The sequence below is a fragment of the Columba livia genome, chromosome 1 (assembly GCF_036013475.1).
Source record: "Columba livia isolate bColLiv1 breed racing homer chromosome 1, bColLiv1.pat.W.v2, whole genome shotgun sequence".
Lineage (NCBI taxonomy): Eukaryota > Metazoa > Chordata > Aves > Columbiformes > Columbidae > Columba > Columba livia.
Window position 1 is genome coordinate 82,590,569 of NC_088602.1, and position 72,089 is coordinate 82,662,657.

Here is a 72,089-nt window from a genome sequence, read left to right on the forward strand (position 1 = left end):
TTCGGTGTGGCATTGTTGGAAAGATCACAAGGGCAACCAAAACGTGAGACGGATATTTTTAATAATATCTTTTTAAAACAACAATAACACACATACACGCACGCAGAAAAACCACACAGACACACACACACACAAACCAAAAAAACATACCAAACAAACAAAAAACCAAAAAGCACAACCAAACCAACAAAAAATACAAAAAAAAGGCCCCAAAAAACAAACAATAATCCCCCCCCACACACACACACAACACCCTGTGCTGTATGACACTCATTACAGCTTGAATATCCCCTGCTAAATTTCCAGTACTTTTTTTTTCTCTGTGATAAAGAATGACAATTGACCTATGGCTCCGGAGATAACCGGGTAATGTTCAGATTGGTTTTTCTTCACTTAACAACAATACCAGACTGCAGATTGCAAGTAATTCTCTAGATGGTACTTCAACATTAAATGTATTTCAAAAGAATATTTATCTCTTTCTATAGATAATTTTTCTACTGCTTCTGGAAACCTCTTGCTAACTAACCCTATATTACATTAAATCTTTAATACACATTCTTTTCTGAGAAATCATCTCTTTTCTCTAGACTGTTCTATACTGTCTATAATCCCTTTTATAGTTCTATACTGTTTACAATCCTTTCCAGACAGCTCCATCCAGGAAATTTAGTGAAATATTAGCATTGAGTTAAGATGTACACACATAAACCATTCAGCTAGAAGACATATTTAATCAAATCTCCATTTTTATTTCTATCCAAAAAGAATAAAAGATTCCATACAACTGCATTAAATATAGCAACAAATGCATTGGGCAGCCCCTGTTGCAGCAACTCAAACTAAACCGAAAAATCATTCTTTCCTCTCTGAATATATAAATTCCACTCATGAGAGTTTATTATACTTTGGAAGGGAGCCAAGACAAAAATTGCAGCATATTGTCAATGCTTGTAATCCAAGGGAAGGAAGGAGAAGCAAGGAAAGAGAAAATCTCAGCAAGATGAGACTAAAATTTTGAAGGTCAAGAATTTTTTTTACCTGTGGACCTATACAAAACAAAGTGATTATTTTCTAGTGGATACCAGTGAAAGTACACAAGAAACAAGTACCTGTATAGAGTAACATGTCATTTTCTCTCAGTACACAATGCACTAAGATGCTATCATCCATGGGTGATGGGCAAGTACATCTGTTTGTCTAATATTAATGGAGAAGTATTTGGTCAACTTTTTCATTGCTGTTCTTTTAAATTCATGATCTATTCTCTCTTGGTTTTTACTAATCAGGTTTTGTTTATTCTTTTCCTGACTTAAAAATAACATTTTCATATCAAATGAATGTTTCTTGAATCTTAAGTTTGTTGGGCTACAGCATAGAGAATCATCAAATAGTTTGTGTTGAAGAGACCTTCAAAAGTCATCTAGTGCAACCCCCCTGCCATAAGCAGAGACATCTTAAACTAGATCAGGTTGTTCAGATCCCTGTCCAGCCTGGCCTTGGGTGTTTCCAGGGATGGGGCATCTACCACCTCTCTGGGCAACCTGTGCTAGTGTTTTACCACCCTCATTGTAAAAAAAAAATTATTCCTCATGTCTAACTTGAATCTCCACTCCTTTAGTTTAAAACCATTATGCCTTGTCCTATCATAACAAGCCCTGTTAAAACGTGTGTCCCCATCTTTCTTATAGGCCCCTTTTAAATACTGAAAGGGCGCAGTAAGGTCTCCCCAGAGCCTTATTTTCTCCAGTCTGAACAACCACAACTCTCTTGGCCTGTCTTCATAGTAGAGGTGTTCCAGCCCTCTGATCATCTTGGTGGCCTCCTCTGGACCCTCTCCAAAAGGTCCATGTCTTTCCTGTACTGAGGATTCCAGACCTGGACACAGAACTCCCGGTGGGGTCTCACCAGAGCAGAGAAGAGGGGCACAATTACCTCCCTCGACCTGTTGGTCACACTCTTTTGGATGCAGCCCAGGATATTTCTGGCCTTCTGAGGTGCAAGTGCACATTGTCAGCTCATGTCCAATCTTTCATCCGTCAGTATCGTGAAGTCCTTCTCTGCAGGGCTGCTCTCAGCCACCTCATCTCCCAGCCTGTATTGATATTGGGGGTTGCCCAGATCCAGGTGGGTGTTTATGTCATGGAACTCAGCAAAGCTGAGGCATAATTCCTTGAGGTATAACTCATATATAGATGTATTCATTTCCTCTGCAGATATCCCAGATTTTATCATGTATCTAAAGTAAATGATCTCTGTGCTAGAAAGTGGTATGAATACAATAGGAAAAGAAAAACTGTTATTTCCTGTCAGCTGTTATCATTCCTATAGCGCTCCCTTAGCACACTGATGAGTATTGTCTCTATCATATATTAAAAGGTCCGCATTATATTTTAGTTCCATTCTAGTACTTGACAAATCATATATTTTCTCCTTTAGATCCAAGTTTCCAGATTATAAACATTCAAAACATCAGTGTTGTTCAATAGAGTTTTACATGCATCTGTAGGTCACCTCTGCTTCAACTCTGAACTACCAGGTGCATCAGCAAATATATTACAAGGATTTCTGCAGGCAAGTCATTGGCCCAGATTCCTCAAAAAATTATAATAAGCAGAAAATTTTCATTTTGATAGCTTTATGAATGTTGTAAAAATTTGGAAGTTACTAGGAATCAGTAGTTGTGAAAATTACTAAAGTTATCTCACTGTGCAAATGAAACATTAGTATTAACAAATAGAGCTATTTGTATATTCTGTTATTTATACTTATTTTGTTTAATTTAGCCTTTGAAAACTGCTTCTGAATGGGTGCCTTGGACATAAGATCTCTGAATATAAAAGCAGCATGAAATAACTGAGGCTAAAATCTGGGCTGAACTATTTCCACTTTTCACATGAGACTCATCTTTTAAGACCACGCTTCAACAGTACAAAAACATGGTAACTATTACGGGATGTTGTCTGTGCAACTGTTTTAACTGCTAAAAAGCATAGAAAATGTAGCCATAAAGGAAATGAATCTAGATACTGGAGAAAAATGCTACGAAAAAACCACAAACAACAAATTTTCTCTGATGCTAGGGGTATATGCAGCTTAAGAGTGTATCACAGAGATCAATATTAGATCTACATTATTCATCAAGTCAGAATGAAGAATTATTGCTGAAAACATTGGTAGAGGCTAGAAAATAAGATAAAGATAACTGGGAATAGAAAAAGTCACGCAAAGTGAGTTGGATCAATTTATGAACTAGATTATTCAAGAAAAGATCAGGAGTCTAGAAATAAGGTTTTGAGATGAGGACACAATCCCTAAAAACTAGCATTAGAAACTGAGGTCCTTTCCTGCTTTAAAAAAAAAAAAAAAAAAAAAAAAAAATAGGATAAGTGGCTTGTGTAGTACATGCAATTATCCTTAGAAGGCAGTACAGAAAGCAAATGCAGTGAGGGAAGATATAGCAAGAATAAGTACTTGGAAACAGACAATTCAACTATTCAACTGAGAAACTGGACTTTTTTTTTTCTTTTTCTTTTTTTTTTTTTTTTTTTTTTTAACTGGCCTGTAATAAATATGTTATCAGAATATGCTGCTTAACAAAGCATAGGGTTCTCGTAGTCACAGTGGTCTTAGGTTCACAATGGCACATTCTGGAGCATAGACTTTATCCAGACAAATTTCTCTTATCAGTGGAAATGTTGTATCAATGTTTTAAGTGATATATGGAGATCAGACTAGATGACTAGCTGTTCCTTCTAACCTGAAGGTCTGTCACCATCTAATTGGAGAGTTTGGAGAGGGGTTGGGAGTTGGTAGGTTTGGGGTTTTTTGTTTGTTTGTTTAAAAAAAATAATTCTGTGATTGCTCCTGAGTACACAACTAGGATCCAATGACCAAAGTAGACTTCATCCCAGTTGTCCTCTACAACAAGCATAGCCTTCCCTCTTGCAGAGTTATTAACAAATTCCATACTGTGATATGTCTAATAAACACAGAAAAGTTTTCCTATAGTAGCTATCAGATCCTTCAACAACACACAAAAACATATTTGGTGCATTAATTTTTTACTTTTACTACTTCATTCTTATGAACTAATACTAGAGATGTCCATTTTCTACTCAAAAATCACAGATTAACAGAATTACCTAATTCAAATAACAAACCAGTTGCCTTTTCGTTCAGAAGAAACTGTTCAGTTATGGCTGAATTTATGTTTATATTAGAAAAAATGTACAGTTAAAATGTTGTACTTATACTACACCAGCAACATGTTCCTAGTATACATCTAAGTACTGACATCACTTGTGCAAGTAAAATCATCCCATCTCTTGCACAGGAAGTTATCACAGAATGGCTGGGGTTGGAAGGAACCTCTGGAGATCATCTAGTCCAACCCACCCGCTAAAATATGTTCACCCAGAGCAGATTGCACAGGAATGTGTCCAGGTGGGTTTTGAATATTTCCAGAGAAGGAGACTCCACAGCTTCTCTGGGCAGCCTGTTCCACTGCTCTGGCACACTCAATGTAAAGACATTTTTTGCTCATATTCAGATGGAACCTCTTGTGCTTCAGTCTGTGCCTGTTGCCCCTCATCCTATTGTTGGGCACTACTGAAGGGAATCTGGTCCCATCCTTTTGACATCCACCCTTGAGATATTTATAAATACTGATGAGATCCCCTCCCAGCCTTCTCTTCTCCAGGTTGAACAGACCTAGCTCTCTGTCTCTCCTCATAAGAAAGATAGTCCAGACCCTTAATCATCTTCATAGCTCTCTGCTGGCCTTCCTCCAATAATCCTTTGTTCTTCTTAAACTGGGGAACCCAGAACTGGATGCAGTAGTCCAGATGCAGCCTCACCAGGGCAGAGGAGAGGGGGAGGATAATCTCCCTTGACCTGCTGGTCATACTTTTCCTATTGCACCCCAGGATACCATTGGCCTTCTTGGCCACAAGGGCACATTTTTGACTCATGTTCAATCTGTTGTCCACCAGAACTCCCAAGTCTTTCTCTGCAGTGCTGCTTTCCAGCAGGTCCCCCCCTAACCTGTACTCGTGCCTGTGGTCATTCAAACATGAGAACAGTTTTACAAATAACAATGCACGTCATCCCACATTTGCTGTCTGTCAATGACTGTTCCCATGCACCCTCTGCTAGAAGACTGTAGCACCAGCCTGATCTGAAGCTCTTTCATATTACAGAAGACAATATTCATCATTTCATGGCGAAAGGTGTGAAGTAATTTGCTTGTTCGAAATCAAGTTTTGCAGACTTGACCAGACTGTGGTACAACACAAATACCATACTCAAAAGGTTGGTCACAGATCTTTGGCTGTAAGAGAACACAGAAGAATCTCATTTCAAACATAAGGAAGACAAGTGCCTGGCTAATCTTTCAGGGTAATGCATTATCAGCAGGCAATATTGCTTCAGAGATCTCCTAAGAGATGTGAGTTTTCTTAGCCAGAAGGTGGCATTCAGGAAGACTTTGGAAATGTGCACAGGAGTTAGAATTCAGAAACAGGGCAAGAGGACAAAGCCTTTTTTTGTTTAGGAGGGAATTATGTGTCTGGGTTGTATCCCAGGACCTGTTACAGGAGCTCAACCCTTTCTCATCCTGCTTCATTGGTAAGGACTCTGCGTACAGACTGTGAACTTTACCGAGCCAGCTACAGAAGCTAATTTCTCAGAAATACAGAACATACATTTGCTTTATAACAGCACAATGTCTTTCTGAATTAAATAGGAGACAGCCTGTAAGAAGTTTCTTTCTGTCTAATATGTATATAGATAAAGGAAAAAAATACTTTTGCTTGGTTTTGCTCCTTTATGAAATTCTCTTGTTTTCCTGAAATTCTCTTATTTTACCATCTAGAAAATATTTAAGATCTGTATAAAGAAACTATAGATAAAATATCAATGGCAAATCGCACAGCTTGAATGATTGAGATATATATATTCCTTCATTGGATGCTTGCAAATCTATCTGTGTGTTGTTGAAGAAAGAAGAAAAAAAAAATCAAAGAAGCATTTCTATTAGCTCTAGCAATTCTTTACAGTGTTAGTATAAGAATATTTTTTCTGGTTTTGCTGCAGGCCATTTTTACAGTGAGGAATATATCTAGATTGTTGAATATGCTATTAACATAAAAAACATCCTGAAAGTTCTTGTCATATTGATCTTGTGTCTTACCCTAGCAATTGTCATGCTTTACTAGAAACTGTGATGTTTCACTGAAAAGAATTTTTTTAAAATGCCTATTGCATAAAACCAAAACAAACTAACCAACCAACCAACCAAACAAACAAAAAAACTTAGGCAGAGATATGTTTATATAAGTTGAGTATTCTGAGGGGGGAAGTAAAAAAATTGGTACCATTTTAGCAAAACAGAGTATTCTAAATTCTTAAAAAGTCACTTATGCTAAGATTAATTATGTAAAGGATACTTTAGACAGATTAGAATTTCCTCTTTTTCATAAGGGGAATGAATTAAAAAATAAAGCCTCTAAGTTCCTTCTCCAATATTGCTGTTCCACTAGGACTGTAATTCCTGGATAAGTGCCACATCTGCCTTTTGCAGTTTAATTTACTGATGAATCTACCTTTTACTTAGGAAAACGTAGTATTTATTCATATAATAAGACATGTCACAATATTACAATGATTATCCAGTTGCTTTATATATGGTCATAGTACCATCTGGTATACAGCTAGCCTTCTTTTTGTATGCATACCATCTGGAACATCTATCTATATTCTAATTATTGTACAGATGAGATTTTTGTTTTTACAGAAACAACATATTGGCTGTATCCTTCATTGATTGCTTAATTTAAAAAAATACAATGTAAAATAATGTAAAACAGAAACAAAAACTTGGCATCTCAAATTAGTTTTAGCTGTCAGATTTTCTTATGCATTTCTTCTAAGGAATTAAAAAAAAAAAGAAATCTAAATGTATTTACAACTACTTTGTTATTCATTTTAGTAGAAACACAATCTGGTTATTTGGATGTGATGAGATAACATTTTAGTTTAAAATAGCTTGGGAGACATATATACACCAAAGTTTTACACGTTGAACTGAATTCAGTTCTCCATCATTTTGTACATGTTAGAGTATCTAAATCTTTCTTACAAAAGTTCATTGTGTGTCCACAAAATACTCAGTTGTCATTGACAAGTGTACATACCTATTTGTGGACCAGATGATGTAATTTTGGTCAAGGGACTAAGAAAAGGTCAGTACCATTGTAGCCTCGGTCCTGCAAATGTGTACACGTATTTTTTGTAAAAACAGAAGCTAAAAATCTTCCTAAGACTGTCTTTAGTTATTTGCATGTGTTTGCCTTACTTAGACCATCAGCTCTTACATTGTATATTCATAGCAAAAATATCACTAGGCTTAGATCCCGTAATAAATACATTATGTCTCAGAGTTTATGTGGGAAGGACATTTAATAGTAGCTTGCAGGCATGGACAGACAGTGACTCACTAGGTTTCCTCCTGTTTCATTGAAGGACCAGATAGGGCTGAAGCTAGAGAGAAGTCAATGACATTATCCAACCCAAAGAAGCCAGTAGGTCATCTCTACCTAGAGTAAACCTGAACTAATCCGCACATAACACTGCTGGCCCCCATCAAAAAGTAAGCAGAGTCTGCAATGTCACCCAGGAATGCTCCATGGCAAGTCACAAACCCAATATCCAATGATGTGTTGTTGCAACTTGACACCATTTAAATCAGGGACTAGTGTTTTGCACCAGGGGTAGGGTAGAATGGGAAGAGAGAGAGATGGAGTGGGCTTCTTTCTTGATCTCAAAAAGAAAGGCCTGACAAATGGCATAATAAAATACCTGTTTTAACAAGAGAGAATAAAAACGGGAATATAGATAGTGAGTATATCTTAAGTCCCTTTAGATGCTGGAAATCCCTCTTTTGTGCAGTACTGGGCAGACTCTGGGTGTAATCCCAAACAATGCTGCACAGATGCTGTCTCTGGAGAGCTTCCTTCCTCCTTCCATGCCATAGTGCCTTTTATTTTGTGTAAAAAGCAAAACTATCAACCTTCTGGAAGCTGGAATACCATATCTCTCATAACATCCACCAGTATGCAACACAGACCGGCATGGGTCACTCAAAAAGATTCAGTTACAGCAGTTAGTCATGCTAATGAAACAGCTTCTCAAGTCCTCAGTACAAGGTCAAAAGAGCAAACAGTGGCTGTTCAAGATCACTGACTCATTGAATGCAATGTCTTCTGCAAGGCTTCCAATACAACTATGTTGCACAGCATTGCTCTGTGCTTCAGATTTTTCTTACAGGAATCACCCATGTGTTGGGGTAGAGCAGTGACAGTTATTTATTTGATTAATTTCCCAAATGGAAATATCTGGTACATCAGGGTTGTGAGATGCACTGTGCCTCATTCCTTTTCTGTAGCTGGGATGTGATGCTGTCTATAGGACAAAACCAGGATTGCCAGGTGCAACAAGAGGCCCTGCTTTGGTGTGGAACTCAGTTGTTTAATTTCAAACATTACTACCACAAGGTACCTGAAGCACTTTTATTTTTTTTTTTAAATTACTTCTAAACAATTAAGCCAAAAATGAAAGTTAGAACACCTGAAGCATTTTCACTTGTGAAACACAAGTATGCCATTACAAACATATTGAAATTCCTTTTGATGATGTAGATAAAAGAAATGCTATCAAAAATGATCTGGGAACGAAAAGGTCTTTTTTGTTTCAATAAGTTATGTCATCAGAACAATTTCAAATATTCCATGAAACACCCCTCTCAAAACAAGAAATAGTCCAACATTAGATGAAACATCTAGTTCAAGCCAGCAAGTCTTCAAATTCAGACAATACATTTCAGGTGCAAACTGGCAAATTTATCTCAGACTGCAGCTTACTTTATTTAAAAAAAAAAAAAAAAACAAAACTAAAAATATATATGAAAAAAAAAAATAAAGTCAGTCTCCAGATCTGAATGTTCATCAGTGATTCTGTACTGTAAAAATGAAAACTAGGCTATGTTTATTTACAAATCTTTCAATCCAGTCTCATCCCTATCTTAAGTAACTTTAAGAGGCCTCATTTGTGATAATTAATAACTTTCCCTTTAGGTTGGAAGGTGGGGCTCATGATTAATAACTGACATGAAATGCACAGAAATATTAAAATCACTTAAATAGGTCTATGCATACAATCCATGAGTTCCACGTTCTAAACTTAGTTTACTACCCTGAAGCTTTGATGTATTTTGTAAGACATAGATTTTTTTGGTACAATTAGGACATTTACACAAAAAGGATGAGAGTGCCTTTTGCATTCAAATTTTTTCAGATGCTTAAATTAGCATCACTGAAAGGTTAAGTTTGCAGATGACCTGTGTCTGGCCTGTAACAATTCAACTGTAAGAATAGGCAGTCAAGCCTACATTTGGCCATGTGAAGCATATTTTCAAAGTATATGTAAATATATGATAAATGCAGTTTCACTACTATTGTCTGTACGGTGTATTACTATATATCACCTATTACACAGCTGCAGCAGAAGCTTCTCTTCTATTAGCACACACTAATTAACAAGAAAGAGAGCAAGAGACACTTCTCAAAGAAAAGAACAATTTAAACCACATTTACAATAAATTTCATTAAAAATCAACATTTTTATCTAAAAGGTAACTTGCAGTTTGAGTTAATATGTGACCTTTAAGAATATCATCATAAGCACGTGTTTGAAATATATATCAGATTGAGCATGATCTCTAATTTATTCTTTTCTTTTTTTTTTAAACTTTGCTCAAGATTATCCTTTGCATCTGCAACCTGTTTTGTTCCTTTACTTTAAACTTTAGATAGTAGTCAGACCTTAGATAAAACCATAAGATGTAATGCATTAGGTAAAATAATAAAAAACACAAGTGCTGAAATACACCACCAAATATGCTAGGGGGTATTGCTTCCCCTAGTGTAATCTTGCCTGCTTTTAAATTGTTCTCTTCTGGCAAGAAATCAATAAATACAGAATTCCTTTAATTAGTTGGAATTTCAAAGTAAGTGTCTTATCCTTTTAGATTTAAAATCGTTATGAACATAGGAGAAAGCCTAAAGAAATTAATTCAGTAAAGAAATTATATACAAATTGCAAGATGTTATTTAATTCTCAGTTAATTAGGTACAATATTCTCTAAATGTTTTCCTAGACTGAATTGTGCAAAGTGATTATGAAAGTCTACAGCTTGCATACTTCTCGAGTGAGAGTCCACCCCTTGATTCTATGCAGACAGAGGCAAGCTAAGCAGACAAAACTAAATCTATCCCTGAAATTAAAATAACTACAAAAGCATTTAAGGACCAATGTACAACTTTTAAAGAAGGCTTATACCGATGACCCTTATTTTGTTTAATTTTTTAAGTAAAGAGAACTTCTTCCATATGTCCTTGGCTTATAACTCTTTTATGACTTAGGATTTAATTGAGCTAGTAAATCCTTAAATTCTAAATTATTTCCTCCCTACACCTTTTTAATGTTCAGCCTCTGCTTCCTCAGTAATATATCCTTGTCATTCAGAGTACTGAAAATAGAATTTAAATGGTTATTTATAGCCAGAATTCACCTATTTATGGAGTGATTAAGTAATATTGGAATAAGATGGAAGTATCCAAGTAACCAGGGCTTCCTCAAGAATTTGTAGTAGTAGTAGTAATAGTAAAAGCAATCTCCAAGCCATTAGTCATTTTTTCCTATGACCTGGAATGTAGATGATGTATCACAGGTCTGCAGAAAACAAAACTTAGTCTTCAACTTTTAAAGGAGGAAAAAAGAATATGAGAAAATTAGACCTGCCATCCTTATTTCAGTTTCCAGAAAGATACTGGAACAAATTAAACAATCCATTTACAAAGCCCTGAAAGAATAACAAAGTGGCAAGAAACAAACCGTTTTAAGCCAATGGAATTTCTCTCTTTCACAGGCCAAGTGGATAAGGGTGAAAAGTGATGCACTGTTCTAGATGACACTCGTAAAATTATTAGATGATATGCACACAGCTACCAAAACAAAACAAAAAAAACGAACCAAACAAACCAAAATACACCCCAGAAAACCAATTAAAAGATCATGCATAGACCATCCTTTAGTAAGTCTTCTCAGTTTGACATCAAACAAGGTTCTGCTGAGAAATGCTCTGGGTTCAGTCCTTGCCAATATTTTATTATAAAACTTAGTTCCTAGTAGAGAGCAAAGATTATCAGATGTACAGATTATGACATTTGTGTGGCACAAAATTTTGAAAACAAGTGAGCAAATCTCATTCTATGACCTATGAAGCGTTCATACTGTGTAAGATGAACAAGCTTGCTATTCTACTCTCATTTCACATTACATTTCAGTTTGTCTGGTTTTGGATATCATACTTTATAAATGTAGACAAATGAGAGGGTGCATAGATAAAGGCAACAGAAACAAGAGATTTAAAAGACAATGCATTAGAAAAGGTTAAAAATTAGAAGTTTTTATTCTTGAATGCCATATTATTACTGTCATTGAGGACTGCAGAGGAGGGAAGAGTCGATTAATGACAGCACTGTTTTAGTGAGTAAAATGTTTTTGTAGAGAGTGTGAATATTTTCTCCTCCAGATCCAGGGAGGTTTGGTCAAGGTGTAATGAGCTTTGCCTCCAAGACAATACAGATTGCTAGAAAGACAGTCTTTCACACTTATGAGCATAATAACTAGTTATCTAGAATGGTTGAGGAATATCTGCCAATAAATAACTCTTCAAAGTGGCCATTATGTTATGTTTGAAGCTGTGACAAAATCTGGTAAACAAAAATTTGGTAAACACCAAATAAGTGACATTAGTAATAAGAATGAAAGCCACTTTTTTTTTTTTTTTTTTTTTTTTTTTGTAGTTGTTGTTGTTCCTCCTCTTAGGAAAATGAATTTGAACTACAAAGACATATTTAAAGCTGATTTAACTGCTGGGAGCAAATAAACAGAAACATTTTCACTTAAGTCTCATCAGCATCACATACAACTAAAAAAAGCAAGTGTAATATAATTATAGAAACAGGGAAATATTGGTTTCTTCCAAAGCTATTTTATCACTTCATGGAAAGGGATAAAACACTACATACGTTTTCACACATAGCTGCTTGGGAAATTCCTATTTGCCACCACAAGAAGGATATAAATACCCTGGTTAGAATGCATCAAGAAGGGTAAGAACTGTAACAATGGGCAGAAAATTATCATCTTAACTACTTGCCGTCTTGAGTTAGTAATTTTATAGAAATGGTTTCAGCAAATGAAGCAAAGGTAGCACTCAAGAGTCCAAGACCTGTCTATCACATTCATTATCCATGAAGCATACAAAATAGAAGTGAATCAAAACTGCACCTTTGCGACATTTTTTCGTAATCACTCTAGAAAGCAAACACTTATACTAATGCCCTAAAATTTTATTATTGAATATGTAGTCTCCTGACTAAAAAAGAAACAAATAAAAAAAACCCATACACAAAAAAATATAAAAAATAAACAAAAGTTTGAACACTAAATGTTTAAAAAAAAAATAATAAAAAAAAAGTTATGCAATTCCAAATTAGATAATTGATACACAGAGCAAATTTTATCCTTAAGTACCTTTTGCTTCTGCCTAAGTGTCTTCTTTCACTTCCAGTGAAATAAAGCCATGTTTTTTTGTGTTAGTTCTGAATTGATAAAAAAAAACTACATAGATCCAGTTGCAAGAGAAGAAACATTCAAACAGGAAACATGACACCTGCAAAAAGCCATAGACATAAAATAATGAACTTAACTCTCTGTTAATGGAAATGCTCAAATGAAGACCAAATTTCTGCTTAAGGGTCATAGTAAGCATTCTATCACAACAGTGATCAATCTCAAAGCAAATTTTGGAAACACGTCGCAGATACGGATCAAATCAAATGTTTCCATGTCTGGTGCTAGTTGAGATACCAACACCTATCTCATCTTGCCTCCAGCTACTGCTATGGAAGGGCACAGATGATCTGTATGTCTGATGCTGTATCTGAGATAACTACATGGGTCAAGTGGTAAGTAGAACATCTCAGTCAAGGAGCAGCAAGAGCAGGGCTGCTCCATGGGGAGACCACGTGCCAGGAGCCAAAGGTGATCCCAGCACAAGTGGTTTGTCCCCAGCACAACACACCTGTACCTGAGGGTAGCTGAGCAAGGCTGGCAGAGCCATATGCTGACAATAGCAAGTCCCACCAACAGCCCAGTAAGCACAAGACAAAGGAAAGAGTCAGAGCCAGAGCTCAGTCGGGAGAGAATGCAGACAAGAACAACATAGGTAGAGCAAGACTAAAGCCATGGCCTGAGCTGCACCAGGCCCATGAGTAAGGGCGTGGGTCCCAGGTGAGGTTGATCAAGGGTACTTGTGGCCCTGAGAATCTCAAATGACACTAGCCTGGGTGAACTAGGCCCCTAGTATTTTGCAATTAGTTGGATAATTTGTTCATAGTAACAATCAAATGATTTTATAGTCATACTTGTTACATATTAATAATTTGATTCTTACAGATAGCATTTTATCTCATTTTTTCCCCTTCTTTCCTTGCAACTCTGAAAGCACCATTGACTATTTTTACTCTCTCAAAATTTTCCACTTCCATAGATATAATTGCTTCATTTCTGATTTGCTATTGTCTCCAATGTCTTAAATAATTATTTCATGTCTCCCATTAAAACTGAATTGTCAGAATATTTACTGACTTTTAATCCATATCATTTTTATATTTTTATTTCCTTTTTAATTTAAGGAACTGTTTATAAGCACACAGATACATCACTGTAAATGGAAATGGTTATTTTATATTTTAACAAACGGATACACAGAACAGTTGGCAAGTATTGTGTTCTGTGCATGCTACAATTCTCAGTAATGATAACAGTTTTTCACCACCAGCTGTTTATAGTGCAATTGTGATTGTGGACCAATTGACCACGGATTATTGTTTTCTCCCTACTTAAGGTGAAGTGTTTACATTTTCTATGAATACTGCTGATGAAGAGCCCTATAGGAAAAGGTTGGCATTATGCTGTAATCAGATTGTTTGTGAAGTTTTTTTCAAATGTTTGTGATTTAGCTTTTTAATTCTGACATACATATTGTACTACTCTGTAAACTTTATGATTGAAAAATAGGCATCACATGACATTGCTTATATATTTAAAAGAGAAGAAACTAAAATAAAAGCAAATCAATATATATGTATTGAAGGAAAAAAAAAATTAAAAACCGTCTAAACAGCCCCTTTCTTGTAAAACATGTTGGAAAACATCTTCTGACACTACAGAATGGTGTTTTCTTAACTGTGGCGTGGAATGGTGAAATCTGCCCTTCCCTTCCATGTAATAACCCATTGAACTCAGTGTAAATATTTTTAATGTATATCATAGTCATTGAGAGAATGTATCCATCCATCCATAAGAAAATAAGAAAACCTACTCCCCCCCAAAAAAAAAACAAACATGTTACTGGAAAACAATTTATTACTAAAAAAATTTCCAACCATTAGTAAGAAAAAGACACAGAAAAGATGAATTCAAACAAATCAAATTTGTTCACAAGCAAATTAAATATATAAATTCATATTATTGGAATATAATAGACATACTATCATGTCACTACAAGGTGAAAATTCATTTCATCTCTAGTGAAAATGCCCCATAGATTTTATGTGATGCATTGTATACAAAGCTATCTTATTAGAAAATACATTTAAGAGAGTAACAGAATCAGTAAGATGTCTGTCGTGTACAAAAATCCACTGCCATTAGGAAGAGATTTTTTGTATTTTCTGATAGTACTGAAACCTAACAGTACAGTTTTAAAGAAAAAATATATCTATGCAGAGTGAAAGTAGTATGTAAATTACAGCACCTCATTTAAGAAGCATGTCTAACTGATCCGGTATCAGTTTTCCCCAGTTAATAAAAAATAAAAATAATAATAATAATAATAAAAAGCTTTCTAAATAACCTTAGTATAAACAGATTAATAAAATTTTAATATCATGAAATTCTCTATGTACCTCCCTTATTCCTGCTGAGAAACACCTTACTTATAAAGGTTGAAAGTGTGAAGGGACAAGAAAGCTTAAAATACTTTTGTGTTACCTGTAGCTCTAAAAAAGAATCCAGGAGGCAGAGACAATAAATGAGTTTGTAAGCAATATGAAATAAAATTCTATATGAATCAGCAAGAGATTTCTACATCTGTGGATGTGATCCACATGTATCGTATAAACTTGCAGTTGGTTGTTGTTTGTTTGTTTTTCCACTCCCCATGAGAAATATAGTACATAGCTTATGATACAATGGGCAACACGTGACATGGAGATGCTGAACAAGTTCACGTTCAGGTTTGGTGCAAAGCAGACTAATGGTTCTAGCTCAGCATCCCTGAATTGCGAAATACAAGGGAGAATGAAACAGAAATGTCAGAGTTACTCCAAGTTTGCTCAGCTAGTTCCTGCTGGGTTTATTGATTTGCTTTTAGCCACATGATTTTAAACCTGGCAGACAAATCCACAATAGAAGGAACCAAAGGGAAGCCATAAGAGCCTCAATTAAAAAGAAAAAGGAAGTAGCATGGAAAGCAGAAGGTGAGAAGGTAGGCCCAAAGAGGGGGTAAAGAATGCATTCCCACCTTCCTCAAAAAAACACATCACTAGCCAATTTATCATGACATGAAATTTATTATGACATGGAATAACTGTCCTGGAACCAGTTTTCCTTTAATGGTCAAATCTTCCATCTTCTAAGAGAAGCAGTTGCAGATATCAGTGGTCTGTGCAACCAGTAGACACCAAATGGTTATGGTCAGATGTGTGACTTTCCTCACTAATTGTGTCCTTCTATGGCAGAAATAATACCCTTCTGTTTGTTAACAAAGTGGCTGGCTATAGCGTATTTTTATTATATCCATTTCACCATTACTTTTGTCACAATGTCAGTTTCAGAAGTTAAGCTTTAAAAAAAAAAATAAAAAAAAATAAAAAAGAGGCTTTCGTAGTGATGATTCTACCGAGGAAAAAAAAACTTAAAGCTGTGAAACTTCAGATCCAGCTACTCAGAATAAAATCCTTCTGAACAGATACTATTATGGAAGCCATCAGAGATCTTCAGAGAGCCAGATACTACTCAGATAAGTAAAATCATGTTGTAAGAAATAACCAATCTGCAGAACGTAAGCTAAAACTGTTCTACAAGTACCAGGTTGAAGAACTATTTGGAACCATCACCACAATAAGCAGCTAACATTAACGATTTCCAAGCAAATAATTTGCCATCTTTCACTAATTACATTGTGCTGTCTACAATGCTTGGGAAAGTCCTTCAAATATATGCTTCCCAAGTTTCCCCATTATTTTCCATGAAATCCTTCTTCATTCTGTGGAGATTTACAGGGGTTGGCCATAGTACATTGCTTCTATTGTCAGTCATGCTGACTACATTGTGTCACCATTTCCAGGTCTCATTTTGTGCAGCCTTTGAAGTTTAGGACTGTCTGTGTCTCCACGTTTGTACATCCTTATGTGACTATGGATGCTTGTTGGTTATGGTGCACACAGAAATTATCTGTGTGGCAGTCAACAACTACTTTACCGAGAAACAAACAAGCAAACCTCCCCCCCAGAAAAAAACAACTGTCGGGGATTGGCTCAAGGAGCACGGACATGAGTCCACCAAGCAACTGTACGAGCAGAGCCCATTTTATTTGACACAAGTAGGCCTTAGTTAGCTTGTCTATTAGGCCGTGGGAAAGGGGGGAACGGAAAAGTACTAACTAAGGCAGGGTCAGGATATTTTTGAAGAGATAAGAGTCAGAAGAATGTGGGATGCGCATAGCTAGCTAAACCCAAGTAGGTGGAGTAAGTAAATGTGCTTAGCCTATTAAATAGAGACAAGTATGCATAATTATGGTATTTGGTATAAATGCACGCTATCTCGGGCAATAAAGTTGAGGTATGCTTATCACTCATATTGGGTCGACCGCATTCCTTCCTCCGTCCGCTCGGGTTTGGAACTCTGATGGAATTTTTCTCTCAGCAAACAACCTGTGAACAAAGTTCAAGAATTGCTTAGAAGTCCTTAGGGATACCTAAAACACATGCTATTAAGCTATTGCAAAGTAGTAAATTTCAACATGATCTCTCAAACAGCTGTCCATGAACCGGCGGATGATTACGGAGCCCTGAGGTTATGTGGTCTGTAAGTCTTTTATTCTTACAGCTAACAAGATGAACTCAGATTCTAATCCTGTCTTTTTAAAGACATCATTGGTTGCAGTCTCAGGGAGGTTATGGGATTATTTTTTAAAGGTGTGTTCCATGCTTGGCAAAAGATTGAGAATATCTTTCCTTGTGAATAAGGCACTGAACTAGACATGTGGTTTATATTTAGGAATCCAAAGTAAATTCTGGCATCCCTGAAGGTGACAGAATTTTTTCATTTTATAAAGTGACATTTATTATAAAATACCATTATAATTTTAACAATATTTTATTACTTATTACTGACTTTCTTGAAAAAGTCATTTCACCATTCTAAACACCCCATTCTTGAACTATAAAATAAGAATAATAATGAATTGCTTCCCTTTGTGAGGTATTTTTAAAATGATGATAAAAATCACCATAAGATACCATTCTCAGGAATACAGATTTTACTTCTACATGTCAAATATATAGCACCCAATTGCCAGCAGAGTCGTCTTCAATAGAAGATTGGCTCTATACTAACAGTAAATTAAGAAATAAATTGTATGATTATATTGAACTTTTATAGTTATGCATTCATTTGCAGTAGTTAATGTTCAGCCACTTATCCTCGTCGTGAAACAGATATTTAAAAGTTCTATGAAGATGAGAACAGAATCTGGGTAACACAAATGACTGATCTTAAAGTTATTTTCATTTCTATCAAGGAGTGATATTTTTATGGTACATTCTCCCATTGACATTTTGGCAGGTGTCAGAATGACAGCACTGAGCATCAAGGAATTCCCATAGACTAGATTCTCAGCAGATGTAAATCAGCAGAGCTAAAATACATTAGAGCCACAAGAAATTATACCACCTAAGAATCTGCTCTCAGATGCTTGCTATTCATACTGAAATATCCTTCCAGTCAGCAGTGTGCAGTGTTATAGTTTTAATACCATGCTATATTGAGTGTTAAAAGTAATATGCCAAGCCTTTGAATCAATGCAAAACTCAGAAGACTGGAATTAATGAAATTATTTTGGTGGATCTGCACCTGTCTACAATATTTTGCATCCATTATATATCCAGCTTTTTCACAGAATCTTGTATTTGCTCTGTGGCCTATTTTTCTTTTAAGTAAGAGTACATCTGTTGAGAGTTGGAGGGTGATTTTTTTATAACAATGCACTCTCTTTTTTTCATGCTTTTTTCCTGTCGTTTTGAAAATATGTTTTATTTTGAATAAGCTGTCATAAGTTGGTCACAGTTCCTGAAGAACAGGTTTTGCATGCTGAGCAGTGATTGCTGGTTCACAAGATGTCCAAGAATCCAGGACAAGCAGACACATCACAAGGTTCTTGTACTGATAAAAACTAGAGGGACAGTACAGAGACCATGTTCACCAAGAGTTCAGCTAACACAGAACTGTGATCTCTGTTCTTATTGGAGTTCCACTAAGAAGGAGTCTGTGTTTGTCTAAGAATAGATTTGGACTTTTTCACTGTTGTATTGAAGCAAGAAATGATTGCTTTTCTTTTCTAGTTCATACAAACAAATTATAATTGTACATGTTATTTCCAGATGGGAAATAACATCATTCCAGTATAAGCAACATCACATGTGTGAGCATTTTTTAAACAGTAGAAAATACTGAGAAATTAAAAGCAAAAGACATATGAAAATAGCGGTTTGAAGATGGAGGGGAAAACATGATTCAGAGCAAATATGTGCACTTCATACTATATTTTACGAAAAGCTGGAAATGACTTGTTTTTTCTGAGTGTAAAGCAACCACTTTCTAAGTGTTTTGATGTTTTCCCACAGAAGACTTGAGAAAACAGCCTGCCTAGAAATTCTTGAGAGGAGTTATGATGTTCCTATACTCAAAAACATGGGAAAGATTTCATCTTCATAGCTTTTGTTAAAGGTCTTCTGGTCTTCTATCAAGTGAAGACTGCATGTTCAATAGATATAGTAATATGTAATTAATATATAAAATAGAGCAAAAGGCAATAAATACATTAATTTGGTCTGGAACTTCAGGACTTGGAGTACAAAGTACACCCAAGGAAATAAGCACTTCTATTTCTGTGGGCATCATTTTTATATCACTAAAGGCTGGTGGAGGTAATGAATGAATACAATTCCTGGTATTCAAGAAACCGCACCAGGTTCCAAAGAAAAAATGCCATTTTGTAGTATATTTTGGGGACAGCACACACAGTCTAGAAATATTTAGATATTCCAGCTAACAAATTGCAGGAAAAAAAAATCACTTCTGAAGACAAAGTGACAAAGTTTCTTCTTTATAGCTTCCTTTTTCATGCTTCATGAGCCGTCTGTGTCTGTGTACACAGGCCAAGTACCTCTGAGCCTAAATGTTAATTCACTGAGATACAAAAAGGGAGAAAAAAAATGCAGAAAGCTACTTCTAGAAATATAACCTTGTACATATAATTCAGAAGTAGTAAATCAAAAGGATGAGCTTCTCACCTTTATTCCTTTATTAGCTTCCCTGTAGAGGCTCCAACTGGCAGCTTCACAGAATCACAGACTGATTGAGGTTGATAGGGACCTCTGAAGATCACCTCGTCCAACCCTCTACTCAGGCATGACTACCTAAAGCTGACTGCTAAGGGTGACGTCCAGATGGTTTCTGAATACCTTCAAGGATGGAGACCCCACACCCTCTCTGAGCAACCTGTGCCACTGCCTAGTCACCCTCAGAGAAAAAGTGTTTCTTGATGTTCAGACAGAACCTCTTGTGTTTCAGTTTTTGTACTGTGCCTCTTGTCTTGTCAGTTAGCACCACAGAAAGAACCTGTCTCCCTCTTCCTTAGAACTTCCCTTCAGGTCCTTTTCTTGCAAAGCTGCTTTCCAGACAGTAAGCACTCAGCATATATTGGTGCCATGGTTTATTCTTCTCCAGTTGCAGGACTTTGTACTTCCTCTTGTATAACTTCATGAGGTTCCCATCAGCCCATTTCTCCAGCCTTCTGAGGTCCTTCTGGATGGCAACATAAACCTCTGGTATATCAGACACTCCTCCCAGTTTTATGTAAACAGAAAACTTGCTGAAGGTACAGTCTGCCCCATCATCCAGATCATTAATGAAGATGTTAAGCAGGATTGACCCAATACTGACTCCTAGGGTATGCCACTGCTTATTGGCCTCCAATGAGACTTTGTGTCACTGATCACCATAATCTGGGCCCAACCATTCAGACAGTTTTCAGCTCACCTCACCGTCTGCTCATCCAGCCCATACTTCATCAGCTTCTTTATGAGGATTGTATGGGAGACAGTGTAGAAAACTTTACTGCTGTCTACCCCTGATAACCCTCTTGTCATTAATGTGCCTAGAAATTATTTTCAGGATTAGTTGCTCCACCATCTTTCCAGAAATTGAGATGAGGCTGGCTGGCCTGTAGTTCCCTGGATACTCCTTCTTATCCTTCTTGAACATACGAGCAACATTTGCTTTCCTCCACTTCTCCCAATCACCCTGATCAGTCAAAGATTATTGAGAGTGGCCTCTCAATGACATCAGCCAGCTTCCCTCACACTCATGGGGGCATTTCATTATGGCCAACAGATTTATGTATGTCCAGTTTGCTTAAGGATTTCCTGACCAGAACTTCTTCCATGAAGAGTACGAATTTCTTGTTCTAGATTTATCCTTTATTCTCTGAAGCCTGGGATTCCTGAATGCCAGTCTTGCTAGTAAAGACTAAAGCAAGAAAGGCTTTGAGTACTCCAGCATTTTCCAGGTCCTGTGTGACTAGATTTTGTGCCTTATTCACCAGTGGGCTGACATTCTCCCTAATATTCCTTTTGTTGCATGTGAACTTACAGAAGCCCTTCTTGTGGGTTTCGACATCCCTTATCAGACTTACTTTGAGTTGGGCTTTGGCTTTCAAAAGTGCCTTCAAAGCAAAAGTGCAAATACAGAGGGGTCTGTGCCAGCACAGGACTCATCCACCTGCTCCAGCTTGGGGTTCTCCATAGGCTGCAATGTGTATATATGCTCCAGTGTGGTCCTCTCTGGGGGATGCAACGGGACAACCTACTTTATCACGGTTCTCTCCACGGTCAGGGGAACCCCTGATCCAATGTTTGGAACACCTCCTCCCCTTTCTTCTTCTCTCAACTCACTGTTTGCAGGGCTGTTTCTCACACCTTTCCCCTAACCACCGGCCAGCATTTCTTTTTTAAGCCTGCCAAAAAATTCCCATGAATATTTTCAACCCACAGATGCAGCCAGCTATCGAGGTGGCTGTGTCTATGAAGGCTGGAGTCCTTGGAAGAAGAGGCCCCTCTACCACCTTCTTGTGTCCCTGAGCCCTTCCCCTGGGCACACCTTGCACCTGGAGCTGAACACTGTGGAGTAGATGCCAGAGAGGAACTCCTGTCTCCACATGCTGTTAGAGTGCATGTGCATGAGGGAGCAGCTGGTGAGGATCATGCAGTTTTTCCTCCACCGCTGCCAAGATGAGCTGAGAAGAAAATAGGAGCCCAACTTCTGCAAGCTCCAGCTGACAAACACCTCCAAGAGAACCTTCTTCATAGACAGGAGGTTTGGGTTGTGGCTGGATTACTCAGATGCCTTCTTGACCATTGAGTAGGTAGAAGCTGACATTGCCAGCAGTATAACGTGGCCAAATAGCTGCGCTGTGGAAGGATGGAGTTATTCACGCACATGATCAGGTGTGCCTGGCACAACAGCTTCCACCTCAAGTATCTGCAGCTCTGCACCCTTATACTGGTGGTCACAGACTATTGTACCCATGCCTTGAAGATGTCCGTCATGCAGCTCCTGATGACCATGATCAGTCAAGCCGGCACAGGAGGCATTTTGGGTTGCTGCTGGATGATAACCTGAGGTGGCTACACTTCTGCCTGAAGGAGAAACACCTCCAGCACCTTCTCTTCAGCAAGAAGAGGGTGCCTAAGGAGATGGTGTTGTCTCCAGCCTCCTGCATGACTAGCTTGCTCAACTTCTCCTAGTTCCTGTTGCAGGAGTCAGCTGCTCATGCCCAAGTACTATATGAGCTCAAGGAGCTGTGAGACTGGCCCACAAGACTGTTGATCTCCAGATATTGAAAGAGGTCTTGAGACACAGAGTTGGGTTTGCGGGCCTCACAGCTTGAAAGCAGATGATGACCTCATACCCCAGGGAAAAAGCACAAGGGACAAGCACCACGAGTGCAGATCAGGGCTTTGGCTGCTGCCCCAGTGAGAGGCTTGGGCATGAGCCAATGCAGAGCAGTGGCTCTGAGAGCAGGAGGTGCATTCCATCGCAGATCACCAAGAGAAAATAGAAATCTTCATGAGTATTTGGTAACATTCAGCACACTGAGTAACTTTTCACTGTTAGATTCATTTAATTTAATGCCCTAGTATTTCCCTGCCTGGTTAGCATTGATTTTGTGTAATTAAACTTTTGAATTCTAGAAAGAGATGTTATAGCTATGAAATTCATAATTTAAAACGTTATCACCAAATTGTAGATTTTAGCTACATCCGTGCAATCTTAGTGAATCCCACAGCTTTGGGCATATGTCATATGAACAGATTTCAGATGGAGAATGCCACAGAAAGTGGGAGAATAGAAAACTGCTTTGCTGTGGTAGATATAGCTGCAAAACAAAGCCCACCATTGCACAAAGCACCAGCAAAATGCTATAAACCATGCATTACAGCTCTTCTGTTGATATTCTGAAAATAATTATGATTGTGAGATGTCAGAAAGATTCACTGCACCAATTATGTTCATCACTAACTGACAACCCACCTAGGCAAACCCTTTTAAAATCTGAGCCACCTACAACACTAATGAGCATTAAAGAACAAAATATATAGCTCCCATGAGTCAAAGGCATCATAGCTCACACTGCTGTAAACAGTAAATCTTTACATATGCCTATTGGCAACGATGTTCCACAAACGTCAGCATAGACTCTTGTTTTCTAACTCGATCATTAATGCTCCTCTTTATTACTTCTATAAAGTGCAACTTAAAATCAAATGTACCAACACAAAGAAATATGTTTTATACAGAGAATTAGGTTTCCTCTTGGGGTGGGAAGAAGCAGGGCATTGTGAAAAGGGTTTCATATAACTTTCAAGAAGTGAGGGCCCCCCTGAAGATTTCTAGGTCTCTCTCTAAAGTCTGTACTAATATTTGTTTCCCATAAAAGGTTTTCTGCTTTGTTTGTTTGTTTGTTTTTGTAAGCAGTACTGGCCATGAAACAGTGCCACAGTGTCTGTCATATTCTATGCTGCAATGTAGCCCTTTGTCGCAATGTCATATGTGCTACAGGATCTCGTTGAGGTGTTGTGCCCTCAAAATCCACTCCTGCTGCCAACAATGAGACACAATAAAACAGGAGTATGTGCTACTGAAGAAAGAAATCGTTTTGTTTGCCAGGAGTGTTGAGACCAGTAACTTCACTCAGAGGAGCACTCTCAGATTATTTCAGCACAGTTGTCACATGCACAGATAAACCCAGTGAAATATAGTTTTGAGGATCATTATTTGTATAGCATTTCAAAACAATTTGTCTTGACTTAATCCTTTCATAAATACATGATACTTGGAACTCCTGGGTGCATCTACAGGCCATTACAAAACTGAAGCCTAGATAAATATGGCAATCAACTGTGTAGTACCATATGCGGGATACAATTTCATTAAAATAACACAAAATAACAAACTGTACATCACTAAGTAGATATTTCCAATAACATTGCAGAACAACAAACAGCACATCACTAAGTAGAGATTCCTAATAACATAACAGAGAAAGAACAATGTTTGAAAGTTAAGAAACACTTCAGACCCTTCACTAAAAAACTGAATTCCATTATACAGTCAGGTGCAAAAGTACCTGGGGAAAGACACATAAGGTGTGTACTCAGATGTGTATTTTATTGCATTGTCCCTGCAGTGCTCTTCAGGACAGTTCCATGGGAGTCTGGACTGTCCAAAGGGAGATATAGCTGTTATGCAGGCAGGAAAAACTTCAAATGCAACCTTACAGTGGAAAACTTTGAAGCAGTTGGAAAATCTTCCAGCATATAACAGAACAGACTCATATACACCTTGGACCAGCCTGAGTCTACAAATATATATCCCATAATGATGTATAGACGTAGTTCATTCCACATACACTATCACTGTCAAATTCCTATGCCCTTGATTATCTGCACATAGCACTGAAGTAAGAGTCAAACGATAAATGTGACCAATGAGTAGAATATATACCTTGGAAGTGCTCCTGCCTTCAGGATTAGACATTTGGAAACATGCTTGGCAGGACCTTCCTTACAAAAATCACACTTTTGATTGGTGGGTAAAGGAGAGATAGAAGAGAAAGAAAAATCAGTAGCTACCAAAAAGTAAAAAAGGAGAATTCAGGCCTCTGACACAAGAGTTCCATAGGGACAAAAAAGCAATGAAACATTCAGCATGTCTCCACATCTGCAGGGTTCCTAGCAAACATCATCTGCACAAGCAGGCATGGAATAGATTAGACTAGTCTCCTCAGCAGTGAGATAATGACCTTCAGGACACAAAAAATGGCCCTTTTTGGCTGACTTGATAGTTGAGAGGTGAATTCTATTACTCCTTCTAATAGCAAACCAGCAACCAGGTTTTCTCTGCCTGGCAATAAATGACAACGAGTGATATGGACTCTGATATATCCTCCTCTTCTTCTGGCTGGAGGGAAAGATGCCCATTATGACTTACAATCAAAAGGAGCAGAGTGATGTCACAGACCTCCGCAATAATGGCTAGAAGGGATTTGCCAGTGCTCAACTTTTGTGATACAGATCTGTAGGAATTTGAAAAGTTTGGCAAGATAATCTTCCAGCGATGAGATTACAAACATTTGAGCGGTTACTGCAGTTAGCAGTTACTGTGAGACATATGACAAATATTTCTCTTGGTTAGGTACTGTAGCTTGGTTATATACCTATATCTGAAATGTATTCCAGAAGCAATGGAATTGAATTACATGAAGCCTAGAAAAAGTATTTCCTTTTATAGGCTTAACATTTTCTGATATTTAATTTCATTAAATGCCTTCCTGCACTTCACCTGTTAAAAACGCTCACATTTCCTGCTGTTGACTCCATTCATTCAAGTGGATGAGAAGAAAAGAAAGTCCAATTCTGCTTCTAGGCAGGTTGAAGTCCAGTGCAGCTCTGTATTCATCTTGCTCAAAAAATATATGTCATATATCTTTACCCAATAAATACTGGATAACATTTTTCATGAGTTTTTAGACCACTGTAATTATGCAGTCCATCTCCTGCATAACCTACCTTTTCAAAGACATACTACTAAAGTGATGCTTGTACTAAGTTTTACCTACCATTCGTCCCATTGAAATCTGTTAATTAAGACTTTCAGACACACACAATAATCCTACCTTTTCTGGTCCTGGAGGACTATGCATATGCATGAGTGATCTCTGCAGCTGGAAAGTTAACACTGCTGAGGGTAATGTTCTGTATATGGAACAGTAGCTATATGCCCATGCATCATACCTTGCCCCTTTTACATAATCAAAATCTACGTTCTGGGATGTGCAGTGTTTCAGAAAAGATAGTTTGGGAAAGGAAGGTTGACTGGGCAACACATTTTCTTTAAGCCTAGGGAAAAAATAAAAGTAGAAATAATAGTTATCATCCTTTCCAAAAATAAAACACAGATATCAGAACTCCCTGGTTATTTGACGCTTCATTTTCTCTGCAGTAATTGATGCATCTAAGGAGGCTTCTATTTTGATAATCCCCTCTGAAAACCCCTCCACCCTCTTCAACACAAGATTTTAATTATCTTTTAAGATCATTGCAGTTATTCAATCCTCCTTACTACATAAAACACAAAAATGTATTTGCTTGCAAGAAACAACAGACCTTTTAGAAAACTATACAAAACTTGTAATATTATAGGGTGTAGACTTCTTATGCACTCCATCAGGAAAAACAGACACCTCAGAAAGGGAGATATGAACCACATAGACAAGACCAAAGTTTGTCTTGACATCTTATCTTGTAAAGAGTTCACCAAACAAGTTGAAGATCACAGTCTGATGCTCCTATAGCTCTAGAGATACTGATGCCTATCACTCATTTCCCAGCAGCACTCTCTAAGCAGCTGGCTAATCCAAAGTGCAGGACACTCCCAGTCTGCTCTGGCTTTGCTTCCACATGGACAAGATAGAAGCTCAGTTAGAAAATATGAAAGTCATTATTACTGCCCTTCCATTTCCTCTGTGATAACTATAGATTGGGATCCAGTCTTCCCACTTTCAAACACAACTCTTCAAGGTGCTCCTGGGTTGCTAAACTGGAGTTTGACTCCATATGTAATGTTAGCGTAGCTGTAGTAAATATTCAACTCAAATTTTATATTGTAATTTCTTTTTTTAATGAATAGAAATCTTCTATTTATGGTAGACTTGTCTAGCCCAAGCAGATGCTGTCTAGTTCTTGTTATTTGCAACATTAACAAATGAGTGGTATTTCATTGTGTCATCTCTTGTTTTAAACAGCATAACCTTCATTTCTCTAATTGCAGGACCTGGAGTTTGTGTGATCTGCTTAGAACAATTGCCTGACTAGATCAGTATTCTTACTTACACTGGAAGACATTAAGTGATATTTCTGAGGCCAGGAGGATAAGCTTTTCATAATATTTGAAGTTCAGTAAGAATTTTTTGTCAAATGAGGGAGACAAGGCAAACATATCACAGCTGACCTAGATCTTTATAGCAGCTCAACCAAAGGAAAGCATTTTAATGTAATAGCAAAATATTCAGGTTTCTAATTGTGCTTTTTTGATTAAAAAAAAAAAAAATCAAAGCTATCTAAAGAGAGTTGATATTAGAAAAATGAAACAAAAATCTCAAACCCCTAGATTTTGAAAATACTAATTTTTTAATACACTTTTGGACAGAATATTTGCAACCAGCTGTAACAACCTTTCAGTAAATTCCGCCTGCAGATCTTACTCTTTTGATAAAGGTAATATATATTTTTCTTATTACACAGAAGCAATAAAAATCACGTTAACACATACTTAGGTCATGATAAATGAAAACTGCATTTGGCCACAAATTGTCCATGAGAAAAAGTAAACAACGTGGTTAAATTCTGTCTTCTATTCCCTGGAGATTCTAGGAGATCTTTCCTTAAAAGAAAAAGGGGAAAGAAAAACAACAAAAATGGATTGAAGTTCCAAATTTAAAATCTTCAGCTGTGAAGTAAAAAATAAATAAATAATAACAAAAAGGACCAATACCTGCCTCAGCCTTGCCCAAAAAATCTTTAATTGATTCTCACAGGTACCGCACAAGTGAAACAGGTAGCAAATTGAAGCTAATATATAAATCTAAGATTACTTATATTGAACCTAAGACAAAAAATAAGTTGCTTTTTTATTTTTAATGAAATAGATCTTACTATACCTTCTATCTTCATTGTGTTTCTCATACATTTAGGTATATGAAAAACAGCTGCAGGCACGTCAGATATGTATTTAAAAGATGACATTATTTTTTCATTGTGGTATCTAAATTAACTCAATATGCTAGAGTTGTTATATTGAGGTGCTAATTGTGGAAATAACCCAGTTTAACATCCGAAGCCATGCATTTCTGCAGCTATTGACAAGGTTTTTGTGTTAGAATATGCCACTTGCACAAACAGAACAGCTCCCAACCTCAAGTGCTTTTAAAACCTTGCTTAATTACTTAAGCTGTTTTTGTTTCTAATTGGTCCTTTCATGGAATGGTCATGGTACCTAATTGATTGAACATTAGTTCCATTTTACATTATGTCTGATGAGTTATTGATTGCCCTTTGCTTTCAGGTCACTTAGGACTTTCCTGGTGAAGCACATAAAAGAATAAATACTCCAACCCTGCTCCATCAGCAGCTTGTCCTAGCAGGGCTGTTGCAGGCTTCTATGTAAAAGATTCCTACTATTGTAGATCATTGATCTAACAGTGTGTGATGCATTTCAATGCTGTAAACAGCTCCTGTGGTTTGCTTTTTCTTCCTCTCATGGCTCCAGTCTTTGAAAGAAGAAAGCTCAAAACTCAAAGAACTGACCCCTTCTATTTTTGGGGCATTTAGAGAAAGAAACTTGCTGCCATTTCAGCTATGGTTACTGATATCAGGGAAGTGTACAAATCAAACCTGAGTTTTTCAAGAGCATTAGAATTTTCCATAAGATTACATGGTAGCCTCTAAATCTTCTTACTGAGCTATTGTGCTTGAGCTCAATGGACAGTTTAAAGGCTTTACAATCCACCTTTTCATTTCAATAATTTATCTTCCTTGCTGTCATTTTAGTTTTGTCAAATGAAGGTCAGCACACATTGCAGAGACCACTAAAAAAAAATAAAATTAAGATGTTTGTCTTGGTTAAGCAAGTGAAAGAAGACTCTGCAATAGTTCTGTTCTGAGAGTACTTAATCAAGCAGAACAGATGTTTATTATATAATTAGGGAACGCTTTGCCATCAGTATGAACAAATCATGAAATCAAATTGCTCCATAATACTTTCCATTATTTCACAGACACTTGCTGTGAAGAATTGAGAGTAAGCAAAAAAGCCAGACACTCTGTTATTCTCCAGCCCTAGGCACTGTTTGATTACCCAGCAGGGGAAACAGTGTCGCTTGTTAGCATAAAGACAGCAGAGCTGGAGCCTGCTTCGTCTGCCAGTCTGGTACAGAGGACTTGCAGAGGAGGGAGAGTTGTGCGTGAAGTGTGGCGCAACTTCACTATATTGTGCTTATCCTTCACTAACACAAGGTAGGAAGATAAGATGCCATAATCTGTAGAGCCCAGGTGTAGCTCCAGCAGCTTTTAGAGCAGGTTTGGGCAGATGATTCTTCTATTCTAGTATTAGCGATGACCTAAATTTCTACACTGAGATTCATATAGAGGTATGATGCCCTACGTTATATACAGCAAGGAGCCTAAATTTACAGAAAGAGTTTTGACAGCCAGGCCTTTTCCATGAGCACCTCTAGGCAGGGTGGCCATATCTATGAGAGAAAGCTGAACATAACCAAGGCAGGGACCGCAACCTCAGCAAGCTGTTGTCCATACTGTTAAGTTATTGACATCTTTAGGCCCAGGCCAACAAGCACTCTCCCAGAAAGAGTTCAGGCGTGGTTCAGGTGCTACAATGGAACAGAGACTGTTCTCTCTGGGAAGCTCAGAAGTGGCCTCTCTGTTTTGAAAAAGAAAGAATTTAACTTTTGGGACAGAACAGCTATTGCACTACATGGCCTGAGGGTTGGAGGTCATTTCTGGCCTGCTTAACTTGTTAGAAAAGACCAAGGCCAAGTAGTCCCTAATCTGTCTGTATGGCTTTTGAGGCCCAAGAAGGTATCCCAGTGCTCCACTCTGTGATTTTACCAGCTCAAGTGGTGTTTCCTCAGGAGCTCAGCAAACAGTGGCATTGTGGATGAAGCTCAAGACACATCACTTGGGAAGGAGATGGGAGGAAGTTCCATCATGGCTGGTCTAGAAGCTGCTTAGGAAATGAGATAGGGAACATAAAAGTCACAGTGTCTAGTGCCTGAAGCAGAGGAAATACTCACTAGAAATCAGCTCTAAGCCAGTCACCTACCAACCTGTCAGTGCTATAATCTGAAAAAAAAAGCAACAACAACAACAACAACAACAACAACAACAACAAAACAAACAACCAACTAAACAAAAAAACCAATCAAAACCAAACAACTACCTAAGAGTAAGGCAGCCCCCAAAGACGGAAACTGTATCTGTGGCCAGAACCATTGGGTGATGTTACCTAACCTGAGCTCTTATTACCAAGAGGAGGGTTCAAAGACTTTCTTAACTGGATATTTCCTTGGGGGAAGTCTACCTTGCAACGTGAGTGGTGAACATCCAGCACTCACGGCTAATGCATGGATACCATAATTCACTACCCTTACAGTATTTCCCATAGTTTGTATCTGTACATATGTGAACCAATTTGAATTTCAAATATGTCCACTGGCATTCCCAAATTAGTTCCAATAACAGTTGTTACAGAAGTGCTCCAGATCTATCCAGATAGAGCTACCTAATAGATAAAATGCCAATAGATGGTGCTTATGAACACATAGCTTTACTCTTGAGATTCACAAAACTTATTTACTTTTTTATATGTGCTGCAAATGGCTTCTTGTGATGTGCTGTTAAAGAGGTGGATCAAACTTAAAGATTTATGTTATATTTACTTAATGTGCAGAAATCCCTTCAACAGCACTACCACAAAAAAGGTTTTACAAAATAATTGTTTGCCATATGCAAATATTATTGATTTTTTGAGGCCTAGACTCAAGGTCTGATTTCTAGAGTTTCTCAGTACTATCAATTCCTATGAAATCTGCCATTGTTATTCTTTTTTTCATCTGTTCAGCCATTTCTAGGTGGCAGCCTACAAAAAAGAACAGAATAAAGTAATTTATGTCCCTCTTTTTCTGATGATAGTGATTTACTCTGTTGCTGGAGTCTCTGAACTTTGCTGCAATACAGGTATATTTCACTCTTTTTATAAATATTTCTGCTTTCAAAGTTCTGAAATAGTTATTCCAACCCAGAAAACCTTGAGTGAGGAACAGAGGTTGTGAAACGAAAAATTTAAGGCAGACAAAACACAGCTGATCTCTAGCTTGTAGCTACCAATGGTTATCTGGAGCTGGAATAGCTTTGTGAATAAAAAAAGTCCACACTATTTATGTATGTGATTCATGCTGTATTTTTGTTGAACCTCATAGATATGACATGGTAATGTGACTAGTCTGTTCCTCTTTTTTTTTAGTTTCATATTCACAAGAATTCACTAGCATATGACGACAATCACAACCAAAGCACTGCAATAGTGGAGAAAATAGTGGAAAAACACATTTAAAATCTATGTAAATAATGTTCTAAATTTGAATAAACTTACTTCAGCAAATAATGTCTAAGTATTATTCAGCATTTACAGTACATAATACCCAACTAAGTGTTCTCTGCATGATAGCTTATGTCAAATATAAGGCCAAATCATATGATAACTCTAAACTGTTACAATCAACGACTGATCAACGTATGACTAAAATGAGTATGACATTCATTTTCAGTCCCTTGTATGGCTACTTCCTGCAACACAATACTGTTTTCCTTTCAATGTGAATTACAGTCCAACAGCTATACCATCACAAAACAAACCTGAACTGGAGAAGGAAAAAACAATAAAAGATAAGTAACATCACATAACTCTAGCTTTGGTGTAGTCAGACTTCTGGTCTCTGAAATACTTATTCTACTAGGCACCTGAATGAATTTATCTGATAACCTTTTACATTCCAATCAAATTAAACTTTTTTTCCCCTCAAACTTTGTGCAACCTACAGTAACACACATACCATTTGATGTTATTTATATCTTTTACTTTACATTTTGTTTATACTCTGTGTGGTCCAATTTATTTCTCTGAGATCTAAATGGAGAGACACCCCCACATACCGCAGTATGCTTTGTCCATAAAGAAGGTGAAAATAAATCTTTTACTGCAGGTGGCGGAACAAGTGTCATGAACTAAGGCTGAAAATGGAATGATCAGGGCTGTTAATTTTTAAGAGAATCCAAGGAGCACTGGCCCTTTGGAAAAGGAACTGATACTGAATCATCATGAAGGGAATTTGCTGAATTGCACCACAGCTTTTCGTATAGCCATGCTTTTTAAGACAGGTCAAAAATAAATGCTAATAAAAAAGGTTTCCCTCACTTGTAAGTTCTGGGTCTGCAACCAAACCTCCTGCAGGGCTTTAGATGTGGCATTTCTTGATCAACTTTCTTGAGTGAACTCTGAGGAGAAAAGTGACAGAAATAACAAACAAAACCCTTTGTGGCAGCAACCATAAACAATTTTCTACCTATTTTGTCTTCCATTCAGCAAGCCTCTCAACAAGGAAAGTTTACTTTGTTTCTTTGTTCAACCCTTGTATTGCAGATTTTCTGTCTTTCAGTCATCGCACTGTATAAAATTCCTTTGAACACAGTTCAGTCTTGACTATACCTAGTGTACTCAGTTAAATGCCAGATGGCGAGGCTGGGTATCCGGCCTAATAAATAAATAATTTCCATTGGATCTCTGAGATTATGGCTAGAGTCCCTTTCTGTAATTGCTGCCTTTTGAAACTGGAATGCGAAATGGAAGTTAATAAGGTTAAATTCATTACAAAATATTTAGCACAAAGCATTTTACTATGTATCATTCAACAGCTACTTAGACTAAGACAAATCTTCTCAAACAAAAATGTTTTGAAACACCTTTTCTTATCCCTAATGTTATCATCATCATTAAAACCTCCTGTTTGAAAGGGTGCATGACAAATGTAGATCAACAAAAGAGATATTTAAGAAAAAATATGGTAGCAGGTTTTTCATGGATATCAACAGCTCCTCTAAGCCTACAAATACTTTCAATATACGTAGATACTTTAACTGATACTGAAAATAACTTTGCATGGCCCAGGGAAGGAAAGGATTACTTTAATAAAATACTGTTCAACAGTGACCATTTTTACTTCATTGGTTACTGCACAATGAGATGTTGAATGAAACATTTTCCTCCCCAGAAGAGAGAAGAGACAGACTTCAATGCCTATCACTAAAATACTGAGCAAACTGTATCACTACGTCCCAAATATTTATTATGAAATTTGACAAAGTTGCAAGTTTTGGAAGATTTATGTGCAATCCGGTTATATTAATATTCAGTATTTGCAATGGTTGGGACCAGCTTGTAGGCTAATTAGGACCCTTAGATCATGGTAGTTTTTTCCATTAAGGATCTCCACTCTACATGCTCATGAAACGAAAGGTTCTGCAGCCACAAGCACACAATAAGGAGCAATTCATCAATTTCAGCTGACTTTCACCAGAATGATATACACTGATAAGGCTGTTCATATACAAGCCAGTTGTGTAAACAGAAGACATAGTCTTGGTGTGGCAAGCTGAACTGAAACATTTGAGTTTTAAGAGAAATATCTTCTTGTTCTTTGCCTAAAATGCTGTCACCTTAGTCATTGCATATGACTAGCTGTTAACAAATGTATGAATGGAGCTTCTTTGCCTGGAAAGCATGGTCCGTCCCCATGACTTTACCACACAACCTTTACTATCCTTGCATTCCTTTTGACAGCAAAGCTTCAGAAAAAAAAAAGCACAATTCAATAGCCAAAGCTGAAGGCAGTCTAGTAGTCATCAAGACTGTACAGAAGACAGACTATCAGCATGTTGTGTTCAGCCCTCCAATTTGGGCAAGGTTTTGATGAAGCCGCAAGTCTGCAGCTACAGAACAAGGAAGAATGAAAATCTGTCTATGTGACACTGAATGCCCTTCATCGTCAATAGCTACATTAAAGCAGCTCTAACACTGTGGGAGAAAACATCCTGATGTTGGATTACACGGTCTTTGCCATTTCCTAAGACAGAATAAGCAGATGGCTTGTCAGACATTTAAAATCAGCACCTTTCATGGAAATACTGTATTTGAGGACTAGAACCTACCATTTTCTGTTGCAACACGGTGAATAAGAACTCCAGAATAATGCCACCTCCACTGTGATGGATGACATGAACCAAAAAAGCAGAGATACAGAGCCTTGGAAGTTTTATGAGATAAATCAGACAAAAAGTTATGTGGAACAAGGGTAGTGGCGCATAACTGGTCAACTCAGGAACATAATTCAGGTCACTTGAACCCCAGGTGCTATGTCCAAAAAAACAGAGAAAGATTCCTGCCTTAAACATTTAGTTGCCTTATTGGTAAGGTGTAATGATAATTGGTAATTTAGAAAAACAAAGCAATCTCCTGGAATGAGGAAAGGAAAACTGAAATTAGAAAAACAAAAAAAACCCACCACCACCAACAAAAACAAAATAAACAACAACCCCAACACAAACAAACAAAACCCAAAATCAAACAAATAAACAAAAACCCCAAACAAACAAAAAATCCCACCACTTAAGCCCCCAAATGACACCCTATTTACTTTTGAAGAAAAAGCATAGTGAGGATTTTTGGATTTGTCTGACTTGATATTACAAAGAATACAAGAGCTTAGCAGTAATTGTACAGTTTTTTATATTCTCTGTGTGCATTGTGCATGGATTTTTTTTTACTTTATTTCATATATAATTTATGACCTGCTGCAGAGAATATACTGAGTTAATGCATATGTTTAACACAAATAAAAGAAGTAGTTTTAGTTAAAAGGAAATCTATTTCCTTTTCAGTTGAAAAGGTGATATCCAGTGGATGGCTGGTCACTTTTTCTAACAAGCTAATATTTGCTTTCCTGCTATAAATCTCATCCACAGGGGGGGATAAATGAAGTATGCTATTATATATATTTTTTCTTTATATTGTGATTTAAAACCTACCTTATTTGCAATCTAAAGATAATTTAGAAGTAGGTTTCATTTTTTTTTCACTGTACCACTAGCAACTCTGACAATAAATAAATACATTATCACAAATTGAAAAAATAATTATAATTAAAGAATTATTAATAGGTCACCTTTTCCAGTGTACATTAGATTTGACTATCATTATGGTTATTTCATAAAGCTACCCCTGCAGCTGGTAGCTGTTGCACTGATTTGCAGCAAAGAACTTAATTCAGGCATGTACTGTTTAAAACCATCTATACTTCTATGGAGAATTATCACAGCTCCTTTGAGTTACTAACAAATTTTATCTAACCAGTTCTGGGTTGCTGAGATCTTGCTACTTTGTGGCCACAGTCAATGTTTATAGGTCAGCAGACTCTGTATCTTGCCCATGGAGAAGCTGAACATAGGGAGCTGCAGGCTGGGCCCCAAGACATTGCCTTTTGCATACAAATTTGAGAATTTTCATACTTGTGAGTGTGAAACAACCAGATTGGTGTTTGTTGGTAACTTGACAGGTTGCAACACAAAGGTCGCTTTAAGATTTATTTCCAGCTGGGACATATTTAGGGAGCCTAGCAGACAGCAGCCCAGGAGCCAGAGTATGAGAAGAACTTTGGGATTTGATTGAGGAACAGTGTAGTGAGAAAGCATAAGCATAGGTAACATATAACAGGCATTCATCTGTGTAAAAATAAACATACTAAAAAGTTTGTGACACCATAATGTTGTGAGTTTTCCATCTGTGGTATTGTTCAAATCATTTTTCCAAGGCTTCACAGGAAGAAAGTGGTTAAGTTAAGAACAGAGAAGAAGTTCCTTGACTATTCTAGCTACAAAGCCATCCTTCTTTTCTTAAATGGTAATTGAATTACTCACAGAGTAGCACTTTTATGGACAAGTTGCTTGGAAGTCAAAATAAGTAAAGACGTGAGACTCTGTCTCATGTAGTACATTACTCCATAGTCTGTCTCATCTTGTAAGATACCATCACATTATTTTTACAGTGTTTCACATAATTCCTTTTTCACATGCATTATCCTTCAGGGAAACCTTATTTTGCTAGTCCACTGATAAAAGCCAGAAGTTTTTAATAAAGCTCCATTTTCAGAAATGTCAATGATAATGAAAAAATAAAATGAGGAGTGACCACAGTGATTCACTAAAGGTTATGCACACATTATTCTGTTTATTCTAGCTCCAATTCTTTGCTTAGGAAAGAAAATATATGTAACATCAACCACGTATTTACTCATCTCTGCAATTTCACCATTATTTTGACAGTAACATGGCATTACTATCACCTCTGAGCTATAAGATAAACACAGTGCTTAAGGACTTCAGAGGAAACAATAAAGTCGGGATGTAAGCTCTGTTAAGAAAAGAAAGAAATTATAACTTACTTATTCTGATATTTCTTGTCTTAGGACAAAACTGTTATTAAACCCAAGAAAAACAACAAAAATTGCTAGGTCACATTCTATTGTACCTCCAGTAAAATCCTGCCTTTTATGATATGAAATTCCAGCCAGCCTTGGATTACACAATATATAGCATCAAAGCTAGCAGTAATCTAGGAAAGATCAGCTTTTACATTGAATGCTAAAACCATTCTCACTACCTGACACCAAAACATCAAACTAAAGCATAGCAGTCACCTTCTTGGATGTTTCTGCTCAATTGATTCTTCCTGCATTTTGTTTCCTTTTACAGGTAGGAATGGGCTAGTTAAATTAATATGCAGAGACAGAAAGTGTATTATATCTTTTTATTCATTCTGTTCATTTGCTTATACCTTATTATGCCATATGGTTCTAAAGGGATTTGTAAGGGCTATTTACCTGGTTTTGACTTTTGCCCCATGGGCCAGGTGGAATCTTTAGCAGAAACAGCAGGATAAACCTTCCTTCAAGCAGAAGTACACCCACAGCTCGGAGAAGCTCCTTGAATACAGAGTGTGGCTGGGGAGGCGAGGCACAGTGCGAATGCATACGCCTCCCTGGGTGCTGTGCGAATGCACACTGGCAGAGCGTGGATCCTGCACCTGCTCAAGAGGAACACCCAGCTAGACCTCAGGTTAGAGAGTGCAGCATGGACTTTGCTGACACTCTTTTAATTACCTTGTTTGCAGGTTAAGAAGAAACCATAAGAAGAATATCTGCTGACAGGTCACAGTGAGTAAAGACAAAACATATTTGTAAAACTATTTATTTCTGTTCCATCACATCTTGGGTTCTCTCTTCGAAAAGTCGGCCTTCATAGATTTATTTTTTTAATGTCTGGTTTTATGCTTATGTAATTATCTAGTTTGTAGTCAAATCAAAACTTGTTTAGAATTCAAAAGCCTTTTATTACTTTTAAGCTCTTGAACTCAATATTCTCACTGTCTCACCCATTATCTACCTTCAGATGGATTTTTTAAAAGATATTTAATACAAAACAGGGACTCAAGATAATAAAAAAAAAAAAGATTTATAGTGCAATGGGGTACTTTAGAATCACCTCAGTAGTGAACTATTGCAAAATGCCACTGGGTGTGAACAAACTTCAGAGCAGAAACAAGTCACAGTCCTGGTCTCTCACTTTGTTTAGTTTAAGCTGAAACACATGACAAATTTCACCTACTCTTCCACCGGAAAACGGGGCTTGGGTGAGGATCAGGATATTCCAGAATGAGACCTGGATGTATGTCAGGACACGACTAAGACATGCAGTTGAACCAGGTGCACTCACAAACCTGGGTGTCTCAGTTTAAGTCTGTCAAATGTTAATGCTGTTAAAGACATTGATCATATCAGAGCGGAAAGATTGTCATGTCTGTGGAGAGGCAGTGTGTATAAAATGTTTTCCTAGTGCTCTTATAAAAGCATCCAAAACATTTGTAGATCTACAAGAATGTAAAAATTTTATACCATCTGGGTGAAGACTTGTATTTTATTTAAGGAAACAAACCCAGTGCTCTCTGGTTTCTCAGGAATTTGCCAACATCCATTATAGTGTATCTTGACTGGACAATCTATATCAAATAGGCTACATAAGCATGAATTAATCAGAAAAAAACAACCTAGTGCTTAAAAAATCAAACGCTTTCCACATCTATGGTTTTGATGTGTAAATACAGACACCTGAAAAATATAAAGAGCTGTACACAAAGAAATGCCCATAGAAAGAGCCAATTGGATGCAATCTTAAGAAATACATTGTCCTTAATGAACAACATAGAGATTGGGCCCAAGAGGAACAAGGATGTAAGAAACTGGTTATGATCCTGATTCACTGGTACTTGGCTCCCTGGTACACTAGCTGGAGTTACATTATAACTTATTTCTTTATTTTCCCCATCAATAGAGTGTTTATATGGAGATTTTGTAAAAGAATTTTTTTTCTTGCTTATGAAAGTTTTGTCATATTGTGAAATTTGCAAATATCTCAACATTGCAAATTTTAAAAGTTGAAGTCTAATTAATATTTTGGTTAAAGCATACTGATTTTTTTTCTCTATGAATCTTTAAGATGTTCATAATGAGAACAAAATTGGGGTTTTACATAGGAAAAAACCCCACACTGACATAAGATTTTAGTTTCTTATTAATAAAACATTGAAACAGACAAGTTAATTGAAAATACAGTTTTCAGTCCTACTGCTTAGCTAGTAACTGATATTAATTGAAACAATTTTCCAAAACCTTCATTTTCTGCAGATTATAATTTTACATTTTTTTTTCCTGGTTCTTACTATCACACATCTGTGTCGGTAGCTGTAAGAAACTATGTGACACCATAAAGACATGGGGAGACTGCTCTTATTCAGGAAAAACAATTACTTGTACATATATTATGAAGGATTTAGTTACTCTCCACCACCACTGGTACGATATTAATGTAGATGGTACTACACTGGTATATCTGGGGTGCAAAAAAGTTCCGGCAACTGATGCTACTGAGAAGTTGACACAGTGCTTGCCTATTCCCTCAGATATTGCACTTCAGATTTAAAAGACACAAACAAACAAACCTACTTCCCATTTTGTTTGCTGCTATTTCTTCCTCCAACTGGTTGAAAGTGAAGTTATGAGTATCTGAAACTGAATGAAGCACATTTCTCATGGCTAAGTAACTTTGCCTTGCAAGCCCAAAATTGTTTCCTGCAGCTCTGTTGATTCTTTTCTAGACAGGCATCCAATTTATAGTTATTAGAACTTCACAAAATCCAATATCTTTGTGAATCATAACTTTTTTTCAGAGCAGATTAATCTCTAAAACCCTTATTTCAATAGCAGTATGAGTGGAAGGAATTTGAAGGAAAAAGCTTCAGCAGAAAAGCATTCCCATGCTTGTGTGTCGAACAAGTGCTACATAAACAGGAAATACCAAGTGTTTAAGTCTCTGGATATGTTAGAAATACAACCAAAATAGAACATAAATTAGAGAAGCTGCAAAGGTAAATAATATACACTACTTAAATACTCCTATAAGAGTGCAGTAATCACTGTTCTGTGTCAAGGAACAGAGCAAACAATGTGAGCTATAAGGGTACAAAATACGAAAGTAAAACACTCTAAAATTACCTGTGTTCTCTTCTGAATAATATAAAACCTCTCTGTTGCCTTTTCTATTTTGTTTTTTTTGTTTCTGTGGTGGTCTTTGTTTCCTTCCTCCCTCCCACCCCCATCTCAGAGTTTTTAAGTAAGACTAGTAAATTGAACTAGCATGTTCATTCCATAAAATTAAAGTCCAAGAGATATAATTCTTTCTCAGGTTTGCCTCTTCAATTGTAACATAGAATCACTAATCTTCCAAGTTTCATGCTACTTTTAATCATATAACCATCAACGTTACAACCCTAAAACTGCAAATCACCAAGCTCTTTTCATTCTCTTTTCGTGCTTTATTAGATGATACACAAATAAATGCAAAAAAGGAGTTTTGGTAAGTATCAAGAATTAAAATCAAAGCCTTTATAGTGAATAATTATCAGACAAACTTCAATTTTTGTTTTTAACTTTTTGAGAGAAACTTCTAAAATTCTCTTGTAGATTGTATTTCCCTTTCAAATACTATTCAAAAAGCAACCCAACCTCAATCTCATAGAAGATCTGCACTAAACAATCCTTTAAATGTCAGACAACAGTTTTAATTTTGTATGAGTAAAACAGATTTTAATTTTCTTAATGTCAGAGTTCTTCTGTGGAAGAGCATGATATACAGCTATTCAATGTCTGCCTTAGATGTTCAGAAAATACTCTCAAGTAAGCGATATAGGTTGCGAATCAATAGGATAATCAAGGGATGAATCTAACAGAAATCATACAGGTCAGTTCTTGGTGTTTGACAAAGGTGTCCCTGACTAATATGACGGACAGAAGATGAAGTGAAGAGCTAGGAAAGATTAACAAGGTCAGATTGAAATGGCATCCTTTCAAACTCTGTGTGCTCTGTGTGGGAGCAGGTTAAAAATGCCTGAAACTATTTTTTTCTTACAAAAGTTTAAATTAATGCATAGAACTCCTTGAACTGAGCTTAGGAATATATGCCATAGAACCACACTTAGGAAAAAAAAAAAATTAAAATATAGAAATTATTGCATTTGTTTTCCATAATGAAGGACACTCTCCTGCTATTGCAAATAAAATAGAATTTTGTTGAAGTAACCAAAAGCCTGATGAAATAGACAACACTGTGGCATCATAGTTCCTACTGTGTGATCAGAATCACTCCACACAAGCCATCAGCATGTTTCCTGGACATGACAAACACTGTAAAGTAACACCCTTTCTGTTTGACCTGAAATTATGATGTTTTGTGAATAAAAAAAAAAAATCAGGTTGGGTTTGAACATCAGGGTGAAATACTACATCCATTAAAGTTGACTTTAACTTTGACATTGTGTGCCAGTCAGACTGTACTATGTGAATTTATGGGATATAAAAAAACACTTTCTGTGATTGATATTCATAACACTTCCTGTTATATTGCCTTCCAATGCTGATATTCCTTATACTGCCTTGCAAGACATAGCATCTAGAATCAATTTATTTTTTTTTCTTTTCACTTTTTTGGGTCTCATCTAATCTTGCATTGACACAGCCCACAGTTACAAGAATTAACAGATTGAATTTCCTTCTTGTAAAGCTAAAATCTTGGACAGCAGCTAGTTTTTAGTGCTCATATTTATTCATTTTTAAGTTTAACAGTTTGTAAGAGAATTATGCAGGAATTTAGTTATGTGTATTGCTGGAAAGCTTTGTGCAGTCAGATACTTCTTTCTGCTCTCCACTTTGCATAATACTAGGTTTTGTCTTCAAATCTCCTGTGGTACAACATAAAGAGTCCATGAACAATGAAAATTATTTCTGCTACTTGCTCAGATCACAATTGGGTAACCAATAAATATTTAGGTCAGCTTTATTCCTCTGTTAAGTGATCTTAAGAATAATGAGATAAAGTATCAGCTACTGAAATGGACATTAGTGGAGAGCAGCAACAATTAAACAAGCAAAAACCAGAAACCAAGACATAAAATGATATGTCAGATACTCAAGCTCTAACTTTGACTTGCATTGCTGAAGGACTAGGTTCCAGTTTCTGTCAAAATCTGTGGGTTTGTGCCTTCAACTCAGTTAAGAAGAGACATTTGTGACAACAGCATACTCAAACAGGTACCAAACCTGCCTTTCTAATCATTTGAAAATTGGAGAGTTCCCAATAATCTCTTCACAGAACAATGTTAGTTAAATTTTTTCCCTTCCATCTAGGCAACATTGCTATCTGGGATAGTTGTTTCATCACTCAGGGGCTGTTACTCTCTGCCATCAGCAGGCGGGTGCCCATCCAGGTGCTTGCAGGAGAAAAAAACACCCAGGAAAGAGTGCCCTGGTAGCAGAAGTTGTTCTAGTAGCACCCACTAGGTCCTGATTCTCATCTTTCCTGGGACAACAGTACAGCGCATATTCTACCAGCCTGTCGGTTACGGGAAGCATTTGGTCATGGGTTTAGGGCTGTGGCCAACAGCACTACTCTGCCAGCTGAATAAATCATAGGGCAAGCCTCAATGCAGAGCGGGATATAACTTCCTCAGTCATATGGATATCTACTTTGATTTCTACATTTATATTTATATTTATATTTATATTTATATTTATATTTATATTTATATTTATATTTATATTTATATTGGACTCGATGATCTTAAAGGTCTTTTCCAACAAAAATGATTCTAAACATAGAATACCATGTTTACATAAGATACAGAGCTATAATGGACACTCTACATTTGTAGGGAGTTTTGTTTAGACAGTCGGCATATGTAAAATTATAAAAAAAATATATATAAATTCTTATTACCATCTAGGACACAATGACTAAATTTTAGCTTCTAAAAGTCTTCCCACTATGGAAGTATTCCTGTCCACAGCAATTTAAAGAGATGATCTGAAAAGTTCTCTGAAGTGTAAGCACAATTTCTCTTATACGTAAAACCAGAAAAATATGTTAAATGAATGTTTCAAATGTAATGAAAACATGATTATGGAGTCATCTTAAAATCCACTTAATCTGTTATTTTATCACCATGTGCAAGTCAAGAAACTGAACTTTTACCAACTACACCAGGCAATGTGAAGGACACTAGAAAGACGAAAGCAATATTAGCAATCCTAAGGCCGAAGTACGCTGCTGCACTGTGCTAGTTATGAGATTGCTGCAGCACAGAGTGTGAGGTTTTGTCACCAGCAAAGGGCAAGGTATACTCAATCAGCTTAACACAAATGAGTTAAAGGAAAATCACAAACACTTTATTTTGACCTCGTGTGGTAGCCTAAATTCCATTTTACTGAGAATTCAGGTACTCCTTGTGGCTTGTTTTTGACAACAAAGTCTTCCATTACCTTTTTGTATTATGTCCTCATTATTAGGTTTTCCTATACTTACACGTGAGTTGAAAATTAATTAACATCTCAAGGTTAAATCTCCATTGTTTTCTTTGGGTCTGAATAAGCCCTCCTGGAAAGCTTAAATTTCCTCTGCTTTGTGACATGATCAGTTGATGGACTGACAACAAATCAACAACAAACTTGAGGCTCTAAGGCAGTTAGTAACTAGTGGAGTATAATAAAGAGCAGCTTGTTAAACCATCTTTCGGCTGTAAGTGGGAAAGTTTATCTTCAGAGATTGCTGAAAGTGACTTTTACTTTGCTCTCACACTGGGATACACTGGCAGTTATGCCAGTGAAGTTCCAGGAAACTATCTCTTTACAGCCTTTCATCTATTAGCTACTGCCCCCAAGCCAAGATGTGCTTATTGGCCTTGTGAGATTCTCTTGAGAGGTTCAGTCTGTTGTTACACAGATTAATTTCAGCAAACCATAGTAAAGTTTAAACTTGCACTGGAATGGAGCAAGAGCACTCACCCATTCCCAGGCAAGAGTCTCAAGTGACACACTGATATAATCAACCACTTATGATCTCAAGCAATATTTCAAAAAGAGTAATTTTGTTTTGTTTTGTTTTGTAGATGCACTGACTGAAGTGTGTTTTATGTTGGAAGAAAGGTTTTGAAAAAGGATTACACTGGGTGTTGTGAGCAGGCATGCATCTGACAAGAGCAAGTGCTGGGTTTTGCACCTAGGACATAGCAACCCTGGTTGTACATACAGACTGGGGAATGAAAGGCTGGAAAGCAGCTCTGATGAGAGGGATCTGGGGATTCTGGTTGATGGAAAGTTAAACATGAGCCAACAGTGTCCCTGGCAGCCATGAGGGCCAACTGTATCCTGGGGTGCATCCAGCACAGCGTTGCCAGCCAAGTGAGGGACATGATTGTTCCACTATGTTCTGCACTGGTGCAGCCTCACCTGGAGCACTGTGTGCAGTTTTGGGTGCCACAGGATAAAAAGGATATAAAACTACTAGAAAGCATTCAAAAGAGGGCTACAAAGTTGGTGAAGGATTTGGAGGGGAAGCTGTATGAGGAGTGGCTAAAGTTATTGAATTGTTCATCCTGGAGAAGAGGGGATTGATGTAAGATCTCATTGTGGTCTACAGTGTCCTCACAAGAGGAGGAGGAGGGGCAGGCATTAATCTCTTTCCTCTGAAAACCAATGACAGAACTTGAGGGAATGGCAGGAAGATGTGCCAGGGGAGGCTTAGGTTGGACATTAAGAAAATTCTTCACCCAGAGGGTGGTGGAGCACTGGAACAGGCTCCCCAGGGAGGTTGTCATGGCCCCAAGCCCGACAGTGTTCAAGAAGTGATTGGACAATACCCTCGGACACCTGGTATGAATTTTGGGGTTGTCCTATGCAGGGACAGTAGTTGGACTTGACGATCCTTGTGGGTCTCTTCCAACTCAGGACATTCTATGATTCTATGATCTGGCCTCACCCACTACTACTGAGGCAATGGGCTCCTCACTCTTTTGTGCCATGTTCTTCAGATGCTCAGAACACACTATTTCTGTGGTTCACATTTTTTTCAGTAGTAGGTCTCTGCTTAGTACAACCTTTCTAAGTGTAGTCTTTAGCTTGAATATGCTTGATAAAGTTCAGAGAATTGGTTGAACAAGAAGAAAATGTGTACAAATATGCAGCCAGGTCATTGAGACAGAGTTCTCCATTCTGGCACAAAGAAGTGTTGAAGGCACAGACAGCAACAGCAGCTACCTTCCCTAACTGCAGTTCTTCAAAGAAGGCTGAGTAAAATGTCTTCTGTGATAGCTGATTTTTCGCTCCTGCAAAACAATTTCCATCCAGAGTGCAGAAGAGGGAATTCTTTAAAGAATGGAGTGTAACCAGAGCTACAGCCCTCAGCTGAGAGTTTTACAGCTGACCTGCTTGTAAACAAGACTGAGCCCCACAAAATGGGCTGTCCCACCATTTCCTCTGATTGAGTCCATTCCAATTCTATGCCACCTCCCTTGCATGTCATCCACAAGGCTGTTGATGACTGTGAATCATAAGGAGAAGAAAGATAAACGAAACAATATTTCCTTCCCCCTTCGCCCCTCAATCTCCTCCACCCTGTCAGTCATTGAAAATTATTTACTACCTTTCTGAGAGGCCACCCTGCTTTATTCAGATTAAGTTACCTTGTCTGTAGACATTTTAATGGCAGTCACTGGAGCCCTGTTAGGTCTGGTATTTCAATACCTGCCTATCTTTAGCTAATAATGCTTGCTGGCAAGTTTTAATTTCATTAGAGATATCATTGTAGTACATGCTAAATGAACACCACCAAAAAGTAGCACAAGAGTGCAAGAAGTCATTAAATTATTACTCCCAAAGTCTCATGATGATTATTGTTAATAGGGCAATCAAATCCTGCTGTATTGTTCCCTAACCACATGCCTGCTTAGTGGGTGGCATACATTTTCATTAAATAAAGACTTATGGTTAGAAGAAGAATGTAATCAACATTAACGACCTGAAGAGTAATTGAAAATACAGTCTCAGTCACCACCCCACCCAGCTATTAAAAAGGACAATCATTACAAAAATTCTAAACTAATTCCTTTTTGTCTCTCTGCATGTTTGCAGACTATCATTCATATTCTCCCCACATTGTTATCTCTCTTTTTCTGGTCAAATTAATTTAATGTAAATAGAAAAAAATTACATTCTATGCAAAAATAAAATTTTGGCATTGACTGCTTCTGATAACAAGTACTGCAATGAAGAGCATTATACATTCAACGTACATTTGATACACATTACCATTCGTGCTAACTAAATCACTGTGTGTAAAACTGACTTAGCCACAGTGTACAATAATTACATTCCCCCTCACCTCACCAGTGTTTACCAGTTCCATAAATTAGGCCAAAAATTGGTTGTAGTTTATGTTTAAACAAAAAAATCTGAGCCAAATAACCACAATCATTTTTCTGAAGTTCATAAGACAAAATATTCCTTTCTGGGGTTACATTTTTTTTCCTCTCTTTTTTTTTTTTTTTTTTCCCCTCCTTACCCTACAAGAACCTAGTAAAATAAGTTGGTTTTGTGTAATCATAAGACAAAAATCTGCAAAACAAAGCAGAATGAAAGATAAACACAATATGGAGGTCATTTTAATTTCAGCATGAGACAAATTACTATAACTTCATATACTTATTGAGTTTAGACTGTCAGCAGTTTGAAAGATCAAAAATTCTAAAATACTTCAGGACTGAGGATTGACACAGCAAGGATTTAAAGTACCTGAGCATTTCTCCACATAATGACATCTGAGAAATAAATTCAAGCCACTAATTAACTACTACTTCTGCATATTTTTTTTTCAATGTGTGAAAACATTGTTTTTCAGGAAAGAGTTTCAACACAGTTGCCTTCCTCCCCTGACTCTTATCTGTAAGCAGGCAGATGTTCCTGAATTAATATATGTGAATCATTGACCATTTATTCTTTAGTACCAAATGAAATACATTTGTAGCATTAAGCAAAATTACTTAGTGGAACATATAATACAGTGTAATGATTTTTATGAACCTGGAGATGAAAAATAATTATTTCCATAACTATGCATTTTTCACATTGAGTTTGTTTGTTTAAATGTAGATGGCATTATCATCTATTCTTCAAACCCTTTTTCTTTCACTTAAATCTTGTAGTACTTCAAAGAAGCATTAAAGATTAGAATGAAATAGCACATAGCATCATAACTTGGGCAGACCTCATTGGATTTAAGAACTAAACATACTGATCTAGCCAATAATCTTAATGCTGACCCAGAATACCTCACAAAAAAAAAAAAAAAAAAAAAAGGCATCTAGTGTCATTCCAATTAAATCAATGTCATTTTTTCCCCCCACTGTTTAAGGATTAAGAATTAACATGAAACAGTAGCTGAGGGTAAATATAATAGCTATGGAAGAAAGGAGGCTAGGAAAGTACTATTTTATTCTGAACTTACCAATCATTTGCTCCACTATGGGAAGAATGTGCTCGCTCCTTCCTTCCTTCCTTCCTTCCTTCCTTCCTTTTTTCCTTCCTTCCTGCCTGCCTCCCTCCTCCCTCCCTCCCTCCCTCCTTTAACCTATTTTCCTTATGAGCTTATTATCTCTGCATAATCATGTATGTAATCATTTATTATAGATCTGTGCAAAGTAGGTGGAGAATTTCCCATAAAAGGATATTAAGGCAGTAATACTTTACACCTGGTTTGGGGGGTTGAAATGATTGTGCAGGGGGAAGAGAAATTGCAGAATCAAAAATCCTGTTTTCCATTTCCAAAGTTTATATCAGAAGATAAAAGAAATAAAATAATATATTTTTAGTTTTGGTTATATAAGAGCTTCATGGAACTGTTAAGAAAACCAGTCAAAATGCAATAAATATATGCCAGTTTGAAATGGTATTTGTGCTTTGAAATATGAATGTTGCTCTTATACAGCACACTTATTCTGTATCAAATACACTGGTATATTATTCCATTGATTTTTTCAGAAGATGAAATTACTGCCAAAATCACCGAAAGATACTGATGGCACAATACAGTCTACATTAAAGACTATTTTAAAATCTTTGTGTTTATGCTTTTCATCTGACTTTTTTAATGTCAAACTTATCTTGGACTATTTTACAGAAGTTACATGTTATAAAAAGATCCCTTTTGCTGTCTGACTGCGCTCAAGGATCCCATTACTGTTCCCATATCATTCAGAAATCTGGTGTTGCATCCAACCCTTCATCAGCCTTTCTCCATAACTGTGTGGTTTTGCTCTTCTTTGTGGCTTATGCGACTAAATATTTGCTCATTTTTACAATCCATGCAATTCTGAACAGTAGTTCGTGATTTACGTTCCTATACAGGGATATGCTTTTTAAAAACAAAATGGAGCCTGTGTAGATCCACTGCTGCAAACCCTAAAAGGAAATGTAGTAGGATAAGTGAACAATACGTTACCATCTCTTCTTTGTGATGTACTTGAATGTTATCAACATAATCTGTTTTCCAGCATCTGGCATCACAAGGAACAGGTTGGTGGGTATGCATACCTAGAGAAGATCAATACAAGTCACACCAAAGGAGGCAGAGATATGGATTTATAGCATCTTACCTGCTTTACAGGAATCATCTATGTGCACACTTGTGTACACAAAACAGCATCATTGTTTAACCCCTCTAGGAAACTGAGCATCACACAGTTGCTTACTCACTCCCCACTCAGCAAGACTGGGGAGAGCATCAGCAGGGTAAAAGCACAAAAACTTGTGGGCTGAGATAAAGGCAATTTAATAATTAAATTAAAAACCACCAGCTGATGGTTGTGATGATGCCCAGCCAGTCACCAAGCAAAGACAGCCCTGGCCAACCTCCACCTCACTCCAGTTTTATTGTTGAGCACAACATCATATGGTATGGGACATCCCTTTGACCAGTTGGGGTCAGCTGTCCTGGCTGTGCCTCCTTTGAATCTTTTGTGCACGCCTAGTCCATGTGCTGGTGGGGCAGAGTTAGTAGCAGAGAAAGCTTTGGTGCTGTGTGAGCACTGCTCAGCAGCAACCAAAACATTCCTGTGATAACAAAACCAAGATACAGCTTCATACAAGCTACTATGAAGAAATTAAACTCTAGCCTAGTTGATACCAGTACAAACAGCAAAAATTGTGACTATGAAATTGAAAAAGAGAGGAGGTCAGCCAAACAACTAGCACCACCTAGCTAATACTGTATAAATTCAGAGACTGATCTATATTGCATTAACTCATATGCATAGATGGAGCCTTGAAATGTCTCTCTGTCCATTACATCCACCACCTGGGCACCACCAGCACCAGGGCTGGATTCAAAGCCGGTGTTGGCTGCTCATTTCACATGAGGAGAAATACTACGCTGCCTGCACAGGGCCAAAATGTGTTATTCATCCCACTACCACAGACCTGTCAAAAACCACATTGGCTGAGACCTGCTGTCCTTGGTCCCACATGCATTGAGATGCAACAAAAAGGTCTTCTTGGCTCCTGGAAAGGGACATATCAAGCCTTGAGTGAAATTAGCACATTTGCTCTAGAAATCATCGAAGCCCAATAAACACTGAATCCAACAAAGACACTTTAATAGCAAGCTTTGAAGTGTGAGTGCACTTTATAGGCCTGTTTTATTTGATTATACACTTGCTTTTATGGTTCAGATCAAACATATACAGCAGGTTTAATATTTGCCATGCTGTCTCTGGGGATTTTATCACATATGCACGTAACAAGAGTTTTTCAGTCTTCAATAATTACTAGTAGAACTAGCAATTGCTAGAGGTGGTCCAAATATAACGTTCAAAACGTGGGATTTTTTTAAAAAAGAATAAATTATTTCTGAACTGCTTTTCAAGAGTGCTCAGTGAAAATACTACAAGAATGTAGATACATATGACTTGCTCATTTTTCTCTAAAACAAACTTTAATTTTCGTGCCTTTCATTTCCCTCACCCTAATTTCTGAGTGGTCAGCTCTGCCACAAGGTGGATCCTTGCACCTCACTCTTGTTAAAAATGTTTAGTTTGAAAAGCTCCTATTTGAAACACAGAGTGTAAAAACATTACTTTCATTATTAAATGTAGCATACTTGGAAAATGAAAAGTAGCACATCATTTCCCTTTGTGCTTGTCAGGGAATTATGAAGTTGAAGGGATACTTACAGGAATCTAATGAAAGTTTAAATTAACACTAGCCTGCTGTTGTTACAAATATGACTTTGTGTACCAAAGGCTTTTATATATATTCATAATATATAATATGAATACACATATATAGATGTATCTATTTTTAATATATATTATATATATTTATGAGATAGACAAGGACACTCAGATTGTACGCTGAATTGTTTTCCCTCTACTGACATTACATATTGAATAAAAATAATAGGATGGAAAATGTTAGAAATAATTTTCTACCCAAATTTGTACTTGGTTTCCAGACATAGTAATCATAATTCTACACTTATATGAAAAGAAAAAATACATCCACAACACAATATATTTTGTATTTTAGTATATGGTCTAGGCATGCTCTTCACAAATATTCATTACTTTCCCTTCTCATTTACTTTAATAATACATCTTATTATTTCTCTTTTAATTCTCTTGAATGTTTTGATTTCTGAGACCAGTCAAGAGAGCTGATGGTATGTAAATTAGATCCAGAAGAATATAAGAAAAGACTTCTCATTTCTCTGTGAGATTTAAAAGAGATAAGGAGAAGAGCAAAAAGATTTTTCTGGCTATCTGGAGTACTGAGATATCTTTTATTATGGTTGAAACAGATTTGCCTCTTAATACAGATGTGTTTTACTGTTCATACAGCTGTTCCAACAGATTGTCTTCCTGGCCAAAACAAGAAAGAAGATAAGACCTAGACATCTTAAGTGAAATTCCACTTTAATTATTTCTTAATTAAGAGAACATTGTTCAATTAAACAGAATTACACTGTGAGAAAATGGAATCAACTGGCTAAAGAGATCAAAACACAGCACTGAAAGGGGTTTTAGAAGGATATGCCAATAGATATAGTGAGTTGAAAGAGGCTTAAAGAGAACAAGACAGAAGTTATATCAGGTAGAAAAGTAGTCATTTTGGTTTATTGCTATTCTGATATTAATTATAAATGGCAGATCAGCTGACAGACAAGTAATATGTACTTTCCTGTGATTTAGAGCACACTACCCTTCATTTAGGGCATCTCCTTTATCAGAATTTTGCTGTGGAAGATGACAACACACACACAAAAAAAAAGAATTAACAGAAGATGCATAAAACTTTCATCTGTAATGCCAAATAAGCCATATCAGTTTTTATGAAATTATAGAAATTTTGCCTGCCTTTATTTTCTCACTAAAACTGGGTGCAAATTTATAAAAAGAGCACAAGATTTTTTTGTTATTGTTTTTTGTTTAATGAAGCCAGAAATACCTGAATTTAGCAAGGGACTCCGAAATTTTGGACTGATTTTCATACTGACAGAAATCACATTGAGTTCGTTAGAACTTTAATGCAGAAAGCAAACCTATTTAGACCAACTTTTTAAATTATTATTTGTCCTCTCAGAGATGCAAATTCTTGCTCAGTTCAGAAAATTATAAAGTCTTTTCACCCAGTGTGTGGGGAAATGAGGAAAGGGATATTGATTTAGATGAGACTTAGTATTGGCTCAGTCCAACTTACACAGATCTATTGAGTGAAACAGTTGCTTCTGAGCACTTGATATCTAGACTGTATCTTTTTTTTTTTTTTTTTTTTTTAACCTCCCATGACTTCTATTCTTGTACTTCTGAATGAGTGACTGTAAGAGGTAAGAGAGGATTATTAATGTTCCTGGAGTACACCTCCAGTTTATTTTCACTCAACAGAAATCCAGCCCACCTGCACTAAGACTATGAGAAATAACTTTGAGAGGTTCAGTGCTAAAGCTCATTTCTGATTTGAACTAAAATGTCAGTGAAGACACATTCTATCTATTCCAGTTGGTATTTGAAAAGTATGTTAACAATGCCTGTCGATCCTACTCATAAAATGTAATGGCTTACATTCCAGGCTGTATACATTAGCAAATACAGTAAAGGGGTGTTTGCCTGTAACTGATGACAAAAAAACCTCTAAAAGATTCAGGGCAACAAACAGCTATTCCCAGAAGAGAGCACACTTATACTACTAAGTCTGTTGAAATAATCAAAGTTAAGACATGGAGTTAAATAAGAGGCTTGAGCCTTTGAGGGGAGCAGGAGATGTTAGGTGTTAATTGTGAAAAGGGAAACCATTTGGCAGTTGCCCTTGAAAATGTACTTCAATATATTTTAATATACAGGGGCTGGTTCATTGCTAGTCACCCCCTGTAGACAGAACCATGGGATTCAATTCATGAGACTTTTCACAAATAGATCCCCAAGGTGTTCCTGCAGCTTCAGTCACCATACTGTGAAATCCAATGTAGGGACTGCAACAATTCTGATGAAAAATGCAAAGAGGTTGGTCCGGAAAGCTAATTATTTTGCCAGTGTATTTTTGTAACTAGTTTATGGACACATGTTGTTTAATGTGCAGTAAAGACTCAGGGAGGGAATCAGTGTACTATAGTGACTGAACAGAATAATTGTGAAATTATTTCTACAGCTTTATCAACAAAGCCTTGGCAGAAAAATAAGTATGCAGAGCCCCTTGCATTACAAAGGAGTGTTTCAAAACCTGACTCTAATCCTGTGTTCTGTGTGGTGTCCAGCACAATGACATTCTGCTCATGGTAGAAAACAAGAGAGACGAAACCCATTTTTTTGTGGCTATAACTCTTTCTCCCCCAAACCTTCCTTCAAAGTGCACTGTAAGAGTCAAGTAAATTTTGCAAAACTTATTTTTAAACCTGTCATGCTTAGGAAAAAAAAAAAAAATTCAAACATCTATTTTCTACAGTAGCTACAAGATCACCTCAATGCAGTGGAGGGGTCTAATAGGTAGATTTCCACAGTGACCCTTTGGCCCTTGGGAACACTCTGAGGGGTGTGCAACTCTGCTCCACAAACCAGCTAAATATTAAAGAATGGACAATAAAGCACTCAAAGGATCAGCAAGCTGCTTGTGTTATCTTGACGATGTAAGTTAAACACATTCTTCTGCCAGATACTCCAAGGGAAGATTTCTCCTTCTTTATCATGATGCTCAGACTGACACCTCTTAAACGCGTATTTCTGCCTAAAGTGCAGGAAAAAAAAATATTCCATATCCTGTCCTATATTCTTCCTTCTTTCTTCATATGATCTATAAGATCTATGCACTGATACCCTGCACAGACACAGTGTGGGAGGAAGACCCTCTTATCATAAAATCCTTTCAATCAATCTTGCTAGAAATTCCTGAATAATCATAGAGAAGACAAAAGTTCTCCTTTCATCTTTTGTAAAGCTTATGACATGATTATTATTAAGTAAAAAAAATAATGAGGCAAGTCTGTTCAGTCTGATGTGTAGCCATGCAACAACTACTGCATCATACGTAGAACTATTAAGAAACCATGTAAAAAGTAAAGTTTTGTGCTTGTGAGCACATTGCAAACCAACAAGTAAAAAACCTAATTCCCTACAAATGAATGCCGAAAGTTCTCTTCAAAATGAGTGGTAAATAGGTGACAGAACATACTATACATTAAATTATATCACATTACCATGTGTTATGGAGTCTAAAAATTCAAGTTAATTAATATGGCATTCAAAAAAAAGCTTCATATTTTCCCCCCTTTCCTTCTTCTTTAAAGATAATATTCACATATGAAAGACATACATTAACTTTAAATATAGCCAAACCATTTATGGCTCTAATAACAACATTAAAAAGCCAGTATGGACTAAATTGCTTTTCTGTGAGAAGAATCTGTACAGTGAACTGGAAAATCCATGAGCTTTTAACGCAAGTGTTTAGATTTGGTTTGAAAAACTTTTAACTATTTATGGCACCCTGGGACTCTATGTAAGAGAGCAGAATGCAACCACTTCAGTTTTCCCCCTACTATGATATTATCAAAGTACTCATGTATGAAATTTTGACTTCTTATGCTTCCACCAATTGTGGTAAACATTATGCCTAAACAAAGTTTCATTTTGTGAGGAACAGGTCATCATTATTCACATGGATATATACTTTGTAGAACCTGGTAAATAAGATAAAACCGTGGAAATACCATTTCTCTGGCTTATTTCTCTACAAGAAGTATTGTTTCTTGATATGCCTTGGAATGTTTAGAAAACCAGATCATTGTATTCTAAAGGTTTGTAATATATCAATGGGCCATAACGGTTTACAATGTGAACATGTAATTATTTAGGCATGGAAAATACAGCTCTTGAGCTATGAACATGTAGAAACAATATTCATTAGTGATTTTGCAGCAGTAACACACAGCATCAAGATCAGTCAGTACATCAGAGCCCTGCAATGTGAGGGAGCTTAGTTTTTTAGTAGTTTTGCTTCCAAGAAAAAAATAGAAAAAAAAAAGAAGAACCTGTTTCCTCATCCAACATACTTATTTTAAAAAATATTGACTGATTATAAAGGTCACAGAAGACTCCACATTGTGCAAACAGTATAATATTATAACTCAAAACCAATCCAGCAAAAAAAGTTTTACAGATATGGTAAAATAATACCCTCCAGCTCTTGTTTGATTTCACAATTATGCAAAGTTTCAAGAGTCATCTGTCCTGTGGGGCCACACAGAGAGCAACCATTTCTGCAGCTGGTAGGTTGTCTGCATTCTCTTGAAACCAATAATTAATTCAGAAAAGTGAAAAAGAAAAAAAAGGTGGTTTATTTTAGTAAATTCACACACACTGTTAATAATGCTAATCTGAGCTTTGATCTGTAATTGAGCAAATGGAGACTGTTCAGGTCACCCGCCTTCCTTCCTTTGCGTATTTTTCACAGCAGCACCAGCATTTGGGTCAGTATTCTGTTTTGATTTTCCTGTGGTGAAGTCGAAAAAAGTGAGACAGGCACTGATCATTTTGTATCATAAACATTTCACTGGGAAAGAGATTGAAATTTCAACAAACAGTGTATTTCCCAAAGCCCATCCCCATGACCTCTGCAGCAGCTCCACATTTTCTCTTTTTGACTCAGGATTTCCAAAAAAGGGAAGAGCAGCCTGCTGCTTCCCTCTTCACTCCAATGTCTATGACAGTAGTCGCTGCCCTCTTATTGCCTTTGCGGGGGGGGGGGGGATCGGGGGGGGTGGCGCTGTGCGGTGCTAAAGATGATTATTATTCTTCCTTGAATTAAGTATTGCCTTGCTGTGTTCCTTCAGCGTAAGTTAGGAGCTTCCCCTGGCCCTGTCACTGCTCAGTTCCACACAGGGTAAAGCCATCAAAAGGGGTTGGTGCACACTCAACATCTTTCTGTCTTCTGAAGATTTCCTTACACTAATGGAAATTTGGATGCTTAATTGAGAAAACTTTGAGGTTTTCATTTTTCTCACACGGAAATAAATTGAGAGCTAGCATGTGATTACTGAACTGTAACTACTATTTTTGACTGACAGAGAAACAGCTAAATTATCATTTTAGGAGTCTATCTTTTCTGCAGCATTATAAATTTGAAAATTTTATAGATTTTCTTTAAGCCTAGTATGATAAAAATGTGAATATCTCCATGTATTAAATACTGCCTTCTAGAGAGCATTATTGCTTAATATTTCTTTATACTTCATAAATTAAAGCAAAAAAGTTAAAGTTAACTTCTTTTTCCTGAAACAAAACTACCAGTGGGCTTGATTAATATACAGATGCTCTGTGCTGCTGGGACTATGCTCTCCTTTTAACAGAGTAATATGTTCTGCTTATGCTCTTGCAGCCACATAGATTTATACATTTTGCATTTTAAGATAATATATGAAACTTAATATTATTATGCAAAAAGTGTGCTTAAAGTAAACCATAGCACTCTTATTCCAGACTGTGAAAGTAAAATGCACTTAATTTGCATAACATTTAGCAAAGTTAAATTTAAGAGTAGCTCTGCATAGCACAGGTATATGTGGAAAAAACACATTCATCTTTAAGTCTCCTTTTAAGTATAAGTAGGTCACAAACCAGGAGCTAAAATTCTCCAAGTTATTCTGCACAGGTCTATACGGTTGGCTGTTTTTGCTTACGTATGCTGCTGGAACAGAAATCTAAAAGTGATTTGGCAGAAAATGCATGCAAAAGTGTGTGCTGCCTAAAGAACATTAGAAAAAAAAGTTAAGGTCTCATATGGATAGTGCTTTGCTTTACATGCCTGCAAAGAGATACCATATCTGCTGGGCTAACTACATAGCCCCAAGCACACTCTGGGCACTACATAAACAGACATTCATTATATGGTAGATTTGCACTTAGACTTGCCAAGGGCTATGGAGAATGTACTCAGAAAAAAACTAAGGACCAAGCCCTGAAACACAGAGTGAATATCTGTAAATACACTATTAACTTCTTCTTTTGTGTTCAACTTCACTTACTTGGCTTTGCATAATTCTGGCACTCATTAAGTAAATGTACTTCATTCTTCAATACTGCAAATTGTCTTGCTACTTCGCCAGCAGTGCCATCCAAGTTGATGCTTGTTCATCTGTTTCTACTATTTCTTTTCCATTGCTTCCATAATTCTCACCCATATAGCTAATAACTTGTTTTTATCCTGGAGCTGCCCAAAATTTATCTCTAAAAAATAAAATTAATTTTAATCTTCATTTTTAGAAACCAGTGTAAAACAAAACTGTCTACTTAGATATATCATGGTGGGACCCCATAATGAATCTAAGCAAATAATAAGATTAAACCAGCTTTAATTCAAAATCAAAACCATAACTAAATAATAAACTGAAACAAGGCAACAGAAAACAATGCAAGCTGGGGGGAGGGAGGAATCCAAAATCAGTCAGCATTTTTGCAATATTTAATAAACTGCAATTTTGATATAGCAGTTGGGGATATTATTACCATACAACCCCACAAGAATGATTGTGCACACACCCAGTCAAAAGAAGAGGCCTTTCTCATTCAAGGGTACCCAGAATAAATAATTGCTTGCCTAGGGAGGGAACAAGGGCCTCACTCAAGGATATATCCAGAAGAAATAGTCACTCACCAAGGAGAAGGTGGGGAGTCTCAATCCTGGGAAACATCCTTCAATGTCATCCCTGATCTAAGAGAAGGGCTCTGTTTACAGACCTGCTGTTGTGAGAAAACCATGCAAAGGGGGTCTTTGGTGAGCGTCCCATTCTATAGCCTGGTCAGATCTTGCTGTGGTCATTACGAACACGGTCCAGAGGCTTCTCTGAGCCTTGGCACCCCATTGGCTGACTACCCTGTCTATTGAGTGAGGGTCCTGCTCCTCCTGCTCCCATAACTGGGAGGAAGTGTGTGACTGGAGTCACCGTGTCCTGGGGTGGGATGGATGTGGAGGTCGGCATCACTCAAGATGTGTAGGTGAAGACAAGCACAGTGTGGCACAGAAGGTGCTAAAGAGCCATCAGCTGCCCCATTGAAAGCTCTAGACCTCATTGGGTTGTGTATGACTGCCATAATATGTATACAAGTCCTTGATACTTACAGGAAGAAAAAAAGTTAAATTCAGGCCTCAAGTTGCACCAGAGGAGGTTCAGATTTAATATTAGGAATTTTTTTTTCACAGAAAGGGTTGTGAAGCCCTGGATCAGGCTGCCCAGGGAAGTGGTGGAGTCACCATCCCTGGAGGTGTTTAGAAGATGTGTAGATGACGTTCTTAGGGACATGCTTTAGCATTTGATTTAGGTTATGGTTGGACTCAGTGATCTCGAGGGTCTCTTCCAACCCAAATGATTCTATGATTCTATTTAAAAAAGCCCAACAAATTAGAATTATTATTGGAAGGAAGCCCATCAATAAAATGAGGAAATATAAAGTTACAAAATCCACAGTGAGATCCCATGAGAGCTGTGAGTTTTCCTCACAGTTAAAAACATGCAATATTTTTAGAAGCACAACTGAACAAGGACTGCTCAGCAGGAGGGCTGCATGAACAGAGCAGTTAACCTAGCAGAACATTAAAATGTGCTTGACATTGTTATAGACCTGGTGAAGCCCTGTAAGAACACAGGATCTGCTTGAGAAGATTATTCTTGAGTTTAAAATATGAAAAGTGGGTAACAAACATCTTTTTGAGCCCCTGAATTCAGGCTACATCATTCCTACAGGCTTATGTCTCCTAGCTGTTTGACTATTTGCCTAACTATCCTAAGGCTTTCTATAACCTTAATACTCTTCTCCCATGCAGCATTTTAGCAGCAATTTGCAGACCGCCATTTTGATTGGAAAAAAAAACAACTAACAAAATCAAAAGTGAATATTTAAAAGTCACTTTCTTCCCTAATTGCTATCTTATCTTTTATAAAGTGTGTGAAAATTGAATTATCCTGAAGACATTTAATCTATTGTCTAATCTCTTCAAGTTAGTCAACCACTTTGTAAATTGGTATAGTCAGTTTGAGAGATTACACTGCTAAAAGAAGCTTGAGGCCATAAAGAAAACAGATGAAAACTGAGAAGAAGGAAGCACACTGGACAGAACTGAAGTTTCTCTGTACTCAGCAATTATTTCAAGCAGTTATTTTTATTGGTTTTGTTTTGTTGTTGTTGTTGTTTTCTGGGGGGCGGAGAGCAAGAAATTATGAGAAAATAGCGAATAACAAATAATGAGAACTTCCACAGGCTTATATTCAGCACAGTCATTAACCTCTACATGGCATTTAAACACTCCAAACAACCTAGTTTTCTCACTGGTCAGGCTTTATCAAGCTTAAACTAACATGTGGACCTATGCAGACACCACATTACAGGAGAACCTATCATTTATTTCATTGAAGAACAGGTTTCTTACTTGTGTTTGGAACACGTATGTGTTTATCCACTTATTTTGTCATGAATTCTTTATGAAATCATATAACCAATCTGTTCTGATGACAAGTTTTGCAGTTTTTGTATTCAAGGAAGAAGGCATAATACACTTGCACTAGTGGAATCCCATGGGACAAAGGGTTACAACCATCAGTATACACAACTTTTGGATGTTATCCATTATCGTTTGTTTTCATCTCACTTATAGTAGCAAAACTACCCAGTACACACTCTTATGCATAGTAGTGCTATTTTTTTCTACCTGATGGGTCAGGTTTTGTTGGTACCCATCAGTACTGAAGAAAAGTATGAATTAAAAGGTTTCTGTCAACATAACAAAGCCAACGTGTACACCCGTATATCAGAGTTCAAATGAACATTTATGTGCATTTACAAATTCAACTTTTATACAGATTTCCTCATGTATAACAGACAAATAGTTATCCTGCAATAAAAAACACAAAGCTAGGAGCAAAGAATTTAAGAAATTCTGATTCCTCTGCTACTTCCTACACCTACAGTTTGAGGCTCTTGTTTTCTGGAATGATTAATAAAAAAGCATCAGTGCATTGTTAAACAGAGTTTGAAAACTTATCTTAGAGAAAAACAAACAAACAAACATTAAAAAACAAACAAACAAACAAACAAAACCTAGCTATCTTTCACCTCAATGTTCCTATTTCCATAGCTGTGTTTCGATAAAATAACTTTTAAGTTGACATAAGACCTTCATAACTATTTGACTAATCTGAGATATACTGATGGCTGGCCAAATTTGTTGTCCCATCCTCAAATTAAGAATAAATGACAACCATCATGTTCAACATTTCACTGTTACTCATACAGCTGCTTATTTCCAGCTGCAGTTAGCTGGTTAAATTCCATTTGATCACAGGATACATGCTGCTAAGAGAATTCACTGTTATTGATTGAGCAAATGGGGAACCCCCATTTATACTGCTTCTGGCATCCTTTTTCTCTACCATTTAACTCCTGGTAGCAGCTGGTGTAGAATAAAAAGTCACACTTCAGCTACTTTGGGCTCACGCCTTTACAGCAGAAGCTTCAGCTCCTAATTCATAACTTAGCGAACAACTCCTCCAGTCCTTAGTACACTTGCCAAGAACAATGGAGAGTAAAGCATGCTGCTCTGAGCTTTAGCTGCTGTTGTTTCCTCCTTTGCTAACTGTCCCATATAGTCTAAGATTGCATGGGGGGAACAGAATTATACTAATGTGAAAAATCTGAGAAGAAAAATCAATTGTACAGAAAACTCGAAGTGCATATGGCAAGGAAAACTTCATCCAACCAAGTAGCCATCACGGTTTGGTCCAGGGAGCTTCAGGAATGTGTGCCACTGAGCGTGTTGCATGGAAACACTGTCTGTTTTGTCCTAAATAAGGCAACGTCTCCAAGTACATATATCATGACTGCTACAGTCATCTGACATACATGAACTGGTAACAAAAAGGTCAGATAAGACACGATACTTTCAGAGTTACAAGTTCTAGAGAGAGTTCAGGCAGCAGCTGCTCCAGTGACCCAGGAATGGGAAGAGAACTTGCTACCACAATCAGAGTGGAGAACAACTGCCTTTGCATCTCAGAAGCAGAAGGACACTCCTGTCTGCTTCCTCTGGGAAATAAACAAACAGACAAGCAAACAAAACAAAACAAAACAAAACAAAACAAACCCTTACTGTAATGAAAATGTCGAATATTACTGTGGGTTTATTTATCAGGAAAAGCTAAAAAAATGAACAATTTCATTTTAGATAGAGATTTTTTCACATCTAGCTACTTTTTACCAATAAAATACCCACAAGAAAAATACCCACAAAGAATTTATGTAGTTCCTGATGTATATTCATGGTTGTAAAAATACTCAATGATATATGAGGCCATAAGTACTCATTAGTGTTTATTAAGTCAAAGCCTGCTTTTGCAAGGGCCTAAAATATAAACTTTCATTCTCTAAGTTATTATTTTCAATTTACAGTACCATTAGTTATGCAATTTGGCATGCCTTCACTTATTACTTGATAGTTAAGCACCTGCCTGCATTTGTTTTTTGTGGTGTTTTTTTCGTTGTTGTTGGGTTTTGTTGGTTTTGGTTTTTTAAAACCAACACTAGCAAGTGACATAGAGAGTAAACCTCAAGAGAACAGTCATGGTCTACTAGCACAATGTAAGTAGGAGTAAAACCAGATATTTTTTTTTTCAGTACAATGAAATTTAGTCCATTAAGTATAAAATGTCATTCTTTAATCATTTTTTTTCTTTTTAAAAAAGCTTTGCAAGCTTAGTTTTGTACTGGATTTTACCCAAAAATTTTGTTAAAGGGTAGTATTCTTGCCACATGTGCAGATGTAGGTTCTGAATTATCAACATACCTCTACTTTGTGCATGGTTGCCACTATGGTAAAGGTTCTCAGGAGATGTTATAATACAAGTGTAGGTTGGTGAGACAGAGAAAACCAGCCCTATATTATCACAAATTTTTAGAGGAAAAATCCTCACATATGAGCAGATTCGTTATGTAAGGGCAATCTGTATTATTAGCCTTGAAAGTACTTTGAAGCTTAGTTAATCTTAGCCGAAAACAAAAATTTCACAGTAAGTAAATTTACGAATGCAATGCATATCATAGAAGCATGAATGACAGACAGAGGATGGGTTATTTTCACAGTTTTGTTTATTTTTATCTAAATGAGTGAAGAAAAAATAAAAAATTAAAAAAAAAAAAAAAGGTGGCTCACATTTGGTACAAAAGGGAAAAAAAGAAAGTAATATAATGATACATTGTTACTTTTGAATCTTGGCACAGTGCAAAGGACACTATTTTTTTTCAAAGATAAACCTTCTAGGCCTTTTTGCTATTGCAGTGCATCATTTTATGAAGACAGAAACTCAGAGGAAAAAAAAGAAACAAAACAATAAACAAAACAGAACTCGCTTTTCTCCCTCCACTCTAATTTGATATTTAAATACAGCAGTACATACTTAACAAAATAACTTGAATTGGGCAGAATTAGACTCCTGGACACTCTACTGAAGCTTTGAATTCAATATAGTGATGTAATGTTAGTTCTGCTTTGGTATGGTCTATTGGGGCAATAGTCAGTTGGGAAATGTCATTGGAAACATTAAAAGTTTCAAATAGTGAGCTTTTAAAATATGCTGTTTCTACTGCTCATTTCAGTAAATGTTACTGCTTAGGGATTTTCAATCATATCCTGTTATCTTCCGTTTTAAAAGTGATTAAAAATAACTGTAATCCCAAGCATGGACCACAACATCTCAAAGGTGACCTCCATTTGTACTTAATGCAATCCATCTTTCGTGCTTCCTATGCCCAACATGCATTTGGTTTGAACTGAAATGTTATGGTACCATATGCTAATATGGTAACTTTGTGTTGAAAACAGCATAATGGAAAAATGAACTTGCTAAATTCATGCTTGATTACTGCACAGTTTAGACTGTGATTGGGAGGCATTGCAATTTTAATTCTACTACACTACAGATGAGCATTAATAATATACTTATGTAATTGGATGTGTTCCCTTAATCAGAGCTGGGAAAATGGGTAGTTCAGTAAATCAGTTTTGGTTTCAGATCTTTTAGAATTGAACATTTCTACATATTATTATTACCTACCTATCCTGACTTAGAAGGTACTAAAATGTATAAAAAATACCAACTTCTTAAAATTTCACTCTCTAGGAACAGATTCTGACATGTCAAATTGAGGTTCAGTAGATTTTGAGCAGTTTACTGTTACCTCATAGGTAAAACTGTCAGAGTCAAAATAACTGCTCTATCCATCTCCCTGGGTAAAGGCTTAGAGAGTCACCAAGTCAATTCCTATATCACTTCTTCATGGCTCCTGGAGCAACTGGCACTCTTGGACCAGACACATTAAAAGGGGAACTCAGTGACGTGGTAAATTCCAGGTTATTGGAGCCTGAAGTGTCCAAAGTCATGAGGTTACCCTAATTAAGCAATTTGCTTGGGTGGATCAGAGAGAACTAATAGGGCAACAAAACTGTTTCTCTCCACTGTTTATATCAAGTACAGTCCTCCAGGTGTGATAGGAGCCAATGTTTTTGTGAAGCAGTGAGAATTAAGCTTTTATGAAGAGGCTCCTGAGTCATGCAGTAATACTTGTTCTATAGCTGTTTTTTATACTGCTGCATCCTTTTCTCAAATACAACAAAACTGGGCTGTATCATGAAGCAGCAGTACTGTGTTTTCCTGAGGTGACACTGCAGCTTTTTTTTTTTTTTTTTTTTTTATCAACCATTAATTGAACAGGTAGTATCTCCTGGAACCTAGATAACTTAGGCAAACCTTAAATTATGAAAGTAGCTATAAGTCAAATTGGGTAATTTTCAAAATGTGTTTTAAATACACTTTTAATTTAAATGTGTATGAAATTTCTGCCATATGCCAGCTAGATTTCAACTGACCATTAGGTTCATAATGATTGTGAAGTATCCACAGCATACAAATGTGTGCTTTTGATAATGTTGTCTCACATTTCACAACAAATATGTTTCATAAACCCAGTTATATTTAATGAGCATAGACTTGCTCTCTATTTAGCCTGCATTTTAATGTGTTCTGCATTTAAATATGTAAAAGAGATATTTCTACTCCCTTTAAAGCTACAAATGAAAAAATGGCAACGTGCCAAAAAACATAAGTAATATAATGTTACCTTTGTCCTTCATAGTGCCTATCCTGCTTTCCAGTCACTTGATTTTGACACTCAGTGCAAATGTTATTGTGCACTGAAGCACTTTTCAGTGGCTACACTTAAAAATATATTGTAAAGGTGAACACACTTTATCTGGTGACTAGACTCCCTATCGATTCCCTCAGTGGCTTTCTAACTAAAGCTTGGAAATGAAGTAAGTATCTACCATGTGTAGAAATGAACTGAAAAACACCATGGTTCACCAGCTACCTGAATTACTGTAGCTTACTATATCTCCAGCTTCAGTACTTCCATCTAGCATATTTTGTTTTATTTCAGTGTTCATTTTAACAAGATTAGGGTCGGTTACTCTAACACCTATCTCAGGTGTTATTTATTGCAGATCCTAATTTCCTCCTCTGGAATTGGGGATTATTGTAGGCATTGCTGAGCTTGAAAGTGATGCTGCCTTACCCTGAGCTGCAAATATTCTTTGTGCCAACTGGTAGGAAATAAAGCAACCCATCTGCTTAGCAACACAGGTGGTGGAGAACATGCTGTCCTTGTGCTCGGTTCCCTGCAGGCACTACCCACTGACAGCAGAGTTCAAGTCACGGGCTCTGGATTTGTTCCTGCAAGCTCTGATGGGAGCTGAAGGGGATTACTCTGCTAAAAGCTGGTATATGCATATACGCCCTGAGGCCACAGTTTTAAGGGAAAAATGTTCAAGCATCCATTGTGGACCAAAGCTTCTTGATGCTTTCTGTTCTTCCTTCAATTCTTTTCCCAGCCTGAGATTGTCAGATAGAGCAGCCCAGTAGGCATTAATTTCTAGTTTCTCTTGAATTTCTGCTCAGAGTTTTAAAAATGGTGATGATTAGTGGAAGCTGCCCAATGGAGAGCTCTGAAACCTTCTGCTGACCTAATAAAAATATTGGGTTTCTTCTCTTCTTCATAATACCAGTTTTATGGACAGCTGATTTATCTCTGTTCATTTGCACCTATGGTTCTGTTTATTCCAATGGAAAAAAAGCCAATGACTTACCATTTACACCGAAGTCAGAAATGAATCAAGTCCACTGGATATAAGGAATTAAAACTTCTCCTTCCACACAATCTCTTCTTGATTAGAACTGAATATAACCTGATTATGAAGAATTTTTGCATTACAGCCCCATAATCCATTTGTAATGACTGCTTTTTGGAAGCACCATTCTATTTCTCTGCACTGAATTACAAAATAATTAATTGAAATAAAGCCCAACAAGAAAAATTACTAGTTAGACTTTCTTATAACCATAGCTATGATGTAATGCAAGTGTTATGTAAGTTGAATTGAGTGGGTAAAGCTAATATCATATAGATGCACAATATTATAAAAAAAAAAAGCGTAACAAAAGCAAAAAAAGCAAAAAAAAAATTTTTTTTTTTTTCTGTGAGACAATGTTAAGAAAAAAAATATTGTATAGTATTAAAATATTTATGGAAAAACATTGTAGTCATTTGTCTTTTAAAAAATTCTTAGAATATGAATGCTTTTGCTGTATTGGACTCCTAATAATGTTAAATCCCTGAAATTTCTCAATTTTTAGCATAAATCTGTGGCCAGATAGGGATTTAGTCCTACTAAGTTAAAGCATTACTATACTTGAAATTTTGATATTTTAGCTAAGGAAAGACAGTCTCAGCTGCTTACATACGATTATGTGGTTTGCATAAGTAAAATGTGAAAATTATGTTTAATTAGAAAAAAATCTACCAGCTTATTTCTCTGTTAAATTAGGATCTAGAGCAAAGTTTAATTAACTTGTGGATTGTCTAGGATGAAACTCATGGGCAGTTTCTAAGAGGCTTGTTATAAGGCTGTTAGGAATCATACAAGACAAAATCTTATCCTCTTCATTTTGATTTTAACTGTGAAGAAGTTCTTCAAAATATGTCCAAATGGCCTTTTGAACAAATGGGCTGCCTTTAGGGGGAGCATTTGCTCCTTTTTTACATGAAATGTAGGGGACACCCCTGGGTCATGGGGTTCTCTTTTCCCACTGCTCTGTCTGCACATGGTGTGAGCAGAACTGTTGCCCCCAGGGACTCGCACTGTTGAGGCCACTATGGCTCTAAGCCATGGGGGAAAAGTTTCCTCTTCTGTTGCTCCATCCTTTGCAAGACAGGTAGTCTGTTCTCTCTGTTTCCAAAGGGCATTTTGCCTTTTCAACTCAGTTTTCTAGGGCTGGAAATATACTTGCCTAGCGAACTAGTAACCACAAAAAACAGGAAATAAAAAAAAATAAAATAAAATGAAATGAAATGAAAGACAATGGTGTTTTAATTATTGCTTATTATAATTGTGATTATATTTGTAAAGAAAATATGAAGTTGAACATAATGCACACACAATGTTCTAACCTATATAATTTGGAAACCGCAGTGCTATTTTCTCTTAAATGGCTAGTTGGGAAAATCATCTTGTAAAAATCCTGTAAAATCTAATGCCATAACCAGGGAAAGCCCCCGATTTAAAATCAGTGGATGTGCAAGGCAAGAAAAAGGAAGATAGTTGTAAAGCATATCAGATTCAAAAGAGTTTAGTAAAAAAAAAAACCAACTGGACTTCACAAAAACTGAACCATGGTTACTTATGGAAAATGCATTGGCACTAGTATATTCTCAAACCAACTCAAATAATAAATGCTTCTGTACGATAAGGAGAGATTACTATAGAAGGAAACATACATGCACAAATCCCAGTCTATCTCTCTGAGTTGCTCACGGTATTCCTATAAGTTTATGCTCCATGGATGTCCTGTGTAGTCCTGAGCCTTCACCTGTCTTCAGCAAAACAAATTCATTACAGTTTAGTATTGCTCAGAGCTGTTCAACCACCTATTGAGTCAATTTCTGCTGTTCCAGCTATACAGGAACAGATTGTCTTTAATCTGCAGTTTTCACAGGAGCTGACTGGCTATAAACTGAACAGTTATGATGGCCACTTATGTTTGTACAATGTCTCTTTCTCTCAATTCTTAAGAAAAGCTGGACCACCAAAATAGCCAGAGCTGGCAAATCAATATTTAAAAATATACATGAAGAATGCACGAGAAATTTGACAAGGAATATCTTGAATAATTTATCTGATGAATACAATTTGACTGTCCTCAGAGCTGTTCAGATAATGAAAAAAGCTATTTCAAACCCGTTACTGGAAATCTTCACAGATGTTATTGGTATGTACAAGACAACCTGCTGCAGAGAGTTGTGTTTTCAAAGTTAAGGCAGACATCTAAATATGCAGTTAGGCTCTTAAACCAAAACGGTCTTGATTCCAGATGCCCTTAGCAACATTAATGCCCACTGAAATGCCCAGTTGCAACTAAGTATGTAATGTCTCCAAACTGTATGTAGCTTAACTGGAGTTTACACTTTGTCCATCACATTTAACCTAGACGCTCAAGCCATACATTGTAATTCATGTGTCCTCCAAACAATTTATTTTTCTTCATATATCTTTTATTTAGCTGTGAGTTCTTAACTCTTTAAAAGAAACAAACTTTGTAAGATTCTCCTAAACTTCTATGTCCAAACTGCCTTGCTATCCAGGCTGTTCAGACACAGGCAAGACTCTGTTCCCAGCTCCTGCTGAGCTTTCACGGATAGTAAGAAAGAAAACTGAGTCAGTGCTATCCCCAGCACTCCCTACCAGTTGTCATGTCCCACCTTACAGCATACATGTGTTGTGATTCCTCTCACTGCCACACAGTAATTTCACACCTCCCAGTGTTCTGCAGACACCTCAGCTCAGGCTCCTTCCACAATGCCTTGACATCACAAGCAGCAATGAACTTACAGGAGAAGCATCCATCAGTCTCTTAGAACTGACAATGAGGATGTAGAGTGTAAATCACATTTGAGCTTGCTTGTGGCTCAGCATACAACAACGTAGGCAAAGCTAGATCAGATATTGCTCATTCATGACTGTTACTTGGTAATCTTGCACATCCACATATACAAACCTCCTGTAGCAATGTTTCCTCCCACTGAACAGCTCTTTCTTAGGCATCATAATTAAGCAGGGGAAGCAATAAAAGGAAAGTGTAACAGGACCCACATCTGAGACTTGAAACTGAAAGGCACAGCTGAAGGAAAATGCCTTCAGCCTTCCCACAGCTCAACCAGATGTAAGGGATCCCTTTGAGGGGCAGGAATGTGTGATGGGACCGCTGAAGTGTGATAGTGACATGAGATGTGCCGTATTTGCCACCTGGAGACCCCAGCAGGCACAGCAACGTCTAATTAGCTCCCAGCTGGGCGCACCTTACCAAATACTTTTACTGCTGACTGGGAATTAACCTCCTTCAGACCAGGTCATTTTCTGGATCAACAGATCCTCCTGGGTTTATTACTTAGGTCTGGCTGGAAAAGTTTTCTATCTTCTGCAGATTTCAGTATAATCCCTATAAATGCATTTCTTACTCAGAAAACAGAAGTATCTCACAAGTATACTTGCATCCTCTATAAAAGTGATTCTTCACACTTCTGCCACAGGACAAAGTCATTACACACTTTGATGCTGAGTGAGGAACAGAATTGCAGGTTCTTCCTCTCAAACATTTACTAACTTTCAGAATATAAAAAAGGAAACCAAATTCAAAGTCTGCCTGACTCATATAATATTTTAGTCTGATATTAATTATAAGCACAGTGAGAAGAGCAAGCAATGACTAACTCAGAGTGGTAAAAGCTGGGTTAAAAATACATATTTAGTGACCAAAGGTTAAAAATCTTCTCACTTGTTGACTAAATGGATGTGGCCACATAGCTGGTTGAACAATGAAAATAAAATTATATAAACATTAACTTGATTCCCAGCAAATCTTGCAGCTCAGCTCATCTGTTCCTTACCATGTGTGATTCTGTTATATGGTTAACACATGCAATACTGGGTACTTATACCAGACGCTGCTAACAGGTAATGCTGCTAGTTATCTACGCTTGGCTAAAAACGGCACAAAAACTTGTCAAAGTCACTGATGCTGTCAGAATCACAAAGCAGTGAATTCTGCTATGTGAATCACAGGATCACAGAATGGCTGAGGTTGGAAGGGACCTCTGGAGATCATCTAGTCCAACTCACCTGCTAAAGCAGGTTCACCTAGAGCAGATTGCACAGGAGTGTGTCCAGGCAGGTCCTGAATGTCTCCACAGCCTCTCTGGGCAGCCTGTTTCAGTGCTCTGGCACCCCCAAAGTAAAGAAGTTTTTATTCATATTCAGATGGAACCTCCTGTGCTTCAGTTTGTTCCTGCTGCCCCTTATCCTATTTTTGAGCACCACTGAAAGGAGTCTGGTCCCATCCTCATGACACTCTCCCTCGAGATATTTATAAATATTGATGAGATCCCCTCTCGGCCTTTTGTTTTCCAGCCTGAACAGACCCAGCCCTCTCTGTCTCTCATAAGAAAGGTGCTCCAGACCCCTAATCATCTTTGTAGCCTGCTGCTGGACTACCTCCAGGAATTCCCCGTCCGTCTTAAACTGAGAACCCCAGAAGTGGACACAGTACTCCAGTTGCAACCTCTCTAGGGCACAGTTACTATTATTTTTATATTTTTTTAACCTCAAATGCAACTGTATACTGTTGGAAAGTAAAATGTGGGAAAGCAAGATGTGCAGTTCCAGTCATCTGGATGATAAAGGAAGATCAATACTAACGTGACCATTTGGACGGTCGAAGACATAATACTAACATAATAACATATAAAGGTCCTTGGACAGATTATTTGAAGTACGTTTCTCATAACTTTAAAAAGTTATAGCCCAGACTCGTAAGCATGGTATCTGGGGCTGGATAACTGCCCCCAAGTGCATGGGATGTGTGAATGTCCTTGGACCTGGTCTGTGAATGAGTGGAAAAACAAGTGAGACAAACATCACATGAGTTTAGTGTGTTCTTAATAACAATCAGTGGAAAACCACCTTTTCGTAAACATCTTAGTCCAGGCCTGTACCTGTAAATCCTGTAAACTGTCAATGGTGAATAAAGAAGGCAGCCTAGGCCTAAGTCATCTCTCTGCTTGGCCAGGCTCTGTGCTTCTTTCTGAACAAGATCTCTGCCTCTGCATGAATTTCTGTCTGCGTCTTGGTATGCGTTGTTTCTAATTGCCACAGTATACTGCAAGCCTTTGCTAATATTTGCTGCAATATGGCCACCTGGGTGTCTCAGCAACACTCCACTAGGATTACAAAGAAAGTAGGAGGCTGCAAAATCCTAGTTCTTAGCCTCAATGCACTGTCCTGGTGCATGCAGGACTCTTGATCTGGAGATGGGAGCTTCTATGTCTCTGCTCCCTCACAAACATGGTTCCAAAAATGTTTATTTTTCCTTGCCAAGAGAGAACTTTCAAAGGAGCCAAAACCTCTTCAGGCTGGAATATCTGTGTCTGCCATCAGTGATGAGCGTCCCTGCTTTGTCATGAACTAAGTACTTTAACCCATTGCCTTGCAAAATATCTTGCATTCACACAGTCCTACTGAGTTCAGTAGAAGGATAACCAGGAAAAGGATTGAAGCTTAAATACATATTCCCTTTCATACTTATTTTGACTTACCTCAAAATGTTTAGTATGCAGAGTAAACTATTCTGTAATCCAAACCTTTGTTCAAATCTAGTATTCCATTAAATAAAGCTGACAACAAAACAGAGCCATATTTACACAGCAAAGGTAAGTATTTTTGTTGTTGAGTATACTTTTCTGGGACATGTGGGTCACATAGCAAACGTTCTCCTCAAAGCTACAGCAACAATGTCAATGGAAATAAAAAAACTCCAAAGCTTTTAAACTAAAATGGCAGGTTCTGTTAGAAATGTAAGATATCTCTCTGCTTAATAGCAGGGAATAAGAGGACCCACTAGAAGGAATATAGGCTACCGGGAAAGGAAGTTTATTTCTCAAGCACTTATTGCAAATAATGATCATCAACAACACCTGTGCAGAATGCTCAACATGGCCCTTAAAGCCCTCAAGAACAAGAAACTGTGGAACTAAAGCTCAGAGACCAGCCTGGCAAACAAGGTTTAACTTACATCATTGCATGACATTAATTAACTGAATCTCATGCCACTAAGATATATCTAAAATAGATGACCTAAAGTGAAGGACGAATCTTACAGCTTTAATTGAAACTGTAATCTTCCTGCCTCTGTACACGTTAGAAATTAGACTTTCAATAAGGCATATAGGTAGACAGGCTTGGTATCAGCTGGGTATTCTTCCTGAATACCCTAAGGGACATGAAGACTTCTTCCCTCATCTTCTTAAAAACTGATAACTATACGTGTGCTAGAAATTAGGTCCACACCTCTCAAGCTTTTCCCCCTGCTCCAAGCAGTGAGAGACTAAAGCAACTTTGCAGCATTTCTGTCATTTCCTACAGGAGATCAGGCTCTAGAAAGTAGAAATAACTGCATTCCCTAGACCCAACTCATTCCCTTCCTCTAGCATTGTGAGCTGGTCTAGAGGTCCTAAACAAGAAATTTTGTCAACCAGAGCAGTCATATGCTCTAAGGCTCTCTCCGGAAGCAGTTTGTGGCCCCATTAATGCTGGTTTGAAGGAGTATTAATGTACTTCAGAACATGCTTCCTTCCATTTTTTTTCTGTATGATGACTGCTTTGTTTTTAAGATTTAACTTAGTATGCAAGGTCATTTTTCTTTGCAGTGAGTTTGAACATTTTATTTTATTTTATTTTATTTAGCAGAAACTACTGTTTTCCTGAACTTTGAAGGAGATGCAGAGATATTCCAACTCTGCCACAGTGCTAAGGGAGTTTGCTGGACAGCAACCAGTTCCCTGAGAATTTAGCCAAACAGCTCCTGAGAAGACAGAACGACTGTTCCTGAGGCTTCAGTATTTCATGGCTCTGGGGAAAAATATCAGGTCACCTGTTTCTGAGCTGGTGACAGAGGGCTTACAGAGTCCACATTTCTATTTTCTGTCACAGAGTTAAAAAGAAATATTTTTATACCAAATGAAGAATGTCAAAAGCAAAATATTTAACTGGCCTGTAAAATTAAATTACCTTTCTTTTCCTGGTTTCAGTTCCAGTCTCTCTCACCTTCTCATTCATTACTATTTACATAACAGAAAGGAAACTTTTTTTTTTTTTTTTTTTTTTTTAAGAAAAACAAAATTCTTAAGGCACTTTGTAGCTTTTTAACACTCATTTTTATAGTTCTGTCCTCAGAGAATAATTGTCAGGAAAAGAATATGGGAATAGAATAATCAGATGCTTTACAGATACTTCTGTATGCAAATAAACAGAACAACACCAGCCATTTCTCTAAATGGATTCTGCATCAGCATTCACCTGCAGGTAGACACTCCCCTGGGATTTAGGTAATGCAATGTACAACATGGATGACTGGGTTTGTCGACAGTAGTCATTTCTCTCTGAAGCTTATCATCATGCAGTGCAGTATCTTGAAAGGCAGAAACCAAGGTGAGCAGGGAAGCTCCCTACAGATATATGGTGGGGAGTTGTTGCACAGTAAATCACTAAGAGGGAGGTAAACAGAAGATATATGATTATTGGAAATTACATCCTAGCAAGTGACATCTTATCAATTTCTTGGTCAGAGTGTTACAGTACTTGGTAGCCGCATATGTTGTAGCTTGATTCCTTTGTGAGTTATTATGACAAGAAATGGAAATAGCAACATCCAAGCAGGAGTTTCCAAACCACTCCCTCCCCACCTAACATTTGGAAAAGCACTGAGCCCTAACCACAGCATCAGAGAAAGAGATGAAGGGTTCTGTAAATGCCACATGCCGCCAGCATTTCAACCAACAGGGGTGATCAGGAGAGACTTAGGTGATGTAGATTCTGACCCTTCCTTTCCCTTGACACCCGGTGTGACTGCATAATAAACCTCTATTCCTCTGCTTTTCTTTCAGTAACATGGGAATATTAACGGTTCTACTTCTTTTTGAAAAGCAGTTACAAATCTGTGAGCAGGAGCTGCCTAGTGCAAAGTAATATTATTATTTCTATGAGGGTGCTGCTTAGAACTTCAATAACTCATCACGCTATGTTATGAAATAATATAGAGTAAAAACAGTACATGTCCCAAAGCTCTTATTAAAAAAAAAAAAAATGCCTATGCAAAGGAAATAAGAGTACCACAAAGCAGCTGGGATATCGTAGCTTTCCAAGCTCGCTAACCCTGTTCAAAACTGTTGATGCACCCTAAGTA

At 37.1% G+C, this 72,089-nt stretch overlaps 1 long non-coding RNA gene across 1 annotated transcript; it reads right to left on the minus strand.

Moving 5' to 3' along the window:
• Positions 1 to 22,195: 22,195 nt before the first annotated feature.
• LOC135579589 (uncharacterized) lies at positions 22,196 to 46,745 on the minus strand. Its single transcript, XR_010473014.1, has 5 exons — positions 46,665 to 46,745; positions 32,086 to 32,165; positions 29,721 to 29,835; positions 27,367 to 27,477; positions 22,196 to 25,934 (listed from the first exon to the last, which is right to left on the minus strand). It is a non-coding gene; the product is annotated as an uncharacterized LOC135579589 (long non-coding RNA).
• Between the last annotated feature and the right edge of the window lie 25,344 nt (positions 46,746 to 72,089).